Consider the following 72,089-nt stretch of genomic DNA (forward strand, 5'->3'; position numbering starts at 1 on the left):
GTGCAATAGGAGGGCAAATCACAGTGCTGTGCAATAGGAGGGCAAATCACAGTGCTGTGCAATAGGCGGGAAAATCACAGTGCTGTGCAATAGGAGGGCAAATCACAGTGCTGTGCAATAGGCGGGCAAATCACAGCGCTGTGCAATAGGAGGGCAAATCACAGCACTGTGCAGTAGGAGGGCAAATTACAGCGCTGTGCAATAGGCGGGAAAATCACAGTGCTGTGCAGTAGGAGGGAAAATCACAGCGCTGTGCAATAGGCGGGAAAATCACAGCGCTGTGCAATAGGTGGGCAAATCACAGCGCTGTGCAATAGGCGGGCAAATCACAGCGCCGTGCAATAGGCGGGAAAATCACAGCGTTGTGCAATAGGCGGGCAAATCACAGCGCCGTGCAATAGGAGGGCAAATCACAGTGCTGTGCAATAGGCGGGAAAATCACAGCGCTGTGCAGTAGGAGGGCAAATCACAGCGCTGTGCAATAGGCGGGAAAATCACAGCGCTGTGCAATAGGCGGGCAAATCACAGCGCTGTGCAATAGGAGGGCAAATCACAGCGCTGTGCAATAGGCGGGCAAATCACAGCGCTGTGCAATAGGCGGGCAAATCACAGCGCTGTGCAATAGGAGGGCAAATCACAGCGCTGTGCAATAGGAGGGCAAATTACAGCGCTGTGCAATAGGCGGGAAAATCACAGTGCTGTGCAATAGGAGGGCAAATCCCAGTGCTGTGCAGTAGGCAGGCAAATCACAGCGCCATAGAATAGGTGGGCAAATCACAGCGCCATACAATAGATGGGCAAATCAAAGCGCTGTACAGTAGGTGCGCAAATCACAGCACTGTGCAATAACTGGGCAAATCACAGCGCTGTGCAATAGGAGGGCAAATCACAGCACTGTGCAATAGGCGGGCAAATCACAGCGCTGTGGAATAGGAGGGCAAATCACAGCGCTGTGCAATAGGCGGGCAAATCACAGCGCTGTGCAATAGGAGGGCAAATCACAGCGCTGTGCAGTAGGAGGGCAAATTACAGCGCTGTGCAATAGGCGGGAAAATCACAGTGCTGTGCAATAGGAGGGCAAATCACAGTGCTGTGCAATAGGCGGGAAAATCACAGTGCTGTGCAATAGGAGGGCAAATCACAGTGCTGTGCAATAGGCGAGAAAATCACAGTGCTGTGCAATAGGAGGGCAAATCACAGCGCTGTGCAGTAGGAGGGCAAATTACAGCGCTGTGCAATAGGCGGGAAAATCACAGTGCTGTGCAATAGGAGGGCAAATCACAGTGCTGTGCAATAGGCGGGAAAATCACAGTGCTGTGCAATAGGAGGGCAAATCACAGTGCTGTGCAATAGGAGGGCAAATCACAGTGCTGTGCAGTAGGAGGGAAAATCACAGTGCTGTGCAATAGGCGGGAAAATCACAGCGCTGTGCAATAGGTGGGCAAATCACAGCGCTGTGCAATAGGCGGGCAAATCACAGCGCCGTGCAATAGGCGGGAAAATCACAGCGTTGTGCAATAGGCGGGCAAATCACAGCACCGTGCAATAGGAGGGCAAATCACAGTGCTGTGCAATAGGCGGGAAAATCACAGCGCTGTGCAGTAGGAGGGCAAATCACAGCGCTGTGCAATAGGAGGGCAAATCACAGCGCTGTGCAGTAGGAGGGCAAATTACAGCGCTGTGCAATAGGCGGGAAAATCACAGTGCTGTGCAATAGGAGGGCAAATCACAGTGCTGTGCAATAGGCGGGAAAATCACAGTGCTGTGCAATAGGAGGGCAAATCACAGTGCTGTGCAATAGGCGAGAAAATCACAGTGCTGTGCAATAGGAGGGCAAATCACAGCGCTGTGCAGTAGGAGGGCAAATTACAGCGCTGTGCAATAGGCGGGAAAATCACAGTGCTGTGCAATAGGAGGGCAAATCACAGTGCTGTGCAATAGGCGGGAAAATCACAGTGCTGTGCAATAGGAGGGCAAATCACAGTGCTGTGCAATAGGCGGGAAAATCACAGTGCTGTGCAGTAGGAGGGAAAATCACAGTGCTGTGCAATAGGCGGGAAAATCACAGCGCTGTGCAATAGGTGGGCAAATCACAGCGCTGTGCAATAGGCGGGCAAATCACAGCGCCGTGCAATAGGCGGGAAAATCACAGCGTTGTGCAATAGGCGGGCAAATCACAGCACCGTGCAATAGGAGGGCAAATCACAGTGCTGTGCAATAGGCGGGAAAATCACAGCGCTGTGCAGTAGGAGGGCAAATCACAGCGCTGTGCAATAGGCGGGCAAATCACAGCGCTGTGCAATAGGCGGGCAAATCACAGCGCTGTGCAATAGGAGGGCAAATCACAGCGCTGTGCAATAGGAGGGCAAATTACAGCGCTGTGCAATAGGCGGGAAAATCACAGTGCTGTGCAATAGGAGGGCAAATCCCAGTGCTGTGCAGTAGGCAGGCAAATCACAGCGCCATAGAATAGGTGGGCAAATCACAGCGCCATACAATAGATGGGCAAATCAAAGCGCTGTACAGTAGGTGCGCAAATCACAGCACTGTGCAATAACTGGGCAAATCACAGCGCTGTGCAATAGGAGGGCAAATCACAGCACTGTGCAATAGGCGGGCAAATCACAGCGCTGTGGAATAGGAGGGCAAATCACAGCGCTGTGCAATAGGCGGGCAAATCACAGCGCTGTGCAATAGGAGGGCAAATCACAGCGCTGTGCAGTAGGAGGGCAAATTACAGCGCTGTGCAATAAGCGGGAAAATCACAGTGCTGTGCAATAGGAGGGCAAATCACAGTGCTGTGCAATAGGCGGGAAAATCACAGTGCTGTGCAATAGGAGGGCAAATCACAGTGCTGTGCAATAGGCGAGAAAATCACAGTGCTGTGCAATAGGAGGGCAAATCACAGTGCTGTGCAATAGGCGGGCAAATCACAGCGCTGTGCAATAGGAGGGCAAATCACAGCGCTGTGCAGTAGGAGGGCAAATTACAGCGCTGTGCAATAGGCGGGAAAATCACAGTGCTGTGCAATAGGAGGGCAAATCACAGTGCTGTGCAATAGGCGGGAAAATCACAGTGCTGTGCAGTAGGAGGGAAAATCACAGTGCTGTGCAATAGGCGGGAAAATCACAGCGCTGTGCAATAGGTGGGCAAATCACAGCGCTGTGCAATAGGCGGGCAAATCACAGCGCCGTGCAATAGGCGGGAAAATCACAGCGTTGTGCAATAGGCGGGCAAATCACAGCACCGTGCAATAGGAGGGCAAATCACAGTGCTGTGCAATAGGCGGGAAAATCACAGCGCTGTGCAGTAGGAGGGCAAATCACAGCGCTGTGCAATAGGCGGGAAAATCACAGCGCTGTGCAATAGGCGGGCAAATCACAGCGCTGTGCAATAGGAGGGCAAATCACAGCGCTGTGCAATAGGCGGGCAAATCACAGCGCTGTGCAATAGGCGGGCAAATCACAGCGCTGTGCAATAGGAGGGCAAATCACAGCGCTGTGCAATAGGAGGGCAAATTACAGCGCTGTGCAATAGGCGGGAAAATCACAGTGCTGTGCAATAGGAGGGCAAATCCCAGTGCTGTGCAGTAGGCAGGCAAATCACAGCGCCATAGAATAGGTGGGCAAATCACAGCGCTGTACAGTAGGTGCGCAAATCACAGCACTGTGCAATAACTGGGCAAATCACAGCACTGTGCAATAACTGGGCAAATCACAGCACTGTGCAATAACTGGGCAAATCACAGCACTGTGCAGTAGGCGGGCAAATCACAGCACTAACTCAGAGGCTTCCTGGTCAATTGAGAAAAAGTATCCAGCTTAGTTTTTTTAAACTACCACATTTTTTTTTATTTGTTGACCTGTTATATTTAGTTGCGCGCGGATTGTGAGGACTTTCCAAGCTAATTCATTTTAATCGATAATATGCTTTAATAAACGCTAACATATCAGGGATTCATTTTTTTAGACTAAACTAACTTGAACTTACGTTATATTAAAACTATAGATATACTTTTATCCTGAGTCCTTTCTATGATGCCGGTTTATAAATAACACAATTATAGACTTGTTTTTCTGTTTAATTTCGTGACTACGAGGGCAAAGTCACGTTAATATATGGGGGAAAAATGTCAACAACCAGTAGAATTCTAAGAATCCATAAACTTCCATCAAAGAAGGAGAAACAAACAAACACACGGTCGTAAGATGCCTGCGCTGATTACACGGGCTGCATTTCTCAAACTAGAAAAGATTGGAGGCCCGCAGGAATATCTGGAGACGTAACACAGCGTGAAGATGCACATGCAAAAATAAAAATAGGCGGGTTTTTTTTTCTAAGCATGCTTTTCATATTTCATACTTGATGCCTGCATTTTGGTGCAGACGTTTGAAGACAAAATGCAATGTTTTATGTTTTTTTTGCAAGTGGTTATACTGTTTTAAATAGAAAGTAGTAACATGTAGGGACTAGGGATGAGCGAACGTGCTCGGGTGTTATCCGAGGGTCTTCAGCGTGCTCGGATAATATGTTAGAGTCCCCGCTGCTTAGCCTGAACAGGTGGAGCGATTCCGGTTTGTTGGGCGATTTCCGCATCTTTTGAGCCTATCAGCCGCGAGACATGCAGCAAATCCTGAACGTGGACACATACCCTTACCGTATGGATCCCCCCAGTTGTCCTCTGTTTACTTTTGTGCTTCTTTTACCTTTTAGAGCCGTGTTTCTCAACTCCAGTCCTCAAGAGCCACCAACAGGTCATGTTTTCAGGATTTCCTTAGTATTGCACAGGTGATAATTGCAGAACCTGCACAGGCAATAATTCCGTCACCTGTGGAATACTCAGGAAATCCTGAAAACTTGATCTGTTGGTGGGTCTTGAGGCCCGGAGTTGAGAAACACTGTTTTAGACCCATTCTTCTTTGTGTGCCATTATATAACATGTTGAAAGAGAGAAGGGCAACATTTCCAAAATGTTTGCACACTTTCTTTTTTTTTTTTTTTACAAAGTCTCCATTTTACCTCTTGAAAGCCAATCGTAGTTTGCTTTAGTTATCCTCCGCTTTCCCGCAGCTCTGCATACTATCTGCATCCCATCACGTCGCTGATTGGTTTACTGCAAACTTTGTTCCACCTGTTCGTGCGCACTCATTGTGATCAGGTCAGCAACTGTGGAATCCCTAAAAAATGATGTTTTTGGCTTGCCGCAATATGACCCAAAAAGTTTATGGAAAGTTTGAGGATTGCAATGTTGCAGGTTTCAAATAATACTAAAAAAAAAAAAAAATCAGCCAAAAGTGCGTGCATGAGATTTTTGAAATCTTATTCACTTTGCGTTTTTGTAATTGGAAAAAAAAAGCAGCAAAAAAAAAATGCTTCCAAAAGGCCACTTGTTAGCATTGGGCTTATTCACACAGTCAGTCTTTTGCATCAGTATTTATAAGACAAAAGTAAGAGTGGGTGAAAAATACAGAAGCGGCGATGTGTTTCTTTATACTTTTCCTCTGATTGTTCCACTCCTGATTTTGGCTACAAATACTGATGTAAAAATACTGACTGTGTGAGCGTGGCCTTAACGATGTCTGCATTTGGCTACATGCACAATATATGTGGACTCTTTGTTTTTGCTTAGAAACTAGATGTCATTTTTTATATTCTATAGACCAGGTATATGAAATAAGATTTGACTGGGAATCTCTCTTCTCTCTATTCCCTTTTTTTTTCTTTTCCTTTTCGGTTCTTTAGAATTCAATCTTTGAATTATTTTATTTAGAATGTAATTTCTTCCAGCCATGTCGGACGACCTCAGGTTATGAGATAATCATCTAGCGTGGGTGTTTTGTAATAACTTAATCTAAAGTTTAAAAGTTAGTAAAAAGAAATAAAAAAAGTAATAATAAAGACTTGGATGACATAGGACAAGGTTATCATCCATCTTGTATCCCAGATTTTTAAGATCTGATCGTGCTTTAAGTTTTTAAAGTTTTCGTCAGAAGTTGCAGAATTGTTGTAAAACTTCCGTTATTCCGGCAGAACCTCCGATGGGAAACCTGATTGAAGTCATCGGGGTCCAACCGGATTTCAGGATCCTTTAGAATAGTTACAGCTAAACTTTCTTCGATACATCGTCCTCTTCATGTAACGATTACTGTTTTATTACTGGAGCTGCACATTGTAACAATCGACTTGTAATATTAATATCGAGACATGCATAGAAAAAGATGGGAAGATGCAAGAAGTGTCAACTAGATGCACAGTCCCCAATTATTCAGGTGTCCAGCGGAGACACAGAGCTACAAAAAAAAAAAAAAAAAAAGCATGTGACCAATGATGCTGACTGTGTACATATGGGTATACACAGGGTGTAAGCATAAGGTTATGTGCACACTTTGGCTATGTGCCCACGTTGCATTTTTGCCATGATTTTCCGCTGCAAAAACACCTACAAACATCATCTCGTTATTTTCTAATGCATTCTGCAATTGATGTGCCCATGATGCGTTTTTTTCCAAGGCGGAAACGCATCGTGGTAAAAAACGCAGCATGTTCATTATTTTTGCAGAATCGCTGCAATTCCGCACCCATAGACCTGCATTAGAAAAAAGCATGCAAAACGCGTCAATTACGCGTCTAAAGCGCAACTAAATCCGCATGCGTTTTTCCTGCAAAGGGTATGCAGAATTGAAGCAGAAAATTCTGCTTCTATGCTGCGAGTATTTAGTGCAGTAATTTCTGCACCATTTCTGGGCAGGAAAAAACGCACGTAAAATGCACTTTTTTTTTTTTTTGTGCAGATTTTTTCCCCCACTCATTAGTATAGTCAAAATCTACAGGAAAATGCTTAAAGATTTGACTTGTATCAGATTTAAATCTGCAAAGTCAGAATTGAGCAACGTGCGCCTAAGAGTTCAGGAATCTCATTCACTTTGCTGGAAACCATGCGCAGAATTAAAAAAAAAGTGCCAAACGCAACATGTGCACGCAGCCTGAGCAACGGTCCATCATCTTGGCATCATCTGGTCAAGACTGGGTTAATGATCACATTAACCCCACGTGTACCTCGAATATTACCTCTCAGACAAAACCAGTGTTCACTTCCCCTTCGCCGGCCCAACTAACGTCGTTCACTTCAAACATTACAAGTCCGATCATATTACATAGGAGCTGATGATAATCTTTTGTTTCCCCCCCCCCCCCCCCCCCCGAAATAATATTTAACACATGCTCACTTTTTTTTTATTGAGCAGCTGAATAATCGGGACACAAATATCATTTTAACCCCTAAAAAAAAAAATAAAAGGCAAAGTTAATAATCGGTGATCTCATCCTGATCCACCGAGAGATGTTTCCGTGAGAGCGCGATAATTCCTCCTCCTCCTCGCTAGCGACCTTGCAAGGCACATTTACCTAAGAGCAGTGACACATAAGGTTACATTAGATTTATGGTCTTATAATCCTGTAGCTGATGCATTTACAAGGTGTTTTCTTTTCTTGCAGAACATATGAAAGTACATGGAAAGCTACAAAATCCTCCATTATGTGACTCAGGGATTGAAGAAGTAAGGTTAGTAATAGTGCTCGGATAAGGTGTTATCTGAGCATGCTCGGGTGCTAATAGAGTGTCTTTGGAGTGCTCGAATAATATCTTCGAGTCCCTGCGCATGTGTATCTCACGGATGTTCGACAGCCACAACGCATGCACATGCCTAACAAACAGGCAATCCCTGCACGTGTTGCAGCCGCATGGACTCGCACATATTTTTCGATCACGCCGAAGACACTCTGTTAGCACCCGAGCATGATAACACCTTTTCTGAGCACATTCACTCATCATTAGTTAATAATACAACTGTCATAGTAATCTGTAGGGCGACTCGTGGTGCATTTTTTTTCTGTGCAGTTTTTTTTTTCTATTCCCAGCAAAGTGAATTAGATTACTGAAGTCTCATGCACACTTTGCTTATTTTTTGTCTTGCAGATTTAAATCTGCCGGCATGTCAATTCTTTCAGACACAAAAGCACAGTGAGGTAAAAAATACTCTGTTGTAAGAAAAAAATCACAGTAATAAGCAAGTGCTAGTCAAAAGATGGAAAAAAACAGGGTATTTAGTTGATACGTTTTTTTTGCAAAAAAATGTATACTAAGCTGCTCCACCAATCGCCAAGGTATACCCATATAGAGCAGTCCTATCTAATGTATATAATCTGATGTATTTAAAAACCTGATCATCTGTATAGTACCTGTATAAGCAGGGTTCAGTGAGGGAATATCCATGTGGACGTGCTGGATGGAACAGCTTTAGTGCAAATGACCCATAAGGAGTAGTGGACTCCATAGTCTTGTAGAAACAAGAGAACAATTATAGAACCAGAAACACATGGGCTACCTGCATAGAGAACAAGTCTGTAGGAACCTGTTCACACACCACCAAGAAACTTGAAGACAAAAGAGCACAGTGAGGTAAAAAAAAAATACTCTGTTGCAAAAAAATCACAGTAATAAGCAAGTGCAAGTCAAAAGGTAGAAACAAAAACAGGGTATTTAGTTACTACTTTTTTTTTTTGCAAAAAAATGTATACTAAGTTGCTCCACCAATCGTCAAGGTATACCCATATAGAGCAGTCCTACCTAATGTATATAATCCCTATCTGATGTATTTAAAAACCTGATCATCTGTATAGTACCTGTATAAGCAGGGTTCAGTGAGGGAATATCCATGTGGACGTGCTGGATGGAACAGCTTTAGTGCAAATGACCCACAAAGGAGTGGTGGACTCCCCAGTCTTGTAGAAGCAAGAGAACAATTAAAAAACCAGAAACACCTCAAAAGATGGAAACAAAAACAGGGTGTTCAGTTGATAAATTTTTTTGCAGAAAAATGTATACTAAGCTGCTCCACCAAATGTCAATTCTTCCAGTAGTTTTTGCTGCTGATTTCACCCATACTAAAAAAAAAAGTCAGGAAAAATTTGCATTAAAAATGCAAATAAAAAAAGTGGATTTTACTCTGTATTTTTACTGCCAACAGATGCAGAAATTTAGGAAGCAAATACTGAACGTGTGCACATACCCTGAGGCTATGTGCACACGTATAATGGTCCACTGCGGATTTGATAAATCTGCAGGGCAAAAACGCTGCATTTTTACTGCACATTTATTGTGGATTTACCGCGGTTTTTCTGCGGATTTCACTGCGGTTTTACACCTGCGGTTTTCTATAGGAGCAGCTTTAAAACCGCTGCTGAATCCGTAGAAAGAAGCGACATGGTGCGGAATGTAAACGGCTGCGTTTCCGCGCGTTTTTTTTCCGCAGCATGTACACAGCGTTTTGTTTCCCATAGGTTTACATTATAATGTAAACTCATGGGAAACTGCTGCGGACCCGCAGCTGCGGAAACGCTGTGGAGCCGCAGCGTTTTCCGCATCGTGTGCACATAGCCTCAGGCTATATTCATGCACTCCATATCGTTGTTGTTTTTTTACTGCTTTTTACTGTACCAGCAACATTCTGAGATTTGAGAAATCTTACGCACTTTCTTGTTTTGTTTTTTCCTGACTGAATTTGAGTAGCTGCAGCATTTTTTAAATCGGCAGCACATCAATTATTTCAGCGTTTTTGCAGCGCTTTTATAGAAGGCAACAGGAAAGCTCAAAACCCCTCCACAGCAAACAGATTTTGCTTTTGTTTTTTTTTTTGTTGTGTTTTTGCTGAATTAGGGCTAAGTTCCTATGATAGGTTTTCGTAGAGTTTTTTTTTTTTTTCAAAAAAATATATGTAAGCTATTTTATTTAATGGGTGCAGAAATGGTGCTGAAAATCTGCAACGTCAAAAGCTCATAATGGGAACAATACTGAAACTAGCTTTATTAAACATGTTTTTTCAGACAAATCATCTATAATCCACACCCCGAAAAAAAACACAGAAAAAAAGCTGCAAAAATGCTGCGTTTTAACTGCAGAAAATTAAAAATCTCTGCAAACACTCCTCGGGTATGCATGCGGAAAAAAAAAATTGCAAAGTGTGAAAACCTGCAGAAAGAGTCAACCTGCAGATTTAAAAATCCTCAACGCAGATAATTTTTTTTTGTATGGAAATTATTGCTGCTGACATTTGCTGTGGACGTAAAAAAAAAATAAATAAAAAATGCAAAAAATCCAAACAAGTGAACAAGCCATAATCCCCATTGCATGTGGGTAACAAGTAACAACTAGTCAAAATTTAAATAATTATTATAATATAATTATAGTGGTTGGTATTTTGCATCACAAGAAGTTTTTTTGGCTTAAAAAGAAAATCGGCTAGTTTCCTGCTGCAGGATTTCAGACAGAATTCCCAGAGAAACTGCTGCATAATCCCCCGACTGTATTTGCACAGACGGAAGTGGAGTGGGGATAAGACACTGGGTTACCATTCGGCCCCACTCATTTTTATTTATAATCTCCGCACTGTTCCTTTTCCAGGTTTGTTTGTAAAGTAAAAAGACTCCTAATAATCTGCTCTCCAAAAAAAGTAAAAGAAAATGTAAAAGAGTTGTATTTTTTAAAACTTTTGTTTTTTTTTTAACATTTTTACAAGAAGGGGAAAATCAGGAACGCTTCTTAGGCTTGTAGAAAATGAGAAATACAAGAGGTAGATACATTTATTAATAAATGAGTAATATGATACATTGTCTGTTATTCAACTATGTTATTTGCTGGAAGGTGCAAATGTATCACAAAATGTCAACTGTATTTGTCCAATAAACGTGAATGTATGTCCCTAGGAACCCTTGTTACCCAATAATCGGCTAGTATTACTAAGTGAACCTCTCACCCGACGAACAAGCCAAACTCTCGTTTGTCAAGTGAGATGATTCATAATCTTACTTAAAAAAAAAAAAAAAAAATCACATTCTCGGCAACACATCGTCCTATGTGCTGTCGAGAACTGTGGAAGACTTGGTGGCCTGTTTAATCATTTGTTTGCAGCTGCAGATTGACTAGTGTAAGCCATTCTAAAAGGGATTGGTCTCCTTTTGGGGACAGTTTTTTTTTTTTTTTTTGTACGTAAATGCACATATTTGGGGGTGAAAATAATTTTTGTAATTGGGTTTCATTACAAATTTTTTTATTTTGTTGTTTTGTATTTAGATTTTGTGTGTGCCCGGTATTATAACTTTATTTTATGCATTTATTTCCTGCCGCTAATAACGCAGGCTTATTGTGCACCAGAGTCCCTGTCTCCACAATAGAAGTTCTCAAACAAGCAAACATCTATGGTCAATATCATTGTTCTGCACCATCATAGCAGTAGAAGAACACAATAAATGGAGTAGGCACAAGACAGAGGCACCAACGGCCCTTGATCGACACTTTTGACGATAATCAGTGGCATAACTTGAAGCTTACAGACCCCAATGCAACATCTCCAATGGGACCCCCAACTGTCTCAGTTCTTTACTAGTAATAGGCTTTTCATGTTCGGCAAAGGGACCTTTGGGGCCCCTCTAGTCTTCAGGGCCTGGGTGCGATTGCAACTCCTGCACTTATTAGTTATACACAAGACTTTAATGGGGTTATTTGGGTTTCACAAAACAGAGATGATTTTTACAATATTTTCATGCGGCCGTGGATGGGAGCCTCCTGGGCGGGTGCGGGCTGGAGCCTCGTGGGGCGGCTGCGGGCTGGAGCCTCGTGGGGCAGCTGGGGGCTGAAGGCTCCTGGGTGGCTACGGGCTGGAGGCTCCTGGGCGGCTGCAGGCTGAAGGCTTTTGGGCAGCTGGGGGCAGGAACCTCCTGGGCGGCTGTGGTGGGCCGCGGGCTGGAGCCTCCTGGGCGGCTGCAGGCTGGAGCCTCCTGGGCGGCTGCAGGCTGGAGCCTCCTGGGCGGCTGCGGGCTGGAGCCTCCTGGACAGCTGTGGCGGGCTGCGGGTGGGAGCCTCCTGGGCGGCTGCGGGCTGGAGCCTCCTGGGCCGCTGTGGCGGCCTGCGGGCTGGAGCCTCCTGGGCAGCTGAGGTGGGCTGTGGGCTGGAGCCTCCTGGGCGGCTGAGGTGGGCTGTGGGCTGGAGCCTCCTGGGCCGCTGTGGCGGCCTGCAGGCTGGAGCCTCCTGGGCGGCTGTGGTGGGCTGCGGGCTGGAGCCTCCTGGGCGGCTGAGGTGGGCTGCGGGCTGGAGCCTCCTGGGTGGCTGCGGTGGGCTAGAGCCTCCTGGGCGGCTGAGGTGGGCGGCGGGCTGGAGCCTCCTGGGCGGCTGAGGTGGGCTGTGGGCTGGAGCCTCCTGGGCGGCTGAGGTGGGCGGCGGGCTGGAGCCTCCTGGGCGGCTGAGGTGGGCGGCGGGCTGGAGCCTCCTGGGCGGCTGAGGTGGGCTGTGGGCTGGAGCCTCCTGGGCGGCTGAGGTGGGCTGTGGGCTGGAGCCTCCTGGGCGGCTGTGGCGGGCTGTGGGCTGGAGCCTCCTGGGCTGCTGTTACGGGCTGTGGGCTTTAGCCTCCTGGGCGGTTGTGGTGGGCTGCGGGCTGGAGCCTCCTGGGCCGCTGTGGCGGGCTGCGGGCTGGAGCCTCCTGGGCCGCTGTGGCGGGCTGTGGGCTGGAGCCTCCTGGGCGGCTGAGGCGGGCTGTGGGCTGGAGCCTCCTGGGTAGCTGTGGCGGGCTGTGGGCTGGAGTCTCCTGGGCCGCTGTGGCGGGCTGTGGACTGGAGCCTCCTGGGTAGCTGTGGCGGGCTGTGGGCTGGAGCCTCCTGGGCGGCTGTGGCGGGCTGTGGACTGGAGCCTCCTGGGCTGCTGTTACGGGCTGTGGGCTTTAGCCTCCTGGGCGGTTGTGGTGGGCTGCGGGCTGGAGCCTTCTGGGCCGCTGTGGCGGGCTGCGGGCTGGAGCCTCCTGGGCCGCTGTGGCGGGCTGTGGGCTGGAGCCTCCTGGGCGGCTCAGGTGGGCTGTGGGCTGGAGCCTCCTGGGTAGCTGTGGCGGGCTGTGGGCTGGAGCCTCCTGGGCAGCTGTTACAGGCTGCGGGCTGGAGCCTCCTGGGCGGTTGTGGTGGGCGGCGGGCTGAAGCCTCCTGGGCGGCTGAGGTGGGCTGCGGGCTGGAGCCTCCTGGGCGGCTGAGGTGGGCTGTGGGCTGGAGTCTCCTGGGCCGCTGTGGCGGGCTGCGGGCATGAGCCTCCTGGGCGGCTGCGGACTGAGCCTTTGAGAGTTTTTCTAGGCTCTTTTGTGCTCCATTATCTACCAGACTAATTAAGCTGGAGTCAATTGCCAAGGGTGATTGCCCCAGAATTTTGCTTCCTTCCAGCACACCTTGGCACGCACTTCTGGACATGTTACGCCTATATGGCGATGGAGCCGTGCCATTGTCCAGCATAGTCTCAATCATTAATGCTCTTGAGAATTAATGGAGGAACATATCTTCTTATCACGCTTGTAGTTTAAGGTGGTTATCAGGGACACGGATTAAATGTGAAGCCAGTTCTAAAATATATTGACCGCATCCCAGCAGAAGCTGAGCCTCCTGTGTTCTGTGTGTGCGCAGACTAATTCCTTTCTGGCTCAGTCATGACATGAGGGCTTGTTACCTTGTTGTGCTTATCTATGCCTCTCTTATCTCCAGGGCATTGATTCCTACTTAATGGAGCCAGCGATATACAAATGAAACATCCAGATGTGCCATGTTGTAAAACCTCCGCCACAAATCAGTTCCTTTCCTTAGAAATATGGCCCAGTCAATGTAGAAAGACCAGAAGGGAGGGGGGAAGACTTTGCAAAAAAAAAAACATATTGAATTTATTTGCTACTGACAAGATTGATAGACTGCAAAGAGTAATCTGCTACCAGACTTAAGGGTGTTCCTCAACTTTTGTTTTTGCACTTAAATGCATGCATTCGGGGCTGAAAATATTTTTGCAATTCGGTGTTGTTAAACATTTTGCACCATTTTGCTATTAAAAGCTCTTTGTTTTCCTGCACTCAACTTTGATGTGGTTCAAGGGTCATAAATCAGCTGAAAGGAGCTCAGAAAAAGACATATAAAGAGTTACAAACTTTTTCCATTAGACCTTCAGAACAGTTCACGGACGGCTTCTCAGTCCACTCACTTTACAGCCAACAATACAGTGCAAAACTGAGGCTATAGAAGGCAAAAGGTGCAATGTTTTTAATGGAACCCAATTATAAGATTAATTTTTATCCAAAATTAAAGTAAGGAAAAAAAATTGTCTCCCAAAAGTGGACAACTCCTTAAAAATAAGGAGATTCCAGATGGGTTCCCACATTTGTGACGCAGTTGGCGGTGATATTTTTGTGGTCATAAATATCTGAAATGGATACAGTATGGCAGTAATAGCGCTGCTTTGAATGGAAGCCACGGCGCTAGTGAAAATGAAGCCTGAAGGTAATCGCACACCTTAGAAGGCTCTTGGTATTATTGGGGCTCCTTAGGCCTCATTCAGACATCCGTTTTTCATGGATAGAACATATACCCATTATAGCCTATGGGGCTGTTCACAAGACTCGCTGTCCACCAAATAAAAGCCCAAAATGGAGACATGTTTGTATTTTGTCCTGAGTCGTCAATCAAACTCGTATATTCACATTAATGGGTATGTAAAAAATAAATTAAAAAAAAATACTAGGAAGCCATCCTTGTATCATCTACTTGGCCATTTTTTCTACTGTTTAATGGACGGAAGAAGCTTTGAATTTTTTTTGTAAATTATTAAAGAATGTTCGTAAATTAACAGCAGAGCTTCAAAAACATTCAACGTCCGTTTTCTTTATGGGGTACAAACTTTCACGGAATGGGGATTGGAAAGGGAGGGGGGTAACAAACCAGGGCAATGGGATGAGAGGGAAAGGTGGGGGGTGATAGTCCCATTGAGAAGTAGCCTCTATTTCCTTACTTTTAAAGTAGATATTAAGACATGTATAATTATATATTGCATAAACATACACTGCTCAAAAAATAAAGGGAACACTTAAACAACAGAATATAGCTCCAGGTAAATCAAACTGTCCACTTAGGAAGCAACACTGACTGACAATCAATTTCACATGCTGCTGTGTAAATGGAATAGACAACAGATGGAATAGGAGTGGTTCTGCAGGTGAGGACCACAGACCACATCTCAGTACCAATGCTTTCTGGCTGAAGTTTTGGTCACTTTTGAATGTTGGTTGCGCTTTCACACTTGTGGTAGCATGAGACGGACTCTAGAACCCACACAAGTGGCTCAGGTAGTGCAGCTCATCCAGGATGGCACATCAATGCGAGCTGTGGCAAGAAGGTTTACTATGTCTGTCAGCGTAGTGTCCAGAGGCTGGAGGCTCTACCAGGAGACAGGCCAGTACACCAAGAGATGTGGAGGGGGCCATAGGAGGGCAACAACCCAGTAGCAGGACCGCTACCTCAGCCTTTGTGCAAGAAGGAGCAGGAGGAGCACTGCCAGAGCTGCAAAATGACCTCCAGCAGGCCATAAATGTGCATGTGTCTGCACAAACGGTTAGAAACCGACTCCATGAGGATGGTCTGAGTGCCCGACGTCCACAGATGGGGGTTGTGCTCACAGCCCAACACCATGCAGGACGCTTGGCATTTGCCACAGAACTCCAGGATTGGCAAATTAGCCACTGGCGCCCTGTGCTCTTCACAAGATGAAAGCAGGTTCACACTGAGCACATGTGACAGACGTGCCAGAGTCTGGAGGCGCCGTGGAGAGCGATCTGCTGCCTGCAACATCCTTCAGCATGACCGGTTTGGCAGTGCTAAGCCCACCGCCATCAGGGGCTTATCTACAGCATTCTGTGATGCATTCTTTAATGCTGTAGATAAGCCCCCGATGTATCCTGAAAGATGAGAAAAAGAGGTTAGATTATGCTCACCCAGGGGTGGTCCGGCTGCTGTCCGGTCTGATGGGTGTCGCGGTCTGGTCCAGCGCCTCCCATCTTGACGTCCTCTTCTTGTCTTCACGCTGCGGCTCCGGCGCAGGCGTACTTTATCTCCCTATTGAGGGCAGAGCAAAGTACTGCAGTGCGCAGGCATCGGGCCTCTCTGACCTTTCCCGACACCTGCGCACTGCAGTACTTTGCTCTGCCCTCAACAGGACAAAGTACGCCTGCGCCGGAGCCGCGGCATGAAGACACGAAGAGGACGTCATCGTAAGAAGATGGGAGGCCCTGGACCGGACCGCGACACCCATCGGACCAGAACCGGACCAGGACCGCCCCTGGGTGAGTATAATCTAACCTCTTTTTCTCATCTTTCAGGATACATCGGTGGCTTATCTACAGCATTACAGAATGCTGTAGATAAGCCCCTGATGCCGGTGGGCTTAGCTCACCTTTGATTTTGGGGGTGACAGGTTCCCTTTAATCCATTCTAAAAGAGAGGGGGGATCAGTATCCTTCCAGTGCCTTGCAATAAGTATTTTGGCTGCATTAAGAAGATGGGATATTATAATATAATCACCAACATGTTGATATTGAGGATGAACGTTAAGAAGGACGAGTTGGGGTGTGGGTCGATATGTGAAGAGATTTTCCTATATGTCTTATGTATTATTTCCCAAAGGGGTGTAATTCGAGCACAGTCATATCAAATATGGGAGGGTGTTCCAGGTAACAGATTACATAACTAGCAATCAGCTGAATGAGAGTTGTCCATTTTATTAAGATTATTTGGGGTTTTATACCAACGAGAAATAATTTTGTAGTTTAATTCTTGGTACCTGACTGACTTCTCTTTTAGAAGTTTACAATTCTCTTCCGTCTCCAGTGTTACATTTAATTCAGAAGCTTTGACAAATCCCTAGTTAGACCGCAGATGGAGTACTGTGTCCAGTTTTGGGCACCGGTGCTCAGGAAGGATATAATGGAACTAGAGAGAGTACAAAGGAGGGCAACAAAATTAATAAAGGGGATGGGAGAACTACAATACCCAGATAGATTAGCGAAATTAGGATTATTTAGTCTAGAAAAAAGACGACTGAGGGGCGATCTAATAACCATGTATAAGTATATAAGGGGACAATACAAATATCTCGCTGAGGATCTGTTTATACCAAGGAAGGTGACGGGCACAAGGGGGCATTCTTTGCGTCTGGAGGAGAGAAGGTTTTTCCACCAACATAGAAGAGGATTCTTTACTGTTAGGGCAGTGAGAATCTGGAATTGCTTGCCTGAGGAGGTGGTGATGGTGAACTCAGTCGAGGGGTTCAAGAGAGGCCTGGATGTCTTCCTGGAGCAGAACAATATTGTATCATACAATTATTAGGTTCTGTAGAAGGACGTAGAGCTGGGTATTTATTATAATGGAATATAGGCTGAACTGGATGGACAAATGTCTTTTTTCGGCCTTACTAACTATGTTACTATGTTACTATGTTACTATGTTACTATGTTACTATGTTACTAATTTATATTTTTGCTTCCAAGAAAAAAAGGTCTTCGAGCTTGATTATAAAAGAACATCAAGTCCAAAACGGAAGAAAATGGTATCCAGCAAACCTGTGAAAAGAAGGCGGGCGTCTGAGGTTGCACCACTCTGTTGTCTAATCCCTTTTGGACATAAGTGGAGATTTCCAGTGGTGGAAACGTCTAATACCGTCCTACTATGTACAGCCGCCTAGAACTATGTCAGAGGTTTCCGATTATGGAAACCTATATCCTTGTGGAAAGTGGTTTAGGGGCTTTCTAATGGTTTGGTGCCGGTGGGGTGCAAGCTTCTGACCTCCTACTATAAGATCCACCGACCTCCTGCCCAGACGTTATAATGTGTCCGTGTTCGGGAAGCCTCACATTTCTGTAAATGGCCTTTATCTGCGGGGTGACGGCTCTAGTGTCATATATGTAGCAGTTCCTATAAGAGGTACATTGTAGACTCGCTGTGAGGCTTCTCTAGAGCTTCCCTCTGGCGGGTGATGCAATGTTATTGTAGCATTATTATTAATTATTCTGGACGCACATCCCGGGATTTGCACTAATGGTTCCTGGCATTCTGGGACGCTGCCGCTTGTCCTTGTGACCTGTGAGTGGAGCCTACTTTGGACACACTGACCCCTTGGCTGAGCCTAAGGCCGCTCTGACCTGATCCCACCCGGCTCCTGCTGCAGCCATCTCTCTTTAGTGACCACCTCTGGTATTCCAGTGGCCCAGACAGTGCTGCGGCCAAACCTGAGATAATTCTGTGTAATTACACCCTTTAACACGCTTTAAACGACCCCTTCTTTGTTTTTACTTGAAAGAAATGATAGTCTCTCCTATTCACACCAACAAAATGCCCAGGGATTGTTATTTGCTGACCATTTACTTCTAATTAATTCCGTTTCATGATCCCCCCCAGACCCTAATGGCTCCTGGGGTGACTGACTGGGTACAGACTGCTACAATTATGTCCTTGCTGAATTTAAGATTGACGCGTTGAGTAGAGCGACAGTCCGGTAAAATGCATCTAATGAGCAGTGCAATTATCCTATATTGTGGTTAGCTCACGGTGGCTCAGTGGTTAGTATTGTTGCTTTAACATAACATAGTAACATAGTTAGTAAAGCCGAAAAAAGACATTTGTCCATCCAGTTCAGCCTATATTCCATCATAATAAATCCCCAGATCTACGTCCTTCTACAGAACCTAATAATTGTATGATACAATATTGTTGCGCTCCAGGAAGACATCCAGGCCTCTCTTGAACCCCTCGACTGAGTTCGCCATCACCACCTCCTCAGGCAAGCAATTCCAGATTCTCACTGCCCTAACAGTAAAGAATCCTCTTCTATGTTGGTGGAAAAACCTTCTCTCCTCCAGACGCAAAGAATGCCCCCTTGTGCCCGTCACCTTCCTTGGTATAAACAGATCCTCAGCGAGATATTTGTATTGTCCCCTTATATACTTATACATGGTTATTAGATCGCCCCTCAGTCGTCTTTTTTCTAGACTAAATAATCCTAATTTCGCTAATCTATCTGGGTATTGTAGTTCTCCCATCCCCTTTATTAATTTTGTTGCCCTCCTTTGTACTCTCTCTAGTTCCGTTATATCCTTCCTGAGCACCGGTGCCCAAAACTGGACACAGTACTCCATGTGCGGTCTAACTAGGGATTTGTACAGAGGCAGTATAATGCTCTCATCATGTGTATCCAGACCTCTTTTAATGCACCCCATGATCCTGTTTGCCTTGGCAGCTGCTGCCTGGCACTGGCTGTTCCAGGTAAGTTTATCATTAACTAGGATCCCCAAGTCCTTCTCCCTGTCAGATTTACCCAGTGGTTTCCCGTTCAGTGTGTAATGGTGATATTGATTCCCTCTTCCCATGTGTATAACCTTACATTTATCATTGTTAAACCTCATCTGCCACCTTTCAGCCCAAGTTTCCAACTTATCCAGATCCATCTGTAGCAGAATACTATCTTCTCTTGTATTAACTGCTTTACATAGTTTTGTATCATCTGCTTTGCAGCACTGGGAGCCTGGGTTCAAATCCCACCAAGGACAACATCCTCAAGGAGTTTTGTATGTTCTCTCCTTGTTTGTGGGTTTCCTCTGAGTTTTATAGTTTCCTTAAACCCTCCAAAGTCATCCTGATAGGGAATCCAGATGGTGAGCCCCAATGGGGACAGCGATGATAAAGCGCTGCGGAATATGATGGCGCTATCTAAGCATAATAATGGCGTAATGTCATCAACTAGGCTGCCAATAATTAATCATAATACCGAAATCCTGAAGTATTTTATTCTTTACGTCAGAATCCATGACTCTGTTCACATTGCATTGGCGGTATAAGTTGGATGAACACCTCCATTGGGAGTCTGACATATGCCGCTATATGGATGCCCAGTGGCATACGTCTTCCCATATTGCAAAAAAACGCATACTGAACTTGTACCTTTCTTTGCATGCCCTTCGAACTCCGTGTATTTCATGCAGATTTTACCTATGGATTATATCCTTTGCATTAAAAATTTGCAGGTTTGACTAAGAGACTGTACAATATTGTGCGTTTTCTTTATGTAGGCCCATCCAAATATCAAATGCCGTGAAAAAAAATAGAATTAAAACTCTAATGTAATGTTTTCAAAAGGTCTTTGCCTGATGAATAGACCTGTGTAGTCGTGAAAGCTGCAATTTGTTACCATCTTTTCAGTTCGCCATTAAAAATGTATCAACCACTGAGGACTCTCAATTCTAAATATTTTTCAAAAGAGAAAATACTTTTTCTTCTCTGTAACTTGCCTTTCCTAGGATGCAAAATGTATAAAACGTGGTCCGGATGACTCGTATCCACATAGTCCGATTGTGGAGACGGTTCAGTGTCCCTGTCGGATTGATGGAGAGAGCCGTCTACGCACAGCGACCTTTTTCCGGAACTCCATACTCGACACAGATGTTTCTATGTGAACCTTGCTAATTACCGAACACGCTTTCTTTGCAATATTCAGAGCTCCCCAAAAAATGAATGGAGCGAGCCGAGCATGCACAGCACCCTGCGACTGGGACCAATTCTTGAGATGGTGGGAGTAAACCTTCTAAGTACTTCTACGTCCATTACATGCCAAGTATTCTGACCCCAAATGGATTCGTTTATGTTAACCTGAATACTATGACTGATCTGAAAGTTTTAGAATGTGAAGACAGACCAGATCTGTAGACGTCAAGTGCGACCGTCCCTCGTTTCATCATTTCTATGTTATTTTATTTATAGTATGATGTTATTGCTACATAGACACATATCGGGCCGGGCTTCTGCTGACTGCAATCAGATATTGCGGCTTCTGGCGGTCTCCTGCTGGGTCCTTCAATTGGCTTACAGACCGGGAAGTGGCATCTGGTTACAGAATCTGCCCCCATGATCACAACACTGGTATCTTTTGATTTTTAGATCCGGGAACTTTTTACAAGTTATTATTGTTACACTACTCTTAGATATCAGTAACTCTCCATCCAGGAACTTCAGCCATTAAGATAAACTGCAACGTATCTGCAGCAGATTGCTGGACATGGACAGAATAATATTTAGAATTGAGAGTCCTCAGTGGTTAACTGAAAAGATGGTAACAAATTGCAGCTTTCGAGACTACGCAGGTCCCTTCTTCAGGCATAGACTAATAGAAATTCTGAAAAAACACATATTTATGCACAATATAGCCCAGAAAAATGCCATAGATAAGACAGGTGACCTGAAGCAGAACTACCATTATGTGAGAGTGCTAAAATGTTAATGTCCATAAATATTGGAACAGTTCATAGATAAGGAGTGTGAATGTTTTATTGTCCTCTGATTGGGGTCTGGTTCTTTGTTATGATGCCCCAACACGATCTGAGGAGCGAATTCCTTAATTGATGTAAAAAGACATAAATCCATGCGACACATTCATTCCTGCACTGAGAGTGTCAAAGGTCATCATCAGCTTATATTCCCAGACTCTTCTGTCTCTCTGAGATTTGAAGTTACCTTTTAATACTAGTAATTTATTATTATTTATTTATATATCACCATTAATTCCATGGTGCTGTACATGAGAAGGAGTTACATCAAAATGCAAATATCACTTACAGTAAACTAACAATGACAAACTAGTACAGAGGGGCGAGGACCCTGCCCTTGCGGACTTACATTCTACAGGATTATGGGGAAGGGGACAGAAGGTCGGGGTTGCAGGAGCTCCGATGGTGTTGAGGTGGCCGTGTGGTCTTTACAGGCTGTAAGCTTCCTTGAAGAGGTGGGTTTTCAGGTTTCTTTTGAAGGATCCAAATGTGGTGGATAACCGGACGTGTTGGGGCACAGAATTCCAGAGGATGGGGGATATTCGGGAGAAGTCTTGGAGGCAATTGGTTGAGGAGCGAATAAGCCTGGAGGAAAGGAGGAGGTCTTGGGAGGACTGGAGATTACGTGAGTGAAGATATTGAGAGATTAGTGTGGAAATATACGGAGGAGAAAGGTTATGGATGGCTTTGTAGGTCAGTGTTAGTAATTTAAACTGGATACTCTTGGAAATTGGAAGCCAGTGAAGGGATTTGCAAAAAGAGGAAGCAGGAGTGTAGGGAGGAGAGAGATGAATTAGTCGGGCAGCAGAGTTAAGGACGGACTGGAGGGGTGCAAGAGTGTTAGCAGGGAGGCCGCAGAAAAGGATGTTGCAGTAGTCGAGGAGGGAGATGATTAGGGCATGCACGAGCATTTTGGTAGAGTGAGGGTTGAGGAAAGGACGGATTCTGGAAATATTTTTGAGCTGGAGGCGACAGGAGGTGGCGAGAGCTTGGATGTGCGGTTTGAAGGACAGGGCAGAGTCGAAGGTTACTCCGAGGCAGCGGATTTTGGGGACAGGGAAAAGTATGAATTCATTTATTGTGATAGATGAGATAGGAAAGATATGCGAGATGGAGGAAAGATAATTAGTTCAGATTTGTCCACATTGAGCTTGAGGAAGCGAGAGGAGAAGGAGGAGGGTATGGCTGATAATGCTGTGATCTGGGAGACAAAAATGTCGTACCACAGGTAGATCCATTCTTTTTTCTCTTATTGTGTAGCGATGAGAGTTCATCCTTGCTCTCAGTTTCTGCCCTGTCTCCCCCACATACAGACCCCGAGTTGGACATTTGGTACAAATAATAAAGTACACCACATTAGAAGTGACGCAACTGAAGGTACATGGGATCTTGTAGTCCTGATGTGAATTGGGGATCTTTATCTTGTCCGTGGTCATTAGAAATGGACAGGTTTTCCATTTTTTTCTGGTTGCAAGGAAAGCATCCTGTAGCTCAGTGTTCCTCAAGTCTGGTCCTCAAGAGCCACCAACAGGTCATGTTTTTAGGATTTCCTTAGTATTGCACAGGTGATAACTGCATCACCTGGACAGGCAAGCATTCAATGACCTGTGCAATACTAAGAAAAACCTCAAAACATGACCTATTGGTGGCTCTTGAGGACAAGACTTGGGGAACACTGCTGTAGCTGTTGGGGAGGACAGGGAGCTTCTGACAATGATGCTTTTTAAGTTTGGGGGCTGCCTAAAACACAATAATGGGGATCTGGAAAAATGGATTGTAATTGGGCATCTTTTGTAGTAAAGTAGAATAGAAGCAGCCCAAAATGGAAAATGTGTACACAGATCTGTCACTCATGCTCATGACCAAGTGGAAGAGCTTATAGAAGAGAGACCATAAGAAAATACTTTTGAGACACTCCCAAAACCAAGATCCATATACCAAAAACGATGGAGTACACGTCCATATTCATTAAAAAGTTGTAGATTTTATTGTACAATAATTCACACAGAATATATACAAAGATTGAAATCAGAAAACCAGAGAATAGCAATTCATTTCAGCAAGGCGAACTAAAGTAGCACAGATAGAACAATGTGAACTTATCATTATACCATAGCCGAGTAACACTAAAGTGCATAGTGCATATTTGGGCAGGCATACATAGGGGCTGAGTATTCCATATAAGAAGTAACTTAGCCCTTTTCTCAGCCTCTAAGGTCATAGTCATAGAGGACCGCCCCCTGACGAAGCCGACGCAAAACGCGCGTTGGGGCTACGGTGTGGACCTTTACTTGATGCCATGCAATGGGTAAAAGCCTGGGGGTAGGAATGATTGGTATACTATGACCTTAGACCAAATTTTTTTTTTTTTTTTTTTGCTGTTTTTGTGCGAAAGTGGCAAAACGTAAAAAAAACTATATAAATTTGGGTTGTTGCAATTGTATTGACCCATAGAATAAAGATAACATGATAATTCTACTTGCTCTACCGGGTGTGTAAAATGCGAAAAAGACTTGGAAAGAAGAAAGCGCAATAGGGTCTTATCCAATGACAAAGGTGTGTCAGGAAAAGGGGCGAATACATTCTGAATGGCAACACATAGTAGGCATAAAACAGCTGCTTCACAGATAGCGGTGGAAGGTATGGCTGGTGGTGTCTCATTTGGATGTCCAGCCATATTACCGTTCTTTATGCCAAAGTGATTCCTCCATTCTTTCCCAGTTATACTTACTGGTGTACAGTGTATAAGATAAATAAAATGTACCTTATTCAGAACTACATTTTTATTTCAATCTACCTCCCAAAGAGTGTAACTAAAAGTGATCAAAAAGAAGCACGGGCCACAAAATGTTACCAATAAAAACTACAGTTTGCCAAGAAAAAAATAAGCCTTCCTACATCTCCACTGACCTAAAATTGTAAGGCTACGTGCACACGTCCGGAAAGTATGCAGAAAATCCTGAGGTTTTCCGCAGGAATTCTGTATGCGTTTTTGTCGCGGATTTTGTGCTGATTTTTCGCGTTTTTTTCCGGACGTTCCCAATGCAATAATATAGTGGGAAATCTTCTTAAAATCCGCAAAATTAATGAACATGCTGCGTATTTTTCCCGCATGCGTTTTTTTGCGGGAAAAAAAGCAACATGTGCAGAAAAATTGCAGAAACCATTAAAAATGATGGGATGCTTAATGTATGCATCCTTTATGTGTTTTTGCCGCCGAAAAAACGCACGAATAATCTGGAATGTGTGCACATACCCTGAAACTTACGGCCGTCAGAATATGGTGATCCAAAACCCAAGTGATTTATGTTTTTATTTATTTTTACAAGTGTGTATTTATTGTACAAACTAATGAAAGCATAAAAATAGCAATTCTGCTACATTTCTTTTTTTTTTGTGTGTATTTAAATGTAATGCTCTCTTCTGTGCTGCACATATATATACAGCTTTATTCTGTAGGTCGGTAGGGATATGGCGACACAACGTTTCATTATTACTTGCCGTAAGAAAGTTTTAGAAAAGTTTGTTTTATGTTCAGTATAATGATTTTACTATGAGATTCCTTCTCATAACAAGTTTTAGAAACGTTTTGTTAATAAATTATATATATGCACTGTAATGATTCCACTTGGCAGAATCGCTGTTTTCTTTACATTCCTTCCCATAAAAAGTTTTAGAAAAACTAGTATTTAGAATTGAGAGTCCTCAGTGGTTGATACCTTTTAATGGCTAACTGAAAAGATGGTAACACATTGCAAACTTTGGGGACTACACAGGTCTATTCATCGGGTATCAGGTAAAAGGTATCAACCGCTGAGGACTCTCAATTCTACCAAGTTATATATCTTTCCTGTAGAAAAGTTTAATAACTTTTATGTATAGTCTAATGATTGCACTCACAAACACGACTCATCCCGAAAAAAAAAAAAACGAGTCCTCCTACAGCCAAAAAATAAGTTATGTCTCCTGGAAAGTGACGATAAAAAAGTTAAAAAAAACAAGTTAGTATTAAAGGCGGCTCGTGACGGCACCGGATTAACTTTTTTTTTTTTACATCACATCCACAAAGTTCCCAAAAAGGAATTGTATTTGCTGTGACTTGTAGTGACTTTAGTGGCGCAGACCAATTTCCAAACTCTTCCTTTTGGCCGTAAAATGGTTTAAGCCACAGTATCCACCCCGCTTATAACTAATAAAAGGGGCCATTCATAAAAAAAGTCTTTTGTTGGGTGATCTAAGACCATCCAAATCCACTGTTCTAAAGATGCTAATTATAGTAATGTGCAATGTGAATCGGCCCCGGTGCCCCCCTACGCCGCGGTGACGGGCACCTGCTGCCTTTTTTTTTTTTTTTCAGATGGGCTCCCTTTTCACTGTACAAATACAGCTGATCTGTCTGGGTCCCCAGCTCACGTGCAGGGGGAATAAATCTGGATCTGCATCAATCTTCCCCTACTCCCTGTGTGTGTGCTCCCCGCAGCTGCAGGCTGGGCAGCCCATGGAAGGTGAGAGGTGACTGCTGCCCCTCTTGTTCATTCTGTGCTCACCCAAGCTGACATTACTCCTGCTATTCCCTTTGTTGCTAGTGCAAATAGACACGCTGCTTCCTTCCAAAGGCTAATGAGAAAGCAGCCATCTGAAATATTGCACTGTGCAGTCCCCAGGTTAAAACAAACATAAACACTTTGCCTTGAATCCTTTGCCCCGAGAGCCTTTTCTTATGAAGATAAGCTGGTTATCTCATTCATTCAGATTTTAATCTGACAGCTCCTTTGCTTGGCTGCCAGCTGAATTTAGGATATGCATACCTCAATTTTGGATTTAAATCTCCGATTAGCTAAAACTCTCGAAAGCGAATACAAAAAAAAACACGTCTTTTCAACCCCAGATTCATCTTTATTTCTAATTGACATATTAAAATAAATAAATAAAAAAATTGGCAAAATATTCCAGACTTTTTTTTTTATTATTTTTTTTTATTTTAATACAGTTCCGTCTTTAAAGTTGGCTTGCCTTATTTTTTACATCTTGCAAGGAAAAATAAAAAAAGAAGCTATTTCGCTTGCAAAACTTTATCGCCATTATGATCGGCTCGCCGGCGAGGCTGTGTGCACACGTTCAGGATTTCTTGCAGAAAATTCCTGAGAAAAAACCTGAAATTTTCTGCAAGAAATCTGCATGCGTTTTTGATGCGTTTTTTTTTCCCGGACATTTCCCAATGCATTTTATATCTGGGAAATCCGCAAAAAAACAGCAAAATTATTATTATTTATTGTTATAGCGCCATTTATTCCATGGCGCTTTACACGTGAGGAGGGGTATACATAATAAATTAATGAACATGCTGCGTTTTTTTTTACCGCAATGCGGTTTTTTTTTCGCGGAAAAAAAAAAGCATCATGTGCACAAAACATGCAGAATTCATTCTAAATGATGGGATGCTTATTGCATGCTGTTTTTTTTGCGGTTTTATAGAGTTTTTATTGCAAAAAAATCGTGAAAAATCAGTAACGTGTGCACACAGCCTGAAACATCCGTGGAGCAGGGAATCAATACAGACACTGCAGCCTGCGGCATGACCGCTGCGGATTTGACGCTGCGTATTTATGCAATAAAAATAATCCAATCTATAAAAAATAATTTAAGCAAAGTAAATTTCTGATTACACTTTCCCTTTTATTTAAAGGGGTCAGCCACTACTGTTTTTTTTTGTTGTTGTTGATGGCCTATCAATTTCTGATCGGCGGAGTTGCGACACCTGGAATCCCCGCCGATCAGTTGATACAGGAGTCCGGAAGTTCTTGGATTCTGACGGAACACAACAGCGCCATCAGAACTACAGTGGTCGTGGCCGGGTACTGCAGATCCATAATAAAGGCCTGAGAGCAGCTGATTTAGCAGAACTGAGCATTCATGTACAAGTCAAGTAGATTGTTCACCGACAGCATGCACCATCCTGAGAATCCCCTGGATTTTGCTCAGTGCGTTATATTCGACCCATAATTACCGCAGTATTGAGTCCAGAGCTGTGTTTCTAGCTAATTTTGCCATTTCTAATTTATTTATTTTTTTAACCTCCCAACTGCTCAATGATCCTCTTATCATTAAACAATTGCAAAATTCTTTTTCCTTTGAAAAATATGCAAATATACATTTCTAAACTAGGTGAGAAGCATCAGAGAGACGAATACAGGAGTTTCACGCCGTAAAAACAAAAATCAATTTTCCTTTCTTCCGAGCTGGTGAGAGATGGTCTCTAGGAAGATTAGATTTTAGTTGATGAAATAGTTCTCTCCTCTCCGACATCGCAGCAATCGTAAATTACATTGGCAGAATTTTACAATCACATTAGATCCTCGTCATCAAATGTGCCCGGCCGGCTGTTCTCCCAGCTGAAACGTGAATCTTGCTTTAGTCTCCGTGAGGTTTATGCTGTAATAAAGACACAGAGAAGAAAAGCTGAAAGTATTGCTTGAAGAAATCACAGCTAATCATTGCTGATTTCATTGCAAGCTCTGTGTCTGCAGCTGTCTGCGCCTTTATGATGTGAGCTCCCCCTAGTGGTGGCTGCAGGTAGACAGAATATTGTCATTTATGGTAATTTTATGTGAAAGGAGTAAAGGGATTTTGAATTGAAGCTTCAACACGTATAATGTCGATATATTGTTATATATTATTTAGCACAAAATGTTTGACTTATTTAAACCAATTTAGAACCTGTAATTAAAGTGGTTGACCGCTACATATTATTATAAAGATGGGTCCATGATGGTATTGAACGAGGACCACATAATCACCTATTCGACCTTCATATGAGCAGATACTCACCTATTGGACCCTCACAAGTCCAGATACTCACCCATCGGACCCTCACAAGTCCAGATACTCGCCCATTGGACCCTCACAAGTCCGGATACTCGCCCATCGGACCATCAGAAGTCCAGATACTCACCCATCGGACCCTCACAAGTCAAGATACTCGCGCATCGGACCCTGACAAGTCCAGATACTTGCCCATTGGACCCTCACAAGTCCGGATACTCACCCATCGGACCCTCACAAGTCCGAATACTCGCCCATCGGACCCTCACAAGTCTGGATTCTCGCCCATTGGACCATCACAAGTGCAGATACTCGCCCATCGGACCCTGACAAGTCCGGATACTCGCCCATTGGACCCTCACAAGTCCAGAAACTCGCCCATTGGACCCTCACAAGTTCAGAAACTCACCCATCAGACCCTCACAAGTCCAGATACTCACCCATCGGACCCTTGCAAGTTCAGATACTCGACCATCGGACCCTCACAAGTCCAAATACTCGCCCATCGGACCCTCACAAGTCCAGATACTCGCCCATTGGACCCTCACAAGTCCAGAAACTCGCCCATTGGACCCTCACAAGTTCAGAAACTCACCCATCAGACCCTCACAAGTCCAGATACTCACCCATCGGACCCTTGCAAGTTCAGATACTCGACCATCGGACCCTCGCAAGTTCAGATACTCGCCCATCGGACCCTCGCAAGTCTAGATACTCACCCATCGGACCCTTGCAAGTCCAGACACTCGCCCATCGGACCCTCGCAAGTCCAGATACTCACCCATCGGACCCTCGCAAGTCCAGATACTCGCCCATCGGACCCTCGCAAGTCCAGATACTCACCCATCGTTCCCTCACAAGTTCAGATACTTGCCCATTGGACCCTCACAAGGAATCTGTTTCTTCTGAATTGGCCAGATCATAAAAGTTGGATCTAATAAGTGGCCACTGCTGGGAAAGGAAGTGAGGAAACCTGTCTGGGACATAGTCAGCAATGTAGAGGAGCATCAGGGGTCTGCTCTAGTTTTAAGACCCCCATCTGCACATTTTTAATATATTATGCAGTGAACAACCCCTATATTTTAACCAAATCCTATTTTTTCTGCGCTATTGTTGTCGTAGATTTCAGTGTACAGCGCTCCTGAAGTCTTTGGACTGTTATTTTATCCATTAATGCCAAGAATACCGACTGCCGCCTGCTCTGAGCAGAGGCTGCGCTGTGGTTAGTCATACCCCTATCTCATGATCCATGGACCTACAAAGCAGCACTTAACCCAAAATGGGCTGGAAACAAAGGCCCCTCTGTGAAGGTTCGGTCAGCAAGGTGAGACAGCCCTAGTAGGAGGTTCAGCCAAGATCAATGTCAGCCTAATTGTCATGTTATTACTTAATATGTATTAACCCCTTATCAGGGACAGCAGAAGAATATATGCAGAAAGACTGGAGAAAAAAGAAATCCCTGCAAGTCAGAAGAGTCCAGTGTATGTTTGGATTTTTATTCCACTTTAAAAAAAAAAGTATAAGGCCGGTTTCACACGTCAGTGGCTCCGGTACGTGAGGTGACAGTTTCCTCACGTACCGGAGACACTGACTCACGTAGACACATTGAAATCAATGTATCTCTGCACATGTCAGCGTGTTTTCACGGACCATGTGTCCGTGTGCAAAACACGGAGACATGTCAGTGTTCGTGGGAGCACACGGATTACACGGACCCATTAAAGTCAATGGGTCCGTGTAAAACACGTACCGCACACGGACGCTGTCCGTGTGCAGTCTGTGTGCCATGTAGGAGACAACGCTACAGTAAGCGCTGTCCCCCCCACGTGGTGCTGAAGCCGCCATTCATATCTTCTCTTCAGCAGCGTTTGCTGGAAAGAAGATATGAAAAATCCTTTTTTTTTCTTTCTTGTTTTAAATAAAGATCTATGTCCCCAACCGCCTTCCACCCCCTGTGCGCCCGCCCGCTGTTAATAAAATACTCACCCGGCTCTCTTGCAGTGTCCTCTCAGCGCCAGTTTCTCCTGTATGAGCGGTCACGTGGTGCCGCCGATTACAGTCATGAATATGCGGATCCACCTCCCATAGGGGTGGAGCCGCATATTCATGACTGTAATGGGCGGCACCACGTGACCGCTCATACAGGAGAAGGTGCGGCGAGGACAGGACGCTGCGAGGGAGCCGGGTGAGTATTTTATTAACAGCGGGCGGGTGCACAGGGGGTGGGAGGGGGCTGGGGACAAGGATCTTTATTTAAAACAAGAAAAAAAAAAAGACTTTTCATATCTTCTCTCCAGCGAACGCTGCTGGAGAGAAGATATGAATGGCGGCTTTAGCACCAGATGCAGGGGACAGCGCTTATCTCTAGCGCTGTCTCCTGCACGCTCCGTGTGGTACCTAGTCGGCACACGGGTGGCACATGGATGGCCTACGTGAGCTCACGGACACACGGACACGGATAACTCCGGTATCCGATTTTTCCGGTACCGGAATTATCTGGACGTGTGAGACTGGCCTTAGTATCAGAGAGCACAAACACATCACAGACTACAATATATTATTTGGCCGATCTTTGACGAACAGTCAATACGCCCCACGACTGGTTGGAAGGGTTGCAACGTCATCTATCTGTCACGGGTCAAAAAGACAATTCATTTGTTTTACTGAATCATCTGACAGTCACTTGTGATGGTCAAAATCTGGCATTTTATTTCCGTATGATCTAACGTGAACAGGCTCCCTACAGTTAGGTTACCATATATATCGGCCGTATCAAACCAAATGTTTTGTGTTGCTGCCAGACATCCGACGGCGCCAGTCTGGTGACCATAGATGTATCGCAAAACGTGATTTTCACGGACTATCATAGATACGACTGCTATGGTGTCATCATTCACAATTTTTCTTCATGGAAAATATTGTAGACCTGTCCAATATTGATGCAAGGGTGGGATCAAAATCGTCAATGGCTCCGTTTAAAAAAATTGGACTGCACTCGGATTACATCCAGTTTGTCAGAATGGAGAAGCTGGACACATTTTTTATTTTTTTTTGTTAAATTTCTCTACGTACGATAAAGTCATATGACAATCATTCCACACTCTGATCAAACTCTGATCAGAATTAAAATGTATCCGAGCGTTCTGAAATCGATCCATACATATCCGATACTGAACACAGATAAGCAATTCTCTCCAATGTAGCGGCACACATTATGTTGTGTCTTTTTGGTCTAGCGTAGTACTTGATACACAATCTGGTCCCATCTACTTTTAGGAATTTTATTATATGTTGCTACAGAGAAAATTCACCTGGATGAAATCCTCTTTTTGTTCAGAGACCTGTGATACATTCCTTCCGTGTTCCTGCCCTGTACATTTTTATCTTACTGTTTGTTGGATACAATGTTACATACTTTTCTGCAATCAGAAAGATTTGTCCTGAAATGTTCCAATTTATTAATTGTTTACAAACTTATAGAAGGAAAGTTTAGCCAGAAAGCATTTTTTTCTGCAATCAGAAATGTTTCCATTTATTAATTGTTTACAAACTTCTAGAAGGAAAGTTTAGAAAAAGTAGCGAGAAAGCATTTTTTTCTGCAATGTTAAGAATGCTGTAATTGCTGACCGTGCGCTCCGTGACTTTTTGCCCTTTGTCTTAAAAAGACGTATTTTTTTAATTTTCAAAGAGCAATATAGTGTTTGTTGTTTTTGTTTGTAATTTGCGGTGCCGATGAAATCTTCTCAATCTCCATATGAAAAGAAGAAATTCTTTAGTCTTTTGGTGAAGACTTTTTTTTTTTTTTTTTTCCATTGGGCTTGGTCAAAAAATCCCTTTTAGCCTTAGGGGAACAGTAATAAGTCAGAAGTTGTGCAATGTGTCAGGCAGTGTGACAGGATTTATGTGCTGGAGAAATAGACAGGTCCTTGGATTTATAGATTCCTGCCCAAAATAAAGGTTATGTGTATTACTATCATGTAATGAATAAATATGTAATCCCAGTATCTTCTATAATGGCACTCATGTGCTTATAGAGCAAGGCTGGATAGGTTGTTGCATAGCTATCCAATCTTCATTTATTCTACCCATATATTCCCAGCTTTGCAGACATTGTCTTCAATCACTGTCTATAATGGGGTCACCATCCAAACTATGTATGTTTTTGGTGTTGGAAGAAAGCAGAACACCCAGCATAAACCCATACAAACACGCAGGCCCATATTTACTGGTAAAGAAGCCTAAACGTTTCCATAGACTAACATTGTCCAAACCCGCCGGTTTTAAGGGGTTCAGACAACAGTCTAATGTGTATGGTGTCCCCTGCCAGATGATTGTTGGGGAAGGGGGGGTGATAAGGATCCAACATGTCCCATTTCGGACTGCAGAGCCCGCAGATAAACCACCACCAGAGATTTCTGGCCGCAGCTCTGAAGTGCTAGGTAGAGCGAGCTCTCCAAGAGAGAGTTTGACGAGATAGATGCTGACTGAATGAATGATCCAAAGTCTATGGGGGGGCTTTAGTCAAACATTTATTTGGCTTACATATATATGGCCTTGTTCAGACAACTGCATTTTCAATCTTTGTGTTGTCCGTGTTGTGCAATGGACAGAACACTAACCCTATAACAGTCTATTGTCAAGTCTAATAAATCAAAGATTTACTACATAAACATTAATACATGATCAGAACTATCATCCGTACATGCATAGATCACCAAAACCACCAACATGACATGAATACATCTCCAGTAAATTAATATAGCACCAAGACCACAATTAGTACATGAATGCAACACCAGAACACTAGCAGTAAGTAAATACAGCTGCAAAACCACCACCAATACATGAATACATCACCAGAACCAACATCAGTACATGAATACATCACTAGCACCAACATCCGTACATGAATACAGAGCCAGAACTGTCATGAGTACTGGAGTACAGCACCAGAGCCATTGTCTGTACAGGAATACAGGTCTAGAGCCACCATCAGTGTCTGAATACAGCACCAGAACCATGATCATTGCATGAATACAGCAACAGTACCATCATTAGTACATGAATACTGCAGTAGAAACGCCATCAGTAGATGAATACAGCATTAGAACCATATTCAGTACATGAACACCGCCAAGTTTAGTGCCGCAATCAATTGCAACTTCAGTTTAGCCTCCGATACATACAATTTTATCTCATGAACTTGCAACTCCCAGTATATTAACAGTGCTAAGTAGATAATTGGAGTTGTTGTTACCATCACCCATCATCAGATTGAGGACCCTATAGGAACCGCAGTAGTACTATTAAACATTTAAAGAGTAACAACATTTGGGAGCAATGTTATGTTTTATGCCCTGAGTATAAAATATTATAATAATTCTGAGCAGCTTGGAGCTCTAAAGGCACCCTGTCATCTGACTCATGGTGCCCAAACTGCAGGCAGCACATATCAAGGCCTGGCAGCATGATGGCAGCCAGGTATATTTTGGGCATTTGAGGGAAGATATACCTTAAAGATCCTGGTGATTTGGGCAGCAGGAATCAGCTGACGGGTTCCTTTAATGGATGCAATATGATACTTTGGTTACTGGATTGTTCCTATGTAGTTGTTGTGAGTCCCAATCTAAGGTTTTATCCAGATGGTTGTATTCCAGTTTGTTATTTTGGGTGACGTCCACGAGTGGGAGTTGTAGTACCTGTGTGTATTGCCCTGATGCATTACTATGTACGATGACTCACGTCCCTCCATCACTCAGAACAGTAAACACTTCCTAGAGGTACAGATTGTTAATGTCTCCATTTACTGTGTTACCTGCTTCCTGACCGAGTTCAGTCTCCTCCAGGGGACAAGGAGAAATAAATAGGGACGGTCATCAGTTCCAGGAATGATGCGTGAGGTGTGTTATGTGCCCTGGAACCACACCATGAAAAGTTTAAAAGGTTGTAATTTCCTCCTAAATGAGCACCTTGCCGCACGAGTATTTTCCACTTCATATCACACAGGTGGTTTCTTTACTCAAAAACTAAAAACACAAGGAAACAAAAGTTCTTATGATAGCGAGCTTTCTTTCTTACATGGTAATGATATCATCCTGCTCTTCTGACTATAAGTGATTCATGGCACTTGGTCAGTAGGAGGCTCCTTCAGGGTTTTTTTTGCATTTTTTTATTTGCAACATACTTTGATTTTGATACTTTTTTTAGGTATTTTTAATGCATAAATATATTGATTTTATGTTTTTCTTTTCCCATATTGAAGCGCATGAAAAAAAACACATTTATCCTAGAGAATGTGGAGCGTCAAAACAAAAATACCAGGGACACAAACAACAAAAACAACACACCAGCGTAAAAAAAACAGCATGAAAAAGAAGTCTGCTCTCTCCTTAGGAATCAATAGAGCAATGACTTTAAGGTAGCTTTGCCCATTAAGTGCTGAGATTGGCCTTCTCTGCGCTTTAGGCTGTCCACCATTACAGAGACTTTTTGAACTTGAAGGCAAGTATTTGCGTCTAAAATATCAATTTTGCAATTGGGTTTTATTTCAAAATTTTCACCATTTATTTTTTTCTTTTGTATCCCTGGCACATTCAACTTTGACCTGGTCTGTGGTCATAAATCAGACGAGAGGAGCTCAGAAAAAGACAGATAATAGTTGGACTCTCTTGTCATGCCATCAGAATGAGCTCACTAAGAGATTCCCAGTTACCGTAATTCATTCTAGAGTCAGAAATGGATAAAACAATACAAAGACTATAGAAGGCAAATGGTGCAACATTTCTAATGCAACCCAAGAGCAAAAATTTAGTCCCCCAAAAATCCCTTCAAGAGCCAGAAAACGTTTCTAGATTTTGCTCAACAACTGTTCCCTCAAGCAGATGCTTGCCCAATGGGAAGAGGGTAATAATCAGCTGGCAGATATCGCTGAGGACTAGATATCTCCTGTGAGAACAAGCTGAAGAGTGCAGCCATACAAATAATATAGTCGGTCATTATTCCCAAAATTTACGGGTTCTGCAACTGTGGTGTAATGTGTGTGGACACCATATGGGGAAAGTGGCTGGCCTGAAATGCTTTCCCCATTGGTGAGGGTCCATCACTTATCAAGTACAGTAAATCCTGGGGATGTGCCATCAGTAATTATGATAGGAGAATCCCTTTTATTAAGGAGTTTTACAGCTGGACATTGCTATAAACTCACGTTTTATGAAGCTGCTTTAGAAATGGAAACGGTTTTAGGTGTAAACAAAAAGCCATAATCCCTATCATTACTGTTGATATAATATTGGAGAAGTTATGACGTTTGCCCATTCCTTTTGCTTTTTATGCTGACCATGCACATTAGGTGGCTGTTCACCGAGCAATGTTTCGGCCAATCGTTCTGCGGACGGCCATCTCAGCCGACTTTTCCATACACAGGAGCGCTCGTCCGGCTAAGTGCTCCTGTGTTCTTTATGAGAAAGCCGCCGACTGACACATCGACTTATCTCCAGGAGAACAATGCGATAAGTAGTCCAAAATTGGACATGTTCAATTGACATCTCTCCCAACGATCAGTCGGACCATGTCATATCTCCAAGAAAACATTGGGATCGGTAATCTGAAATTGGACATGTCTGGTCTACATCTCTCCCAACGATCAGTCGGAACATGTCATATCTCCAAGAAAACATTGGGATCGGTAATCTGAAATTGGACATGTCTGGTGTACATCTCTCCCAACGATCAGTCGGACCATGTCATATCTCCAAGAAAACATTGGGATCGGTAATCTGAAATTGGACATGTCTGGTCAACATCTCTCCCAACGATGAGTCGGACCATGTCATATCTCCAAGAAAACATTGGGATCGGTAATCTGAAATTGGACATGTCTGGTCAACATCTCTCCCAACGATGAGTCGGCCGGCGTCGTATCTGTAAGAAAATATTGTGATCGGTAATCTGAAATTGGACATGTCTGGTCAACATCTCTCCCAACGATCAATCGGCCGTCGCCATATCTCCAAAAAAAATTGGGATTGGTAATCTGAAATTGGACATGTCTGGTCAACATCTCTCCCAACGATCAATTGGCCAGCATCCTATATCCAAGAAAACATTCCGATCGGTAATCTGAAATTGGACATGTCTGGTCTACATCTCTCCCAACGATGAGTCGGCCGGCGTCGTATCTGTAAGAAAATATTGTGATCGGTAATCTGAAATTGGACATGTCTGGTCAACATCTCTCCCAACGATCAATCGGCCGGCACCATATCTCCAAAAAAAATTGGGATTGGTAATCTGAAATTGGACTTGTCTGATCAACATCTCTCCCAGTGATCAGACCATCTGTTGAACCTGTCGATATCGGCAAGTTCTGCCAACATTACTCTTATGTTTACGGTGAACCTTTACACTAATGGCCAGGTGAAAATTATTGACCCTCCAATGACATATCCGACATTATCCACTGCACAAAATGGCTTTCGTTATTATTTTTTTTGTTTTCCTATATACACTGAAGGTGAGGGCTATGATGAAATGACATGAAGAACGTAACTGTCATATCAAAGGCATTCCCAGAAATGAATGTTAATGACGTCAAGGGCTTTGGAGGGGACGAGTCCAGGACATGCCACCAGCAGATCCTCATTATAGATAATGGCAGACAGTCTTCACTGTGGTCCAGGAGCCGTCGTGCTTTGCTGATTGTCTTCAAAACCTAAAATTACTCCAATGACTAAGGACGAGCCTAGAAAGTTCATTCCTTGAGTGGTTCCTCAAAGTTTTATGGTGCTTCTGACCTTTTCACCTTTTCATAATCAATTTTGGATCTGAGTTGAGAGAGGATTATTAGTTCTCCATTTGTTAGAAATTTCCCGATATTTCCGATTGGATTGCATGCCACACGGTCGGCCTTGGTGCCTAAATGTGACCAACCCTGAGGACTGAGGATTGCCGTATAAGACCCATCGCCTTCGTGCTACTGTCACATTGATCTGTATTTTTTGTAGAGTTGTGTAAGATTTCTAATGTAGAAGGTCATAGCCCCTGGGGTTCACTATTGTGCTTTTCTTCAGGTATTTTGGGCTGTGAAACAAGTTTTGAGAATGGCAGGAAGCTAACTGTAGGCTGTTCCTCTGAGATCGCTAATTTAGAAGGGAAAATATCTGGGAAATAGCAAGTGTAGGACTTTACCAGTGGTCGGAGAAGAATAAGAGGGAAAGTGATGATATCTTGTTGTGGCCGATTTACCGGAACTTTTGTTTATGTGCTGCCTTAATCACTTTTTTTGTGTTCTGTATCTGAGCCCAAATACTTGTGATGCTGCAAGAATCATGTTTTAAAGAGGTCCATCCTCAGATCTGATCTTGCAAAACCACTGACAATGTAGCGCTATCCACAAACCTCCCTGGACTTCATAAGCGGCAGCGGGAATGAGACAATGAAGTCTAGTTTCGGCATGTGTCACTCAGGCAAGCGCTGTCTGATCATCACTTAAGGCCGGACTGATACAGGCAAATTTGAGGCTGTTGAGTTCGGGTTATGGCTGTCTTGTGTATCAGACCTCGAAAAACGAATATACTAGGACAATGTTATAGGATGGGGATATTATACTAGGACATTGTTATAGGATGGGGGGTTATTGCAGGAAGGGGCCAATTATTGTAGGAAGGAGCCAGGAGCTGGACATTATTACTGGAAGGGGCCCAGGATGTGGGACATTATACTAGAAACGGTCTCGGGATGAGGGACATTATACCAGGAAGGGGCCCAGAATAGGGGACATTACAGCAGGAAAGGGCCCAGGATACATAGGGCAGCACGGTGGCTCAGTGGTCAGCATTGTTCTATACATAGGGCAGCACGGTGGCTCAGTGGTCAGCACTGTACTATACATAGGGCAGTACGGTGGCTCAGTGGTCAGCATTGTACTATACATAGGGCAGCACGGTGGCTCAGTGGTCAGAACTGTACTATACTTTGGGCAGCACAGTGGCTCAGTGGTCAGCATTGTACTATACATAGGGCAGCACGGTGGCTCAGTGGTCAGCACTGTACTATACTTTGGGCAGCACAGTGGCTCAGTGGTCAGCATTGTACTATACATAGGGCAGCATGGTCGCTCAGTGGTCAGCACTATACTATACTTTGGGCAACACGGTGGCTCAGTGGTCAGCATTGTACTATACATAGGGCAGCACGGTGGCTCAGTGGTCAGCACTGTACTATACTTTGAGCAGCATGGTGGCTCAGTGGTCAGCATACATAGGGCAGCACGGTGGCTCAGTGGTCAGCACTGTACTATACTTTGGGCAGCATGGTGGCTCAGTGGTCAGCATTGTACTATACATAGGGCAGCACGGTGGCTCAGTGGTCAGCACTGTACTATACATAGGGCAGCACGGTGGCTCAGTCGTCAGCACTGTACTATACATAGGGCAGCACGGTGGCTCAGTGGTCAGCACTGTACTACACATAGGGCAGCATGGTGGCTCAGTGGTCAGCATTGTACTATACATAGGGTAGCATGGTGGCTTAGTGGTCAGCACTGTATTATACATAGGGCAGCACGGTGGCTCTGGTCAGCACTGTACTACACATAGGGCAGCACGGTGGCTCAGTGGTCAGTACTGTACTATACATAGGGAAGCATGGTGGCTTAGTGGTCAGCACTGTATTATACATAGGGCAGCACGGTGGCTCAGTGGTCAGCACTGTACTATACATAGGGCAGCACGGTGGCTCAGTGGTCAGCACTGTACTATACATAGGGCAGCATGGTGGCTCAGTGGTTAGCACTGCACTATACATAGGGCAACACAGTGGCTCAGTGGTTAGCACTGCACTATACATAGGGCAACACGGTGGCTCAGTGGTTAGCACTGCACTATACATAGGGCAGAAAGGTGGCTCAGTGGTTAGCACTGTACTTGTATGATGCCATGCAGCGCTGGGGTCCTTGATTCAAACCCCACCAAGGACAACATCTGCAAGGAGTTTGTATGTTCTCCCTGTTTTTCGTGGGTTTCCCCCGGGTTCTCCGGTTTCCTCCCCACGTTCCATAAGACATACTGATAGGGAATGTAGACTGTGAACCCCAATGGGGACAGTGCCGATAATGTCTGTAAAGTGCTGTGGAATTAATGGCGCTATATAAGCATAATAAATAATAAATCAATAAGATGCACAACATGATTGCTGCACATCCAGAATATCATAGATGTTACATTTGGGGGATATTATTTGGATATGTAAAGCGCCATGGAATAAATGGCGCTATAATAATAAATAATAATAATAATAATAATATGTTCTGTGCCCGTTTCTGTGGGGCATCGTCTGTTTTTTAATGCCCCGGCTGTAATGCGCTTTGGGATCTGTAACTCAGTTTTTTTCTGCTGTTTCACATTGACAGATGGTTTATATATGTTCTTACAATGTTCCCTTCTTTGCTGACCGGCTTGACACTGATTACAGCGAATACACGAGGGGAGCGGAGATGGGGGCTGCCTGGGGTCTCACATACTAACACACTTAGTAGAGGAAACTGTTGCCTAAATTACATTTTAATTTTCTGGAACTGGTTGCAGAACAAGTGAGTTTGTGGGTTCTGTGACAAGTCGTGATGCATTGTACCTGGGGGAATCCGGGCTTTTCTATAATCCGATTAGCGCTGTTCAATTGTCATTTGTCAGCCTCTCTCCATTATGGAGGTTACATTGTAATCAAATTACTGACAGGGCTGAACAGGTGATTTACTGACTGATGAAAACTCCATCATAGATTTTACAGGGAGAGATTATTGAAAAGCGATATATTTCACTCTTCATTTTTACTTTGTAAAAAGTTTAGATAGATAAGGAAAAGTGAACGGGAAGAACGCGGCAGAGGGAAGAACGCCATCTTTCATGTTATTGACGAGGATCGTCATTACTTTTATTATTAGTCATTTGTGTTTGATAGAAAAAAAAAGGGGCAGATGACCGTAGGTAAAGTCAGGGGTTAAGGTTTGTTACTGCAAATATGTTACTTGCACCAAGTGTTCAGTGTCAGACTGGATTGGCATAGCCCACCGGTGAGATTGGTTCTTCGGACCTACTGTTCTGCTACAGAACCTGACCCTAGAACACAAAGTTACTTTTGCTTCTATGTAACATTAGTTTGTGTAGCCTGTTTAATGAATGATTACATGATACACTTGATTCACAATTTGAAAATAAAAGGTAAGATCACTGATCATTAGCAATGTTTCACGGGGGCCTACCGGAGGATTCTCCAGCTCTCCAGTGGGCCAGTCCGAGCTTGTATGTGTGCATTATCTCCAGTAAATGTTGTGCCTGAAAACCTATGGGTATAGCTACACATCACCTATTTCTGTCCTAGACATCTGTATGGGGCTGATCCTTCCATGATGAATTGTGTACAAACCGTACTGACCCGAGGGTGTGTGTCTAAAATGGAGAAAAACATGGTCGCCCCCTTTCTGAGCCAGGCATTTCATCTTTATAGCTTCCCATGGGCAAACGTTTGAAAAGTCCTACTCTGCCCATATCTACACCGAGGTCGACTGACACTAAATGAGGTTTTAATACTAGAGACAGGATAGGACTGTTCCCATTGCATACACCTTGTCGCTGTGGGGTGGCTTTTACGTTTTTTAGTGATCAAAATGGCATTAATGAAGTATGTTATTTACACGTGTTATTACTATTTACCTACATACAGCAGGGTATTTGCTCATTTTACTTTTTTACTTTTATGTTTTGTCTGTTAAATGGCACAGTGTGAATGTGCTCTTACCCATTGCATCTACACCAACTTGTGCTCCAACTCATTTATTTGGTTTTGCTATAGTTGCACATTGTCCTGGAATTTCCTAGATTTTTTGGGGAGTAAGCAGGCAGGATTTACGGACCTCACCCCTCTGCAAAAGTGGGTATACCGGTGCATTATTATTATTGTCAGGAAGAAGACTAAATGTCCCTAGAGATATTTGACAAGGAGTTTGTGAGCCCCATTGGGGAAAGAGACTGATGCAAATGATGATAATCTCAAATAATTTAGAGGAAGCGCGCACTACCAAAATTGTAGGGATTGCTGACTGCATAGTAAAGAATCAGTGTTTAGAAGAAGGAAAAGAAACTATGCTTACACAGGCACATCCCAAAATGTAATACTTTTACTCAATAATACAAAAAAAAAACACCAAATACATACGAATTAAAACCATACACAAAACCAATGTAACAATACTAATGATACAATAGACTCCCCTAGAAGATACCAAAAATATCTAAGAAAGGACCTCAAACATGTAACCAACAAATGCAGAGCTACAGAGAAAAACATACATATATAAATATATATAAAGATATTATTATTATTATTATTATTTATTATTATAGCGCCATTTGTTCCATGGCGCTTTACATGGGAGGAGGGGTATACATAATAAAGACAAGTACAATAATCTTGAACAATACAAGTCATAACTGGTACAGGAGGAGAGAGGACCCTGCCCGCGAGGGCTCACAGTCTACAAGGGATGGGTGAGGATACAGTAGGCGAGGGCAGAGCTGGTCGTGCAGTGGTTTGGTCGATCGGTGGTTACTGCAGGTTGTAGGCTTGTCTGAAGAGGTAGGTCTTCAGGTTCTTTTTGAAGGTTTCGATGGTAAGATATATATATATCAATTCTCCAATACAAAAAGTGAAACTCCTATATTATATAGTCATTACAGAGTGATCTATTTCAAGTGTTTATTTCTGTTAATGTTGATGATTATGGCTTACAGCCAATGAAAACCCAAAAGTCATTATCTCAGTAAATTAGAATAATTAACAAAAAACACCTGTAAAGGCTCCTAAGCGCTTATAAAGGTCCCTTAGTCTGTTTCAGTAGGTCCACAATCATGGGGAAGACTGCTAACCTGACAGATGACCAGAAGGCGTCATTGACACACTCCACAAGGAGGGGAAACCACAAAAGATCATTGCTAAAGAAGCCGCTGTTCACACAGTGCTGTATCCAAGCATATTAATGGGAAGTTGAGTGGAAGGAAAAAGTGTGGAAGAAAAAGGTGCACAAGCAACCGGGATAACCGCAGCCTGGAAAGGATTGTTAAGAAAAGACCATTGAAAAATGTGTGGGAGATTCACAAGGAGTGGACGGCTGCTGGAGTCATTGCTTCACCACACACAGATGTATCCAGGACATGGGCTACAAGTGTCACATTCCTTGTGTCCGGCCACTCATGACCAATAGACAACGCCAGAAGCGTCTTACCTGGGCCAAGGAGGAAAAGAACTGGACTGTTGTCAGTGGTCCAAGGTGTTGTGTTCAGATGAAAGTAAATTTTGCATTTCATTTGGAAATCAAGGTCCCAGAGTCTGGAGGAAGAGTGGAGGCCACAATCCAAGCTGCTGGAGGTCTGGTGTGAAGTCTCCACAATCAGTGATGGTTTGGGAGCCATGTCATCTGCTGGTGTAGGTCCACTGTGTTTTATCAAGACCAAAGTCAGCGCAGCCGTCTACCAGGACTTTGTAGAGCACTTCATGCTTCCCTCTGCTGACAAGCTTTTAGGAGATGGAAATGTCATTCTCCAGCAGGACTTGGTCTCTGTCCACACTGCCAAAAGCACCAATACCTGGTGTAAAAACAACAGTATCACTGTGCTTGATTGGCAGCAAACTCGCCTGACCTTAACCCCATAGAGATTCTATGGAGTATTGTCAAGAGGAAGATGAGACACCAGACCCCACATTGCAGACGAGCTGAAGGCTGCTATCAAAGCAACCTGGGCTTCCATAACCCCTCAGCAGTGCCACAGGGTGATCGCCTCCATGCCACGCCGCATTGATGCAGTAATTGATGGAAAAGGAGCCCGACCAAGTATTGAGAGCATTTACTGATCATACATTTCAGTAGGACAACATTTTGGATTTTACAATCATTTTTCAAGCTGGTGTTATAAAGTATTCTAATTCACTGAGATAATGACTTTTGGGTTTTCATTGTCTGTAAGCCATAATCATCAACATTAACAGAAATAAACATGTGTAATAGATCACTCCGTGATGACTCTATATAGTACATGATACTCACTTTTTGTATTGAAGAACTGAAATAAATTAACTTTTTGATGCAATTCTAACATATATATATATATATATATATATATATATATATAGAAAAAATAGCAAAGCATTAGATATTACATGAATAGTACAGTAACAGAAATATATATTAACTGATTGAATAAATGCAATTGAGGAAAAATAAAGGAATTTAATAATAGGAAAAATCCCTGTGAGGGTCAATAGAATCCCAAATCGTATTGCCTAAATTCGGCTTCTCAGGGGCTTCCACCTTTTTTCCTTCTTCTAAACACAATGGTGAAAATCACTGTGCAACTACGTTGGTGCTATATAAGGAATGAGGGAAAAACGAAAGAAAAAAATACTTAAAATATATGGAACGCTGAGTGCAGATCATTTCCAGCAATTGAATTGGGACGGGTCATCTTCCATCTCTCTTTCTTGTTTGTGAAATGTTTGAAATGTTGGATTAGAGCAGGGGAGGGGAATCTTTTTTTTCTGCCAAGAGCCATTTGGATATTTATACCATCCTTCGGGGGCCGTACAAACTCGGCCCACAAAGTACATCCTGACTCTGGCACTGGCGTCGGGACGTAATCTTTCATAGCATGACCTTCAGTGTTCAGTAGTGCCGACTGTGTGTGTGCTAACAGAGAAGAAATTAATGAGCTGGTGGCAATCAAAATACAGCTCCCTGCCCAAGAATGCGGTCCCTGAGAATCAGCTGGAGGGCCTGATAAAAGGTCATCGAGGGCAGTAAATGGCCCGGGAACCTGGGGTTCCCCACCCCTGAATTAGATGAATAAAGGGAGGAAACCCTGCTCAACTTTGTAAGAAAATGGAAGTGGACGTAGGTAAAGTTTGGCCCCATAAACTGCTATAGGGACACAAATATGTCTCATTGCAACTCGAAACTTGCACTTGGTAATAAGGGGAGCATTAGACAGCTGTGTAACATGAGCGAGGATCGGAACGCTATGCTTGGACTGGCCGGCAGCTCTTCCGACCAACCCGAGCGTGACAGCATGTATTTCTATGCAGGTGTCCTCATATGACTTAGGCAGGGTTCACATTTGCTGCATACTTTTTCCCTTTGTATCCGCACAGAGGAACATGTGTCCTGGGTACCTATCTTTAAAATTGAGTACTTAGGGACATGCATTTGTCTGCGGTTGCGTCCGCATGCGTCGTTTTGATGTGTTGCCGAACGCAACATGTTGCGTTCCCATGCGGTCGGCGGGCACGTCAAAACGAGGCATGCGGTCGCATCCGCAAATGCGTGTCCCTGCGTGCTCAATCTTAAAGATAGGTACGCAGGACGCATGCGCAGCAGTGCGGATATGAAGGGGAAAAAGTTCGCAGCCCTATGCCGAACGCAAATGTGAACTTAGCCTTAAACGGCCTTGTGACTCTCCTCTAAAGGTAAGGCCACACGGACAGCACACATTCGAACCCTATAGCTGTTGTCCACCTCAGGGGAGCATGGTTTCGCCTGCCCTGCCAGCTTCCTCTGTGGTCTTGTTAGAACACATCAGGTTCGATCATTAACTAGTCATTGGTTTGGAATAGAATTAGGTAAGAAAAGTAGTAAAAGTGTCAAGTTTACATTTTTCCTTTTAGGGGTTGATGATCCCACTCACACCTACATATTTACAAGATGTGCATTTTTTAGAATCTTGTTAAAAAGTCCTGGTCAGTCAATGAAAGTAAGAAGAAAGTGCTCCTGATCCATGGCAGAGATATGACTGGCAGCCTGAGGGTTGACATTGCAGCTGCTAATAACATTCTTGCTTATGACGGAACAAGATTTACTCTGTTCCCCTCCTTCCGCGCCGGCTCCAGTGAGGTCTGCGTCTCTCCCAACCTGTCCCCGAGATGTAATTGTTCCTCTAATGCTGCCTTTATGTGAAGCAGATCCTCCTGGCTCCCAGAACTGAATGTCATTATGTCGTATTTTAGATGTATTTACATTTTCTTTGCCAGGGGGATGACATTGTAATTATTTCTATAGCTGACAGCACAAGAGTCTATTGGCATCATAGGTCCCCTCCCGAGTCCTGATTACATGCTCTGGTTTCCATCAAATCACCCACAAATGACTCGGTGCAACAGTTTTATTATATGGGATGTACCTAAACTTTTCTCTTAAAGCAGAATTACTTGCCAGGAGTTTCCTTATAGACAGCGATGGAGTATGACAAGAAACGCATCACCTCTTGATCAGACTTGGCAAATGTGGCCGCCCTTTTAGGCCGGTTTCACCCGTCAGTTGCTCCGGTACCTTAGGTGACAGTTTCCTCACGTACTGGAGACACTGACTCACGTAGACACATTGAAATCAATGTGTCTCTGCACATGTCAGCGTGTTTTCACGGACCGTGTGTCCGTGTGCAAAACACGGAGACATGTCAGTGTTCGTGGGAGCGCAAGGATTACACGGACCCATTAAAGTCAATGGGTCTGTGTGAAACACGTACCGCACACGGACGTTGTCCGTGTGCAGTCCGTGTGCCGTGCTGGAGACAGCGCTACAGTAAGCGCTGTCCCCCCCACGTGGTGCTGAAGCCGCCATTCATATCTTCTCTGCAGCAGCATTTGCTGCAGAGAAGATATAAATGGCAGCTTCAGCACCAGATGCAGGGGACAGCGCTTATCTCTAGCGCTGTCTCCTGCACGCTCCGTGTGGTACCCAGTCGGCGCACGGGCGGCACATGTGTGCCGCACGTCACACACTGATGTGCCACAGAAACGCACGGGCACACGGACACGGGTAATTCCGGTACCGATTTTTCCGGTACCGGAATTATCTGGACGCGTGAGACTGCCCTTAGGGCAAGTTTACAACATCTGACTTAGGTTAAGTGACCACCGATCAACTACTGGTTTGCTGATTGTCGGTCGTTCAATAGCCTGGCTATGTGCAAAGAGCGATCAATAACAGATCATTCTAGGCACCTAGGTTGTCATTGTTCTCAACAGCACAGGTCCTGTTTACCGCGAACAATGTGCTGGAGAAGAACGTTGATGTTTAAGCAAAGCTTAAAAATCATTTCACCTAACGAACGAGAAAAATGCTTGTTCGTCGGGTGAAATGATGTTTTCATTTTTTTTTCTTTGCTTGAAACTTGGGAAATGTGACTTTCTATGAAAGATGATTGGCCCGTGTGATTCCAGCCTAAAACTTGGGCTATAACTTTTATTATTTGGCAGATGGTGAAGAAAGAGATCTAACCCCCGGAATGTATTATAAGCCAATTTCCCTAGACACAACAGTGATTAAAAAGAGTTTTGCACTAATATTTATGAGAAATGTCTATAGAAAGGACAACCTCAGAGGATCATCAGCCCAGTGTGATTGGGGAAGACACAGACAGCCTCACGTTTCTTTACACTGACCTCTGCAGGGAAAATGTGGTAGTGCATGACACCAATTCATATTAATGGATACAATTGCGGCACTGAGTCCTCCAGAGCTCCTTGAGACATGTTAGATTTTTTTCATACCGCGCCAATTCATCATTTTCGTTTTTTTCTTGTCACTTTTCTTTTTTGCCTTGTGTTGTCTGTTGAACTTTTATTGCTCCAAATTCTTCGAAACTGCGCTCGCACTTCATGAATTTTGTCCAAAATGGTCTTTAGTTTTGTCATTGACCCATTTTGTGGCTTCATACAGCAAAGACTCTCGTTCTTTGCAAAATGGTGCAAAAATTGTGCCCAAATATCTGTCATATATAAAATCACGCCGGGTGGTGGGGGATCAAGTATATTTGCACGAAATGTATTGACATATAAAAAAAGTCGCATGGATATTTCAATCAAAAAAGATATAGAAACCCCAAACTCTGCCCACAATGGCAAACTGAAAACAAGCAAACAAAACCAAACAAACTCATATATCATAGACTTAAAAAAAGAATATACAAAGTAAAAGAAGAATTGTTCGTAAATGAAAAATGCCAATAACTGAACCAAAAAAAGTAAAAAATGCAATAATGAATCTGGCCCTATGTGTTTTGTCAGCAGAGTTGTGTCTTCTGGTGTCCCCGATGTGAGTTTTGATTAGGTAGGACTGGCGCAACGTCATCTGTGTTCACGTTGTACAGATGATGTCTCGCCTGCCCTGACAAATCAAGTGCCGCATCGGGGACTATGGAATCTAAGACATTCGTCTGGACATCAAATGCCACTGACCTGGAATGGAGTCCCGTAAATCGATTCGTAAATCTTTGAAAACCACTCTATACAGATTGGTAGTATGCATGAGGTGCTAGGGTATGTGCACAGGAGGTCTTAGGATATGTGCTCGGGAGGTTTTGGGGTATGTCCACAGGATATCTTAGGGTATGTACACAGGATATCTTAGGGTATGTGCACAGGTGGTCTTGGGGTGTGTGCACAGGAGGCTTTGGGGTGTGTGCACAGGAGGTCTTGGGGTGTGTGCACAGGAGGTCTTGGGGTGTATGCACAGGAGGCTTTGGGGTGTGTGCACAGGAGGCTTTGGGGTGTGTGCACAGGAGGTCTTGGGGTGTATGCACAGGAGGCTTTGGGGTGTGTGCACAGGAGGCTTTAGGGTGTGTGCGCAGGAGGTCTTGGGGTGTGTACAAAGGAGTCTTTGGGGTGTGTGCACAGGAGGTCTTGGGGTGTGTGCGCAGGAGGCCTTGGGGTGTGTGCCCAGGAGGTCTTGGGGTGTGTGCGCAGGAGGTCTTGGGGTGTGTGCGCAGGAGGTCTTGGGGTGTGTGCGCAGGAGGTCTTGGGGTGTGTGCGCAGGAGGTCTTGGGGTGTGTGCGCAGGAGGTCTTGGGGTGTGTGCGCAGGAGGTCTTGGGGTGTGTGCGCAGGAGGTCTTGGGGTGTGTGCGCAGGAGGTCTTGGGGTGTGTGCGCAGGAGGCTTTGGGGTGTGTGCGCAGGAGGCCTTGGGGTGTGTGCGCAGGAGGTCTTGGGGTGTGTGCGCAGGAGGTCTTGGGGTGTGTGCGCAGGAGGTCTTGGGGTGTGTGCGCAGGAGGTCTTGGGGTGTGTGCGCAGGAGGTCTTGGGGTGTGTGCGCAGGAGGTCTTGGGGTGTGTGCGCAGGAGGTCTTGGGGTGTGTGCGCAGGAGGTCTTGGGGTGTGTGCACAGGAGGCTTTGGGGTGTGTGCACAGGAGGTCTTGAGGTGTGTGCACAGGAGGTTTTGGGGTGTGTGCACAGGAGGTCTTGGGGTGTATGCACAGGAGGTCTTGGGGTGTATGCACAGGAGGTCTTGGGGTGTGTGCACAGGAGGTCTTGGGGTGTATGCACAGGAGGCCTTGGGGTGTGTGCACAGGAGGCCTTGGGGTGTGTGCACAGGAGGTCTTGGGCTGTGTGCACAGGAGGCTTTGGGGTGTGTGCACAGGAGGCCTTGGGGTGTGTGCACAGGAGGCCTTGGGGTGTGTGCACAGGAGGTCTTGGGTTGTGTGCACAGGAGGTCTTGGGGTGTGTGCGCAGGAGGTCTTGGGGTGTATGCACAGGAGGCCTTGGGGTGTGTGCACAGGAGGCCTTGGGGTGTGTGCACAGGAGGTCTTGGGGTGTGTACACAGGAGGCTTTGGGGTGTGTGCACAGGAGGTCTTGGGGTGTGTGCACAGGAGGTCTTGGGGTGTATGCACAGGAGGCTTTGGGGTGTGTGCACAGGAGGCTTTGGGGTGTGTGCACAGGAGGTCTTGGGGTGTATGCACAGGAGGCTTTGGGGTGTGTGCACAGGAGGCTTTAGGGTGTGTGCGCAGGAGGTCTTGGGGTGTGTGCACAGGAGGCTTTAGGGTGTGTGCGCAGGAGGTCTTGGGGTGTGTGCACAGGAGGCCTTGGGGTGTGTGCACAGGAGGTCTTGGGGTGTGTGCACAGGAGGCCTTGGGGTGTGTGCACAGGAGCTCTTGGGGTGTGTGCACAGGAGCTCTTGGGGTGTGCGCTCTGGAGGCCTTAAGGCCCCTTCACATTAAGCGACGCTGCAGCGATACCGACAACGATCCGGATTGCTGCAGCGTCGCTGGAGAGCTGTCACACAGACCGCTCTCCAGCGACCAACGATGCCGGGCCGCGCTTAGTAACCCGATGTTTACCCTGGTTACCATCCTAAAAGTAAAAAAAAACATACGCTACATACTTACCTACAGCTGTCTGTCCTCCGGCGCTGTGCTCTGCACTCCTCCTGTACTGTCTGTGTGAGCACAGCAGCCGGAAAGCAGAGCGGTGACGTCACCGCTCTACTTTCCGGCTGACCGACGCTCACAGCCAGTACAGGAGGAGAGCAGAGCACAGCGCTGGGGGACAGACAGCGTTAGGTAAGTATGTACTGTTTGTTTTTTTTACTTTTAGGATGGTAACCAGGGTAAACATCGGGTTACTAAGCGCGGCCCTGCGCTTAGTTACCCGATGTTTACCCTGGTTACCAGTGAAGACCACTGGATCGGTGTCACACACGCCGATCCAGCGATGTCCACGGGAGATCCAGCGACGAAATAAAGTTCTGGACTTTATTCAGCGACCAACGATCTCCCAGCAGGGGCCTGATCGTTGGTCGCTGTCACACATAACGATTTCATTAACGATATCGTTGCTACGTCACAAAAAGCAACGATATCGTTAACAATATCGTTATGTGTGAAGGTACCTTTAGGCTAAGTGCAAATCAAATTTGGCAATAATATTTGGTGAAAACAGTCCTGCCTAAAGCATGGCCCGGATGTATGCAACTGGGTACCCACATACATTCACCATTGACACCCGCTGGACAATTGAATGTTGCCCAACGTTTGTTTTATTTGCAGTAGTTGGTTGCAAATTTTATACTTGCTTGTTATGTAACAATGGAGGCAAATCACACTCACATCCTTAAGTGCACGGCATAAATGCGACCTGCAGGACATAAGACGCCGTGGGCCGCTGAGTCACGCTCCTCTGGAAGTAAAAGAGAGCAAGCTCAGGACCTGGGAATGTACAACTGTTTCTGGTTCAACGTTCAAACTACAAGATGGAACCAATCCCAAGAGCAGTAATAAAAAGGGGAGTCACTATATGGGTGCAGGGGACCCCGGAGCTTAAGAGGCCTCAAAAAAGTCTTTTGGTCCCATATGACAATAATATTAAAGAATCAATGATAATCAGGGAACTTGCTGAAGACTTTGCATTGGGGACAACGAGCTTCAAGTTACGACACTGGCATAAGCATTTAAGACTTTTACAACATATAGAAATTATCGGCCATTGATGTGAAATAGGAGTCCTGTAAATAAAGGCATTATCTATCGGTAAAGGAAAGCATTCTCCATCTCAGCTTTTGTGAGTATTTAGCTCAGCCGAGCGTTTCACTACTTCCATCAGGGGTGGACATATTATTGGTGCACCCTGGTCCCAGAAGGTAAGGAGCCACCATCACCTCCAAAGGAGCAAGAAGCTTCTGTCGTAGACACATTTTTGGACTGCAAAGGGCCCATACACTGTTCTTGCAGAGAGGCCCTCTTCTGTTTGTGTCCACCGGTGACTTCCATACAGTATGATGATGATAACAGTCGCTCTCGTACATTGCACCAACATCCACTCATTCCTGGAGTACCAGAAAGGGGTTAGGAGATCCCAATCTGACGTGGATCCTAAGGATGGACTCACAGTGCAGCATCAATACTTACTCGCTCTACCCCTACTTCTCGACAGACACAGAATGTTTTTCTCTTGCCCTGATCGGTTCGATTTTCTTGTGCTCCATGTTGGGCTTTGAAAGTAGCCCAGCACGCTCCCATGTGTTGTATTTCCCAGGCCTTTGTAAAGGAGTGTGGGCTGGGCTGTGACGTTCCTACTCCTGAAGACCCCAATCGCGTTGTATTGTAGCGTAAATTATGTCATGCATCTTTCATACAGTGGGGGAAATAAGTATTTGATCCCTTGCTGATTTTGTAAGTTTGCACATGAACAGTCTATAATTTTAAGGGTAGGTTAATTTTAACATTGAGAGATAGAATATCAAAAATAAAATCCAGAAAATGGCATTGTATAAATTATATAAATGTATTTGCATTTTGCAGTGAGAAATAAGACTTAGAGACAGCTGAGGTCTGCGGCCTATAAGTGAGTGCAACACACCTTACACACCATAGCACATTTGCACTGTAACATAGTAACATAGTAACATAGTTAGTAAGGCCGAAAAAAGACATTTGTCCATCCAGTTCAGCCTATATTCCATCATAATAAATCCCCAGATCTACGTCCTGGGACACAAATTTCCTGTAGAGTGCCAGGGCGACATGGAGCAACAGCTCACCCACGACTACCACCCTCTGGCACCTTACACCTATATAAGGCCTCTTGGTATTGCTTTAAGACTGTTTGCTTCTATGTGTCCACCTTTGGCTTCCAGGACATCTTCTATCTGCTTGCGGCTTCCAGAACCCATATAAGACCTTTAGTTTGCCTCTATATGTCTGCCTGCGGCTTCCAGGACATCTCCTGTCCACTTGCGGCTACTAGAACCTTTTTAAAAACTTTCAGCTTGTTTCTGTGTGACCACCTCCAGCTTTCAGGACATCTCCTGCCCGCTTGCAGCTTCCTGGACCCTTTTAAGACTTTCAGTTTTCCTCTATGTGTCCGCCTGTGGCTTCTAGTAACTCTGCTGTTTCCCATGTGCTACACCCGCCTGCTGCACTGACGTCCTTGGGTTTAGAGGATCCACCTCACTGTATGAGGCTACTTTGTGCAACACAGAAGAATATCCATGAAGAAATAGTTGGGGACCATTCGCAGCAATAATGGACCACAGGTTGTATACTGTTGCACTAGAAGCTAAACTTTGCATTAGACTAAAGTCACATGAGCATATTTTCGGTCAATGGACCTCAGGTCCGCGTGGAAAAAAAAAAATCTCAGCATGCACAAGTCTGGTCCGATTTACCAGGCACCTATTGCACCCGTGCACTATGCAGACAAGCATACACGGAGTCAGTCACGTCCACAAATTTGCAGCCGTAACTGGTCCACAAATCTCAGCTGATCTTATCCTAAGGGAAACATATTTCAGGTGCTCCAGTTGGATAATATCATGGTAGATGTGCTTCAAGGTGACAGTGCAAACTACCATCACTAGCCACAGAAGGAGTGATCCCACAACCAACCATCAACGCGAACACTTCACACAATTCACTAAGGAGACGTGTATCCAGAACATTGTGTCTAGAGCTGATGGCGTCTCTTTATATCCTCCCTCTCCTATCTCCCGTGTAACTTACACAATTCCGTTTTTCGGCTCTTCAGTCTCGAAAAACCTCCCCGATCCCTTTGACGCCCAAAGGGTTACTCTTCAGACTGATCATAGATAAACCCCACAAATGAGGAAAAGGTAGCATAACATTAAATGCAAGTGACACATTACCACACTTGTCTTAAATTGATATTTAATTAAAAAGTTAATTATTAATTAAGTTTATCAATTTCAGAATCAGTTGTTCAATAGAAAAGAGCTCGTTCATTTAATTATCTGTGTGCAGCTGATAGGATATGCTTTTTAGCCAGGAAAGGTTATCCCCGAATCTCTGTCAATTTAAATCAGTTTAGCGTCTAATTTATCCGGAGTGCTTCCTCCGCAGACTTTTGATTTGATCTATAAATGTTTGCTTACAGAGCTGCTAAGTATTAAAGCCTGATCAAATAAAGAGATGGCCTGAATTACATTACATTTACTTAACAAGTCCTTGATGTTTATGTTTCTTCTCTGCGTTTCCTCCCTAATGTCTGAGCTTCGGATTTGCTAATTAAGGCAGGATTTCATGTTTAGCGGAAAGGAAAAAAAAAATGCTCCTTTTTCTGTCTCTCTATCTATAGTGCGACATATACGACATTCGTATGCAAAGTGAGGTGCAAGAATCACAGAGCAGAAGTGCCGTGCACCGCGGTGGTGGAACCTGTGACCGGCGCGTGCGCTCCACTACAAGGGTATGTGCACACGACCACTTTATGACATGTGCGAAACCACAGGAAGACACTTCAGGACACGCCGGCGTCTTTTACATCATTTACGGAGCACTTTTCACATTTTTTGTTATTTCTACTGTATCGACTAGTGAGCGGCTTTCAAGCACAAGCCTCCTGACGAACAGTCGGGCCGCTTCTTTTACCCACTTTGGAAACATGAAGCTCAAAAGACTGAGCATATGATCCACAAGTTATTTTTCTAAAATATAAATTCGCATGTTCATTCTTTTTAGTGTTTATTTATCGCTTTTTCCAGATGGGTTAAAGACTGTACCAGCCTGAAAAAGATGGTGTGCAAATACCCTAAGGCAGGGTCCGTATATGGACCACAATGCTCAGACTGACCGGGGGTCTCCCTACCTGGAAATACAGCCTCATAGTTGCATGTAAAGCTGTAAATTCGGCCAGTCTGAGCATTGTGGTCCATATACAGACTGTGAAATACGCTCGCCTGATAGTGACCAGTTAAGCTGTTATATTAGACAAATCCCCATTTTTCCCCAGACTGAACACTACATACATATATTTGCACATCGCGGGCTACTAATATTAAAATTGATGTCTGTTACATGCTGATAAACATTCAGAAAATAAACCTTTCCCCATTAAGTATCCAGATAGAATGCAAACGACAAAAGTAACAACCGCTCGGCGCCGCGCACGACGCGTTTCCAGAGTTTATCACGTGCGCAGCTAATCTGTACAAAGCTTGTTTGGAGTGTCAGCTTTTTGCAGCACAAATTCCTTATTGATTGTTGTTTCTTTTATTCGTATCAAGTAAAAAAAATTATATATAACCTAGGGAAAAATATATAGTAGTGTAACATGTAATCCCTTAAAACATAAATTTATTAGTATATATTAAAAAACTACCATGACCCAGTGAAACACAAAAATGAGAAAAACAGGATCCAATTGTGCACCTATCCTGTCAGACAGCCCTACACTTAGCTGCTATCCCTACCTATCAGTGGAGGTTGGCACCCTAATAGATCGAATTGGCGCCCCCACTCAACGACGGCTGACCCCAACTCACCCTGTTACATCACTAGCGAGCTACAGGTGGGAAAACAATAAGCCATATAAAGAGATGAAGGAAGGTCTGAAACAATACTCAGGTGCACAAAAAAGAAAAAACCAAAAATAAACAACCCCAAAGCTATATGGCATCCTGCAACAAAGCTTCTTCTGGATGCTAAATATAAGCAAAAAATCTTGTACCATAGAAGCTAAACTCAAAAGTGCTGGCTAGGAAAAACCCAAAATAGGTAAATGCAGTCAGCACTACAAGAGGTTGCAAATTAACGCCCAATGGCATTAATGACCAGGGTAGGAAAAATAACCTTAAAGCAACCAGGTTCAAAATATGTCAGCAGACTGTTACTGACAGATCCTCTTAGAACAGTCTAAGGCAATATATGCCGCTAATGCCAGGATAACTGGTAGGTGATGTGACACAGCATACACAACTAATGCAGAAAAATAGTGTTCTTGTCACATAATACAATATAAAAAATCTAATCATTCCCTAGGCATCAGACTAAGAGCAGATCAATGTGACAATAATGTACAGTCTCAGCATATTAATAAACGTAATATACAAGGCAGCCAGGGGAGGGCAATAGCCCAAATCTACTTAGCTGCCAGGTGCCAGCCCCGACGCGTTTCCCCGTAAAACGGTTCCTCAGGAGGCAAAAATGTCAGAACCAATATGCCATGGATACAGGCGCCATGATACTTGGGCAAGCCTGAATAAATCCCAAAGGGGAGGGTCTTTATAGCCAAGATTGAAAACGACCGGCCAGTCACAACCGCCGGTGGAGACCCACCCACATATTGACTAACAACACCAGGTACATAGTTGATACGATCCATGTATCGGATCCATTGTTACAAAAGTGTCCATCACAGCCAGTGGTTCCCTCCCCCACCGCAAAATAGGACAACGATAAACGTGCAAAGTCCCTACCATCTCCGTTCCTCTATAGTATCCTCCTAGTCGGCGTGCAGAAACACATGGCGCAATGGAGGCCGCCATGCTGGATACTGACCAGGCAAGGCCGCATGCGCAAAGAGCGTACACAGAGAAGCGCCGGCGACAGGAGATGGAACGCATTATGGAACGCATAAAGCTGAAGTGCGCATGCTCCCGCGCCAACTGTGTTAGATAAACTCACGCCTGCGCAGACCACACATCCAAAAGGCCGCCTATACAAGAAGATATAGCAGTACACTGCGCACGCTCAAGGGGGCATAATGCCTATAACCCTATAAGCGCACACAAACAGTGGGGCTCAGAATAAGAGGACTATACCAGCGCATATGTAATAGAAATAGTAAATAACATGCGTACCTTATGCCAAGCCGACCAAACTAGATGATGGATACCATACAAAGCTAAATAGTAAAAATAACTCCGCAAAAGACAATTTGTGTCATACAACTTATAAACAATAAATATAATATAAATAAACTATCCAGCACCATTCAATGAACAAACCCCAAGCTGGGAAGAAGGTTATACTACTCAAAAGGTAGACACAATAGTATTGCCCCAAATAGGGGGCGACAAATATTCAGGAGAGACGCACCAAAAAATATATAAACCAATAAAGGGAATAAATTATAATGAAAAATAATATAGGGTCAAAATTGACTACTGCAACCACATATATATGCAGTACATATGGCACTTCCAAATAAAGGTTCCCAATTCCCTAACAGCAATGAACGACAGGGCACAACTGCGGACTAATGGAAATAGAAATAATAATAATAAAAGTAAAATTAGAAAGAGGGGAACTAGTTTATCATCACAGGAAACAGGTATAGGTCAGTGACTCATTTAGGCCCCTCGGTGAGATCGACTGCATACGGAAGATCCATTCGGCTTCACGTTTCAAAAGGGCCTTGTCAAAATCCCCACCTCTTATTTTAGGTTGTAGGAGTTCTATCATGCAGAAAGTCATCCCATCCGGGCTTCCTCCATGTATCTGATTAACATGACGGGCAACTGAGGTATCCCTCCCATGCCTAATATCCCCCAGATGTTCTCCAAACCTAGTTCTAAGTTCCCTAGTGGTCTTACCAATATAATCTAGGGGACAGGGACAAGTGATCTTATATATAACCCCAGTAGACTTACAATTGCCAAAATCCCTGATATCAAAGGTTTTTCCGGTAGCCGCACTAGTGAATTGTTTGCTCTGTTTGGCATATTGGCATTTAGAGCAATTACCACATCTAAAGAAACCTAGAGGTTTCCTCCCTAGCCATGTACCTGTATCCTGTGGTTTTTGATAGAGGCTATGCACTAGTCTATCTCCGATTGACCTTCCTCTCCTGTAAGTAATACTGGGTGTAGGCGGAATAACATCCCTCAGATATGGATCCGCCCGAAGTACCCCCCAGTGTCTTTTCATTATTTGGAATATTCTTTCAGATTGATTATCGAAGGTACCTACAAGCCTGACAAGGTCCGGAGATGTTCCCGGGGCCTCCCTCGTTCTAAGCAACAATGATCTATCCCTCCTGAGTGCCTCATTATAAGATTTGGCTAGAATATCCGTAGGGTACCCCCTCTCTCTAAATCTATGATGTAGTTCACCAGCCTGATGTTTAAATGTACCAATGTCAGAGCAGTTCCTTCTGATCCGAAGGAACTGCCCCTTTGGTATACCTCGTTTAAGGGGGGTAGGATGATGACTCTGCCACTGCAGCAAACTGTTTGTTGCAGTGGGTTTACGGTACGTACATGTGTCAATCCCCCCTCTTTCATTTAAAGTAATTTTAAGATCCAAAAAAGCAATACTCTGTTCCTGAATATCGGACGTGAACCTCATCCCAATGTCATTGATGTTTATCTCTTCTATAAATCTGTCAAAATCCGCCCCTGGGCCAGACCACAAGACTAAGATATCGTCAATGTATCTGGCCCAGAGGCTGATATACGGCTGCCACCATTTTTCCTCCAGAAAGATATGGGTTTCCTCCCACCAGCCCAGGAACAAATTAGCATATGTGGGAGCACAAGGGCTCCCCATCGCCGTGCCCCTGAGCTGGTGGAAGTACTTCCCATTAAAGATAAAGTAGTTATGGGAGAGTGTGAATAGAAGAAGTTGCTTAACAAAACAGTTGTGTTCCCCACACTCAACAGCTCTTGTTTTAAGAAAGTGTTCTACAGCTCTCATACCGATGTCGTGGGGGATACTACTGTAGAGTGCCTCCACATCAATGGAGGCCAACTTAACACAAGGCTCCACCACTATATCCTCCAGCATCCCCAGAAGTTGAAGAGTATCTCTCACGTACGAGGGCAATGAGAGCACGAATGGTCTGAGAATCTGGTCCACATATATCCCAACGTTTTGGGAAAGCGAATCAATGCCTGCCACAATAGGGCGACCCCTAAGTGGATCCAGACCCTTATGCACTTTTGGGAGAGCATAAAATGTTGGTACAGTGGGAGAGACAGGGACAAGGAAGGTATATTCGCTCTGTGATAAAAGTCTTTTTTCTACCGCAGGATTAAGTATACACATAAGGTCATCCGTATACATCTTGGTTGGATTCCCTGGTAGGACTTCATATGTTTGACGGTCATCAAGGAGTAGGGCACACATACCCAAGTATTTAGGATGATCCATAATTACGAGGTTTCCACCCTTGTCAGATGATTTAAAAATTAGCTTGGTATTCTTTTCCAACCTTTTCAAAGCCTGTGACTCGCTTGATGTCATATTATAGTTTTTTTCCCCCACATTGTTGGAAATTTTGCACAGATCCGTTTCAACTAGTTTGACAAAGATGTCAACACTCGTAACGTCGCTTGTTGGTGGCATTTTTTTGCTTCTATTCTTTAGGGAAGTAAATGGCCCCTCACCCCTATCCCTCTCATTCTCCTGTAAGAGACCACACAGAGCACGATACCCCTCCATGTCCTCCTCAGTAAGGTCCAATTCCCTACACCTCTCTCCATCAAATTTTTTGAAAAACAGTTTCCATTTAAGATTACGTGCGAAAAGATTCACGTCCTTAACCCAGTTAAAACAGTTAAAGGTATTGGTGGGGACAAAATTTAGTCCCCTCTGTAAGACAGCATATTCTTCTCCAGAAAATACAAAAGGAGTCAGATTAATAATCTGTCCTTGTACTATTGGGGCCTTCTCCTCAATTCGTAGTTCACACCCGGTCTGCAATCTAAAAAAGAGGAAGACGAGGATGAAGGAGGCAAGGAGGAGGATGTCTGTGATGTGGACCCAAAGGAAGTACCAAAGGGGCCTCTTATCCCTCCTCCCTTCCCTCCCTTCCCCTTTTGCCTGTGCTGATTTCTGGCTGAACGCCATCTATTACTCTGTGTGTTATTCCGATGTAAAATAAGACCTTGTTCCGGTCGTTCGGTATCCGATGTATCAATGTCTGATGAAGATATATCAGTGGTAATCTGGGGTTGATAATCGTAGGCTTTATTGCCTACGTTACGAGTAGGCGACGTAGGCGACGTTACGAGTGTTGACATCTTTGTCAAACTAGTTGAAACGGATCTGTGCAAAATTTCCAACAATGTGGGGGAAAAAAACTATAATATGACATCAAGCGAGTCACAGGCTTTGAAAAGGTTGGAAAAGAATACCAAGCTAATTTTTAAATCATCTGACAAGGGTGGAAACCTCGTAATTATGGATCATCCTAAATACTTGGGTATGTGTGCCCTACTCCTTGATGACCGTCAAACATATGAAGTCCTACCAGGGAATCCAACCAAGATGTATACGGATGACTAGAGTTGAGCGACCTTGACCTTTTTAGAGTCGAGCCGGGTTTTGCGAAACCCGACTATGTCCAAAGTCGGGTCGAGTGAAATCGGCCGATTATGACGTAAAGTCGGGATCGACCGAAACACGAAACCCAATGCAAGTCAATGGGGCAGCATAGTCGGCAGTGAGTGGGGGCCAGGAAAACACCTAGAGTGCCCATTTTAATGTCAAAACCATCCATTCTTCTTAATGAAGCTTGTCAAGCGTAATTTACCTTAAAATAATTGGAAGGCATTTGAAATTGGGGGTCATTTGGCTAAAGTTGTGGGGGGTAGGGCTGGTTCAAGTAATTAGTGGGCCCAGTAAATCTGGACCACGTCACGGCAGTGGAGCAGGGAGAGGTAAGTATTTCAACTTTGCAAGTGCTGTGATCCTGAGCAAGCAGGGGGGGCCCACTCGTTGGCATTGGCACTGGCACAGGGCCCCTCAAAGTACAGCGGTGTGTTTGCACGGCGGGGGCGCCTCCCACCGGCAGCAACACTTTTGCGTACTATGAGAGGCCCTGTGCCAGTGACGTCGCCAACTAGTATTCCTCCCCCCACCTGATGAAGGAACCTGCACTTTCATCTGCACCTTCCTCTTTGTCCCCGTGTAAGGTGGTATGGTATGCGGGAAGAGCAACCTGACTTTCAGCAGGGTCACAATGTTGTTGTGTAGCGTGCACGGGGAATGTTGCGTTATGGGTCAATGTACCAGCAGACTCATCTATCACTGGCTGGGCAATGGGCACGATGAAGTGGAAACACAGATATAGGCCCAAAGAAGAAAGTGGGCTAAATGCAGTTCAAAATTGGTAACACAGGAATAACCAGGGGGCATTGCAGTGGAGGACAACTGGAATGAGAGGCTGACACAGAGAGTAGGGCCAAATCAGTAAGTAGTCGAAATGCAGTTCAAAATTGGCAACCGTAGTAAACAGGCGGCACAGCTTTGTTCAGTGGAGGAGAACAGCAAGGAGTGGCAGACACCGATAGTAGGCCCCAACCCAACTAGTAGGCCAAATGCAGTCTAACATTAACAACTACTTAACGAGAGGCTGAAAATGGAATTTCAGGACAGGAAACCAGGAGAACAGCAAGGAGTGGCAGACACCGATAGTAGGCCCCAAACCAACTAGTACGCCAAATGCAGTTGTTCCATTTAACCACAATTTAATGAGAGCCTGAAGATAGAAGCTCAGGAAAGGCAACCTGGGGAACACCTTGGAGTGTAACACACCATCTCTCTCCACCCCATACCCATTTTGTAGGCCTAATGCTGTGTACTTTTCTACAACTACTAAACGAGAGTCGGAAGACCGAAGCAATGGCAAGGAAACCTGGGGAACACCTTGGAGTGTAACACACCATCTCTCTCCACCCGATACCCATTTTGTAGGCCTAATGCAGTGTAGTTTTCTACAACTACTAAACGAGAGTCGGAAGATCGAAGCAATGGCGAGGAAACCTGGAGAACACCTTGGAGTGTAACACACCATCTCTCTCCACCCCATTCCCCATTTTTTAGGCCTAATGCAGCCTACTTTCCGACACCTACTAAACGAGAGCATGAAGATCGAAGCTCAGGAAAGGCAACCTGGGGAACACCTTGGAGTGTAACAACAACCTCTCTCTACACCACGGAAGGGCTGATTCTTAGGAAGGAAGGCTGTTGTAAATAAGCATTGCGCGCCCGAGGGTGATTATATTCTTATTCGGTATCTACTCACCCTCGGACGCGCCATGCTTCTTGATTTGTAATTAATGTTTATTTGCAATGTGCTTTTGACTTACTCAATTATTTTTTTAATTATTGATTTTATTAAATTAATAGTTTAACATCTTATTGGAAATAATTTAAAGGAGACGCGACAGGACAACACTCGGTGGATGCCATATCTGTGTTAACAACTCCAAAAAAACCTTTCAGTTAACTTCTTGCAGGAGAAAGTAATTGTAGCTGGTGGACCTTTTAGTACAGTTCCAGATTTTTGTTGTGTGTTTGTTTTTAATGTTAAAATGTCTGCATTTGAGATCTCAACACGATCTTATTTTTTATAATCAAAATAATTATTTTTTTATTTTAAGATGTTGGTTCAAGGGGTACACGGGCAGCAGTAGACAGGTCAGTGGAGGCCTAGTGGAAGGAGGGACCGCAGATGCGCCACTGTTTCACCCATACACAATTTGTAGGCCTAATGCAGCGTAGTTTCCAACAGCTAGTAAACGAGAGCCGGAAGATCGAAGCTCAGGAAAGGCAACCTGGGGAACACCTTGGAGTGTAACAACAACCTCTCTCTACACCACGGAAGGGCTGATTCTTAGGAAGGAAGGCTGTTGTAAATAAGCATTGCGCGCCCGAGGGTGATTATATTCTTATTCGGTATCTACTCACCCTCGGACGCGCCATGCTTCTTGATTTGTAATTAATGTTTATTTGCAATGTGCTTTTGACTTACTCAATTATTTTTTTAATTATTGATTTTATTAAATTAATAGTTTAACATCTTATTGGAAATAATTTAAAGGAGACGCGACAGGACAACACTCGGTGGATGCCATATCTGTGTTAACAACTCCAAAAAAACCTTTCAGTTAACTTCTTGCAGGAGAAAGTAATTGTAGCTGGTGGACCTTTTTAGTACAGTTCCAGATTTTTGTTGTGTGTTTGTTTTTAATGTTAAAATGTCTGCATTTGAGATCTCAACACGATCTTATTTTTTATAATCAAATTAATTTTTTAAATATTTTATTAGGTTGGTTCAAGGGGTACACGGGCCGCAGTAGACAGGTCAGTGGAGGCCTAGTGGAAGGAGTGACCGCAGACAGGCATCGAAGGCCTAAAATAATAACACATGGCTGTAGGCAATTTTAAATTGGTTCCAGGGTTACACGGGCAGCAGTGGTGTGGTCAGTGGAGGCCTAGTGGAAGGAGTGACCGCAGACAGGCATCGAAGGCCTAAAATATTAACACATGGCTGTAGGCAATTTTAAATTGGTTCCAGGGGTACTTGGGCAGCAGTGCCCTGGTCAGTGTAGTAGTAGTTGAAAGAATGTACCGCAGACAGGCATCGAAGGCCTAAAATAAAAAAATTGGGCTGGCTGTAGGCAATTTTAAATTGGTTCCAGGGTTACACGGGCAGCAGTGGTGTGGTCAGTGGAGGCCTAGTGGAAGGAGTGACCGCAGACAGGCATCGAAGGCCTAAAATAATAACACATGGCTGTAGGCAATTTTAAATTGGTTCCAGGGTTACACGGGCAGCAGTGGTGTGGTCAGTGGAGGCCTAGTGGAAGGAGTGACCGCAGACAGGCATCGAAGGCCTAAAATATTAACACATGGCTGTAGGCAATTTTAAATTGGTTCCAGGGGTACTTGGGCAGCAGTGCCCTGGTCAGTGTAGTAGTAGTTGAAAGAATGTACCGCAGACAGGCATCGAAGGCCTAAAATAAAAAAATTGGGCTGGCTGTAGGCAATTTTAAATTGGTTCCAGGGTTACACGGGCAGCAGTGGTGTGGTCAGTGGAGGCCTAGTGGAAGGAGTGACCGCAGACAGGCATCGAAGGCCTAAAATAATAACACATGGCTGTAGGCAATTTTAAATTGGTTCCAGGGTTACACGGGCAGCAGTGGTGTGGTCAGTGGAGGCCTAGTGGAAGGAGTGACCGCAGACAGGCATCGAAGGCCTAAAATATTAACACATGGCTGTAGGCAATTTTAAATTGGTTCCAGGGGTACTTGGCAGCAGTGCCCTGGTCAGTGTAGTAGTAGTTGAAAGAATGTACCGCAGACAGGCATCGAAGGCCTAAAATAAAAAAATTGGGCTGGCTGTAGGCAATTTTAAATTGGTTCCAGGGTTACACGGGCAGCAGTGGTGTGGTCAGTGGAGGCCTAGTGGAAGGAGTGACCGCAGACAGGCATCGAAGGCCTAAAATAATAACACATGGCTGTAGGCAATTTTAAATTGGTTCCAGGGTTACACGGGCAGCAGTGGTGTGGTCAGTGGAGGCCTAGTGGAAGGAGTGACCGCAGACAGGCATCGAAGGCCTAAAATAATAACACATGGCTGTAGGCAATTTTAAATTGGTTCCAGGGTTACACGGGCAGCAGTGGTGTGGTCAGTGGAGGCCTAGTGGAAGGAGTGACCGCAGACAGGCATCGACGGCCTAAAATAATCACACATGGCTGTAGGCAATTTTAAATTGGTTCCAGGGGTACACGGGCAGCAGTGGTCTGGTCAGTGGAAGTCTAGTGGAAGGAGTGACCGCAGACAGGCTTCGAAGGCCTAACATAACAAAAATGTCAAAACAATGGTATTGTCAGTGCCAGTCATTGAAGGATGTCAGCGCCTAGACTACACATTGGTGAAGCTGTGAGAGATAATTTTGCTAGTGGTAGAGCACTGTTTGAGCTGGGGGGGGGGGGAACTGGCTTGTGGCCGGCGGTACAGGCACAGGGCCCCTCATATTACAACGGTGAGTCTGACGTTGGGTGCGCACCACCACCGCCAGAGACACTTTATTGTACTATGAGGGACCCAGTGGCAGTGCCGTCGACCAAAAGCGGGCTCACCCACCTCTTCAGACAAACAGCACTCTCAAGGGTCCAAGCGCAAAGTGGCGATAGCACGACCCCGTGTGGGGAGTTTGGCCATTTCGTGAGGTGGAAACATGTCGTATGCTGGACAATCAGGTGAAGAAAATTACGAGATTGGAAAAGTCATTCAGAATAGTCCACAGGCAAGACCTTTTCATAGGAAAGCTAGGTGTCAGCCGGGCAGGGTGGGGCAAAAGATTTTGAAATCCAGTTGTGGTTCATTTTAATGAAGGTTAGATCATCTACATTTTGGGTAGACAGACGAGTCCTTTTTTCTGTTAGTATTGAACCTGCAGCACTGAATACTCTTTCTGATAGGACACTAGCTGCCGGGCAAGCAAGCTCCTGCAATGCATATTCTGCCAATTCTGGCCAGGTGTCTAATTTGGATGCCCAGTAATCAAATGGGAATGACGGTTGAGGGAGAACGTCGATAAGGGATGAAAAATAGTTTGTAACCATACTGGACAAATGTTGTCTCCTGTCACTTTGAATTGATGCTGCAGTACCTGTCCTGTCTGCGGTCCTAGAAAAATCACTCCACAACCTGGTCAGAAAACCCCTCTGGCCAACGCCACTTCTGATTTCTGCCCCTCTAACACCTCTGGTCTGCTGGCCCCTGGAGCTCGTGTGAGAACGATCACGGGCGCTGTGTGCAGGGAATGCCAGAAGCAAACGGTCAACAAGAGTTGATTGTTTTGTTGCTAATATTAGTTCCAAGTTCTCATGTGGCATAATATTTTGCAATTTGCCTTTATAGCGAGGATCAAGGAGGCAGGCCAACCAGTAATCGTCATCGTTCATCATTTTTGTAATGCGTGTGTCCCTTTTGAGGATACGCAAGGCATAATCCGCCATGTGGGCCAAAGTTCCCGTTGTCAAATCTGCGGTTGTGCTTGGTTGAGGGGCAGTTGCAGGCAAATCTACGTCACTTGTGTCCCTCAAAAAACCAGAACCCGGCCTTGCCACGCCACCAATTTCCCGTGCCCCCGGGAAAGCTTCCTCATTAAAAATATACTCATCCCCATCATCCTCCTCATCCTCCACCTCCTCTTCGCCCGGTACCTCGTCATGTACACTGCCCTGACCAGACAATCGCTGACTGTCATCAAGGCTTTCCTCTTCCTCTGGTGCAGACGCCTGATCCTTTATGTGCGTCAAACTTTGCATCAGCAGACGCATTAGGGGGATGCTCATGCTTATTATGGCGTTGTCTGCACTAACCAGCCGTGTGCATTCCTCAAAACACTGAAGGACTTGACACATGTCTTGAATCTTCGACCACTGCACACCTGACAACTCCATGTCTGCCATCCTACTGCCTGCCCGTGTATGTGTATCCTCCCACAAAAACATAACAGCCCGCCTCTGTTCGCACAGTCTCTGAAGCATGTGCAGTGTTGAGTTCCACCTTGTTGCAACGTCTATGATTAGGCGATGCTGGGGAAGGTTCAAAGAACGCTGATAGGTCTGCATACGGCTGGAGTGTACAGGCGAACGGCGGATATGTGCGCAAAGTCCACGCACTTTGAGGAGCAGGTCGGATAACCCCGGATAACTTTTCAGGAAGCACTGCACCACCAGGTTTAAGGTGTGAGCCAGGCAAGGAATGTGTTTCAGTTGGGAAAGGGAGATGGCAGCCATGAAATTCCTTCCGTTATCACTCACTACCTTGCCTGCCTCAAGATCTACAGTGCCCAGCCACGACTGCGTTTCTTGCTGCAAGAACTCGGACAGAACTTCCGCGGTGTGTCTATTGTCGCCCAAACACTTCATAGCCAATACAGCCTGCTGACGTATGCCAGTAGCTGCCCCATAATGGGAGACCTGGTGTGCAACAGTGGCAGGTGCGGATGGAGTGTTTGTGCGACTGCGGTCTGTGGACGAGCTCTTGCTTCTGCAGGAGGACGAGGAGGAGGAGGAGGAGGAGGGGGTGCGAACGGCTACAGACAACTGTTTACTAGACCGTGGGCTAGGCAGAACTGTCCCAAACTTGCTGTCCCCTGTGGACCCTGAATCCACCACATTTACCCAGTGTGCCGTGATGGACACGTAACGTCCCTGGCCATGCCTACTGGTCCATGCATCTGTTGTCAGGTGCACCTTTGTGCTCACAGATTGCCTGAGTGCATGGACGATGCGCTCTTTAACATGCTGGTGGAGGGCTGGGATGGCTTTTCTGGAAAAAAAGTGTCGACTGGGTAGCTCGTAGCGTGGTACAGCGTAGTCCATCAGGTCTTTGAAAGCTTCGCTTTCAACTAACCGGTAGGGCATCATCTCTAACGAGATTAGTCTAGCTATGTGGGCGTTCAAACCCTGTGTACGCGGATGCGAGGCTAAGTACTTCCTTTTTCTAACCATAGTCTCATGTAGGGTGAGCTGGACTGGAGAGATGGAGATCGTGGAACTAGCGGGGGTGCCGGTGGACATGGCAGACTGAGAGACGGTGGGAGATGGTATTGTTGCCGCCGGTGCCCTAGATGCAGTGTTTCCTACTACGAAACTGGTGATTCCCTGACCCTGACTGCTTTGGCCTGGCAAAGATACCTGCACAGATACAGCAGGTGGTGCGCTAAATGGTGGTCCTACACTGCCGGAAGGGATGTTGCGTTGATGACTAGCTTCATTGGCCGAGGGTGCAACAACCTTAAGGGACGTTTGGTAGTTAGTCCAAGCTTTCAAATGCATGGTGGTTAAATGTCTATGCATGCAACTAGTATTGAGACTTTTCAGATTCTGACCTCTGCTTAAGGAAGTAGAACATTTTTGACAGATGACTTTGCGCTGATCAATTGGATGTTGTTTAAAAAAATGCCAGACTGCACTCTTTCTAGCATCGGATACCTTTTCAGGCATTGCAGACTGAGCTTTAACCGGATGGCCACGCTGTCCTCCACCAGGTTTTGGCTTTGCCACGCGTTTTGGGCAAGATACGGGCCCGGCAGATGGAACCTGTGGCGATGTTGATGCCTGCTGCGGCCCCTCCTCCTCCTCTGCTTCAGAACTGCTGCCGCCTGCACCCTGTTCCCCCAATGGCTGCCAATCGGGGTCAAGAACTGGGTCATCTAATAACTCTTCTTGTACCTCCTGCGCAACTTCGTCTGTGTCACCGTGTCGTTCGGTGGTATAGCGTTCGTGATGGGGCAACATAGTCTCATCAGGGTCTGATTCTTGATCAGCACCCTGCGAGGGCAATGTTGTGGTCTGAGTCAAAGGACCAGCATAGTAGTCTGGCTGTGGCTGTGCGTCACTGCACTCCATGTCAGATTCAATTTGTAATGGGCATGGACTGTTAACTGCTTCACTTTCTAAGCCAGGGACGGTATGTGTAAAGAGCTCCATGGAGTAACCCGTTGTGTCGCCTGCTGCATTCTTCTCTGTTGTTGTTTTTGCTGAAGAGGACAAGGAAGTGACTTGTCCCTGACCGTGAACATCCACTAACGACGCGCTGCTTTTACTTTTACCAGTTTCACGAGAGGAGGCAAAAGAGCTAGAGGCTGAGTCAGCAAGATAAGCCAAAACTTGCTCTTGCTGCTCCGGCTTTAAAAGCGGTTTTCCTAATCCCAGAAAAGGGAGCGTTCGAGGCCTTGTGTAGCCGGACGACGAACCTGGCTCCACAGCTCCAGACTTAGGTGCAATATTTTTTTCCCCACGACCACCTGATGCTCCACCACTACCACTACCCTCATTACCAGCTGACAATGAACGCCCCCGGCCACGACCTCTTCCACTAGACTTCCTCATTGTTTTAAAAACGTAACCAAACTAACGTTATTTGTTGCAGTCACACAACTTACACGGTGAGCTATAACTTCAGTATGATTTAGCTACCCCTTTACAGGTTGGTGAGACCACCGCGAAAATCAGGCACAATGTTACACACTCTTTTTTTGGTGGCTGCAAATTAGAGAGATGCCCCACACGCAGGACTGTCACTGAAGCACAAATGTTAATATTAATGTCACACTATTATTTGTTTTTTATTTTTATTTTTTTCAGGAACACTTTAGAAACCCCCCCAAAAAAAAAAAAATTTGATTTTTGCAGGGAGAATTTAGAAAACAAATGTAACAAACTATATGCTTTCTATGGGCCACTGAGTGAGAGATGACGCACACAGGAATCAGGAGTGGCACACAAGCCCAGAGGCCAATATTTTTCTACCAATGATTGATGGAGTTATTTTCTCTGGTAGATTTTGGAACCCAAATCAAGGAAAAAAAATATAGGCTTTCTATGGACCACAATTGGAGAGAGAGAGAGAGAGAGAGAGAGAGAGAGAGAGAGAGAGAGATGGCACACCCAGGAGTCAAGACTGGCACACAAGCAGAAAGGCCAATATTAATCTCCCACTGTTTTTTTTTTTTTTTTTTTTTTTTTCAGGGAGACTTTAGAAAAAAAAATAATAAAAAAAATATGATTTTATCAGGAAGAATTTAGAAACCAAATAAAATAAAATGATTTTTTCAGGGAGAATTTATAAAACAAATAAAAACAAAAATAGGCGTTCTATGGCCCACTGACTGAGAGATGACGCACACAGGAATCAGGAGTGGCACACAAGCCCAGAGGCCAATATTTTTCTACCAATGATTGATGTAGTTATTTTCTCTGGTAGATTTTGGAACCCAAATCAAGGAAAAAAAATATAGGCTTTCTATGGACCACAATTGGAGAGAGAGAGAGAGAGAGAGAGAGAGAGAGAGAGAGAGATGGCACACCCAGGAGTCAAGACTGGCACACAAGCAGAAAGGCCAATATTAATCTCCCACTGTTTTTTTTGGTTGTTTTTTTTTTTTTTTTCAGGGAGACTTTAGAAAAAAAAATAATAAAAAAAATATGATTTTATCAGGAAGAATTTAGAAACCAAATAAAATAAAATGATTTTTTCAGGGAGAATTTAGAAAACAAATAAAACCAAAAATAGGCGTTCTATGGCCCACTGACTGAGAGATGACGCACCCAGGAGTCAAGACTGGCACACAAGCAGAAAGGCCAATATTAATCTCCCACTGTTTTTTTTTTTTTTTTTTCAGGGAGACTTTAGAAAAAAAAATAATAAAAAAAATATGATTTTATCAGGAAGAATTTAGAAACCAAATAAAATAAAATGATTTTTTCAGGGAGAATTTAGAAAACAAATAAAACCAAAAATAGGCGTTCTATGGCCCACTGACTAAGAGAGAGAGAGAGAGATGGAACGCTTAGTACTGGCACACAAGCCCAAAGGGCAATATTAATCTCCCTTTTTTTTTCCAGGGAGAATTTCTAAAACCCCCCCCAAAAAAAAAATAGGCTTTCTATGGCCCACTATTTGTGAGAGAGATGGGACGCTCAGGACTGGCACAGATGGCACGCTCAGGACTGGCACAGAAGCCCAGAGGCCAATATTAATCTCCCTTTTTTTCTGGGAGAATTTATAAAACCAAAAAAAAAATTAAATAGGCTTTCTATGGCCCACTATTTGTGAGAGAGATGGCACGCTCAGGACTGGCACAGATGGCACGCTCACAACTGGCACACAAGCCCAGAGGCCAATATTAATCTCCCTTTTTTCAGGGAAAATTTATAAAACCAAAAAAAAAATTAAATAGGCTTTCTATGGCCCACTATTTGTGAGAGAGATGGGACGCTCAGGACTGGCACAGATGGCACGCTCAGGACTGGCACAGAAGCCCAGAGGCCAATATTAATCTCCCTTTTTTTCTGGGAGAATTTATAAAACCAAAAAAAAAATTAAATAGGCTTTCTATGGCCCACTATTTGTGAGAGAGATGGGACGCTCAGGACTGGCACAGATGGCACGCTCAGGACTGGCACAGAAGCCCAGAGGCCAATATTAATCTCCCTTTTTTTCTGGGAGAATTTATAAAACCAAAAAAATATTTAAATAGGCTTTCTATGGCCCACTATTTGTGAGAGAGATGGCACGCTCAGGACTGGCACAGATGGCACGCTCACAACTGGCACACAAGCCCAGAGGCCAATATTAATCTCCCTTTTTTCAGGGAAAATTTATAAAACCAAAAAAAAAATTAAATAGGCTTTCTATGGCCCACTATTTGTGAGAGAGATGGCACACTCAGGACTGGCACACAAGCCCAAAGGCCAATATTAATCTCCCACTGTATTTTTATCAGGGAGAATTTATACACCCCACAAAAAAAAATACAGAAAAATGAAAAGGCTTTCTATGGCCCACTATGTGAGAGAGATGGCACACACAGGGATGGCACTCTAGCAGAAATGCCAAATTGCCAATCTTAATCTCCCACCAAAAAAAAAAAAAAAAAAAAACAGGGAATGTCCTACAATTACTATCTCCCTGCCTGCAGTAATCTCAGCCAGGTATGGCAGGCAGCTACTATCTCCCTGCCTGCAGTAATCTCAGCCAGGTATGGCAGGCAGCAATAAGGAGTGGACTGATGCACAAATGAAATAAAAAGTGTGGACAAACAAAAAAGATAGCTGTGCAGAAAGGAAGGAACAAGAGGATTTGTGCTTTGAAAAAAGCAGTTGGTTTGCACAGCGGCGTACACACAGCAATGCAGCTATCAGGGAGCCTTCTAGGGCAGCCCAATGAGCTACAGCGCTGAGGGGAAAAAAAAAAAAAAAAAACTTCCACTGTCCCTGCACACCGAGGGTGGTGTTGGACAGTGCAAATCGCTGCAGCACAAGCGGTTTTGTGGTTAATGGACCCTGCCTAACGCTATCCCTGCTTCTGACAAAGCGGCAGCAACCTCTCCCTAAGCTCAGATCAGCAGCAGTAAGATGGCGGTCGGCGGGAACGCCTCTTTATAGCCCCTGTGACGTCGCAGACAGCAAGCCAATCACTGCAATGCCCTTCTCTAAGATGGTGGGGACCAGGACCTATGTCATCACGCTGCCCACACTCTGCGTTTACCTTCATTGGCTGAGAAATGGCGCTTTTCGCGTCATTGAAACGCGACTTTGGCGCGAAAGTCGCGTACCGCATGGCCGACCCCGCACAGGGGTCGGATCGGGTTTCATGAAACCCCGACTTAGCCAAAAGTCGGCGACTTTTGAAAATGTTCGACCCGTTTCGCTCAACCCTACGGATGACCTTATGTGTATACTTAATCCTGCGGTAGAAAAAAGACTTTTATCACAGAGCGAATATACCTTCCTTGTCCCTGTCTCTCCCACTGTACCAACATTTTATGCTCTCCCAAAAGTGCATAAGGGTCTGGATCCACTTAGGGGTCGCCCTATTGTGGCAGGCATTGATTCGCTTTCCCAAAACGTTGGGATATATGTGGACCAGATTCTCAGACCATTCGTGCTCTCATTGCCCTCGTACGTGAGAGATACTCTTCAACTTCTGGGGATGCTGGAGGATATAGTGGTGGAGCCTTGTGTTAAGTTGGCCTCCATTGATGTGGAGGCACTCTACAGTAGTATCCCCCACGACATCGGTATGAGAGCTGTAGAACACTTTCTTAAAACAAGAGCTGTTGAGTGTGGGGAACACAACTGTTTTGTTAAGCAACTTCTTCTATTCACACTCTCCCATAACTACTTTATCTTTAATGGGAAGTACTTCCACCAGCTCAGGGGCACGGCGATGGGGAGCCCTTGTGCTCCCACATATGCTAATTTGTTCCTGGGCTGGTGGGAGGAAACCCATATCTTTCTGGAGGAAAAATGGTGGCAGCCGTATATCAGCCTCTGGGCCAGATACATTGACGATATCTTAGTCTTGTGGTCTGGCCCAGGGGCGGATTTTGACAGATTTATAGAAGAGATAAACATCAATGACATTGGGATGAGGTTCACGTCCGATATTCAGGAACAGAGTATTGCTTTTTTGGATCTTAAAATTACTTTAAATGAAAGAGGGGGGATTGACACATGTACGTACCGTAAACCCACTGCAACAAACAGTTTGCTGCAGTGGCAGAGTCATCATCCTACCCCCCTTAAACGAGGTATACCAAAGGGGCAGTTCCTTCGGATCAGAAGGAACTGCTCTGACATTGGTACATTTAAACATCAGGCTGGTGAACTACATCATAGATTTAGAGAGAGGGGGTACCCTACGGATATTCTAGCCAAATCTTATAATGAGGCACTCAGGAGGGATAGATCATTGTTGCTTAGAACGAGGGAGGCCCCGGGAACATCTCCGGACCTTGTCAGGCTTGTAGGTACCTTCGATAATCAATCTGAAAGAATATTCCAAATAATGAAAAGACACTGGGGGGTACTTCGGGCGGATCCATATCTGAGGGATGTTATTCCGCCTACACCCAGTATTACTTACAGGAGAGGAAGGTCAATCGGAGATAGACTAGTGCATAGCCTCTATCAAAAACCACAGGATACAGGTACATGGCTAGGGAGGAAACCTCTAGGTTTCTTTAGATGTGGTAATTGCTCTAAATGCCAATATGCCAAACAGAGCAAACAATTCACTAGTGCGGCTACCGGAAAAACCTTTGATATCAGGGATTTTGGCAATTGTAAGTCTACTGGGGTTATATATAAGATCACTTGTCCCTGTCCCCTAGATTATATTGGTAAGACCACTAGGGAACTTAGAACTAGGTTTGGAGAACATCTGGGGGATATTAGGCATGGGAGGGATACCTCAGTTGCC

Source organism: Ranitomeya imitator, chromosome 8, assembly GCF_032444005.1.
Source record: "Ranitomeya imitator isolate aRanImi1 chromosome 8, aRanImi1.pri, whole genome shotgun sequence".
NCBI classification, from domain to species: domain Eukaryota; kingdom Metazoa; phylum Chordata; class Amphibia; order Anura; family Dendrobatidae; genus Ranitomeya; species Ranitomeya imitator.